General features: G+C 47.0%; 1 protein-coding gene and 1 long non-coding RNA gene across 3 annotated transcripts; one reads left to right on the top strand and one right to left on the bottom strand.

Moving 5' to 3' along the window:
* Positions 1 to 37,971: 37,971 nt before the first annotated feature.
* Positions 37,972 to 41,751, top strand: LOC134980369 (uncharacterized). The gene is made up of 5 exons (XM_063947166.1): positions 37,972 to 38,114; positions 38,798 to 39,286; positions 39,966 to 40,090; positions 40,202 to 41,197; positions 41,702 to 41,751. The coding sequence occupies exons 2-4, from the start codon at positions 39,119 to 39,121 to the stop codon at positions 40,644 to 40,646; spliced, it is 738 nt and encodes a 245-aa protein (XP_063803236.1). The 5' UTR covers positions 37,972 to 38,114; positions 38,798 to 39,118; the 3' UTR covers positions 40,647 to 41,197; positions 41,702 to 41,751.
* Positions 41,752 to 41,824: 73 nt separating this feature from the next.
* LOC134980367 (uncharacterized) lies at positions 41,825 to 63,520 on the bottom strand. 2 transcript variants are annotated; one of them, XR_010190383.1, is made up of 5 exons: positions 63,270 to 63,520; positions 42,738 to 42,872; positions 42,459 to 42,594; positions 42,179 to 42,313; positions 41,825 to 42,037 (listed from the first exon to the last, which is right to left on the bottom strand). It is a non-coding gene; the product is annotated as an uncharacterized LOC134980367 (long non-coding RNA). The 2 variants fall into 2 exon arrangements; XR_010190382.1 differs by having other exon boundaries at positions 63,274 to 63,519.
* Between the last annotated feature and the right edge of the window lie 8,569 nt (positions 63,521 to 72,089).

Genomic DNA, 72,089 nt, shown 5'->3' with positions numbered 1-72,089 from the left:
ATGCTGTGGGGACTCGAAGACTAGTCAGGATAGAGGGAAAGATGAATGCACCAATGTACAGAGACATCTTGGATGAAAACCTGCTCCAGGGCACTCTTGACTGGGGCGACGGTTCATCATTCAGCAGGACGACCCTAAGCACACAGCCAAGATATCAAAGGAGTGGCTTCAGTGAATGTCCTTGAGTGGCCCAGCCAGAGCCCAGACTTGAATCCGAGTGAACATCTCTGGAGAGATCTGAAAATGGCTGTGCACCGATGCTTCCCATCCAACCTGATGAAGCTTGAGAGGTGCTGCAAAGAGAAAGGGGCATAACTGCTTAAAGATAGGTGTGCCAAGCTTGTGACATCATATTCAAAAAGACTTGAGGCTGTAATTGCTGCTAAAGGTGCATCAACAAAGTATTGAGCAAAGGCTGTGAATATTTATGTACATGTGATTTCTTAGTTTTTTATTTTTAATAAATTTGCAAAAATCTAAAAAAACTTTTTTCACGTCATTATGGGGTATTGTTTGTAGAATTTGGAGGGAAAAAAATGAATTTATTCCATTTTGGAATAAGGCTGTAACATAACAAAATGTGGAAAAAGTGATGCGCTGTGAATACTTTCCGGATGCACTGTATAGCAGTAGTATACAGCAGTACTAGTAGTTGTCACTAGTTTTTTGCTCTGGATCACACAGATATATAGCAGTAGTGTACGGCAGCCGCAGTACTGATAGAGTGACCATTAGAAATATATTTTTTGCTTTGTATCACACAGGATATATAGCAGTAGTGTACGGCAGTAGACAGTCCCTTATAGACGGAGAACACCTGGTCCTATACACAATCACAGTATGCCACTATGCAGAGCCCTAACACAGGGACATCACACCCCTGCACCGAACTCAACTCTCCTGCAAAATAACCCCATTGCTCTCTCCTGCCCCCTTTTGCTCTCTCCTGCCCCCTTTTGCTCTCTCCTTGCTTGCTCCATCCCTAACAGCACAGAAGGAGCACGTCCTTACTGTGCACTCCAAGTCTGGAGTGAAGATGGCGCTGATCACCAAGACTATGGGGTATATTCAATAGCTGCCGGAAATGGCACAGTTTCCGACAGGTTTCTGTTCCGACAGGACCCGACAGTCGTAATCAGTGATGTGCGTCACTGATTCCGGTCTATTCAATGCATTTGCATTCTGACACTGGGGGTCATTCCGACTCGCTCGCACGCAGCGGTTTTCGCTGCGGTGCAAACGGGTCTGGCCTGCGGCTGCGTGGTGCCTGCAATGCGCACGCGCATCGTTCCCCGGCGACAGCAGTCGCCGAGCAGCGACGCTGCCAGCGCAGAAAGTTTCTAGTTGTTCTTACCCTGGTCTTGTTTTGCAGGAAAAAAAATTAGCATAGCAGGGCTGCACAAGTGATCGCAGCCCTGCTATGCTAAAATACAGTCCCCCATAGGCGGCGTCAAGTTGATCGCACGAGCAGCAAAAAGTTGCTACGTGCGATCAACTCGGAATGAGGGCCACTGTCGGAATGCAGACAATTAGTCGAATTGAGGGTGGACTGCTGTCGGATTCTCGCAATTGGGGATCTGTTAAAAGGGCTGTTTGCAGCATGCTCCTGCCACCATTTTGGTAACCTGCAGAGAGGAGAGAGGTGCCGTGCTGCAGAAGTGCTGATTTTAATTATTTTGCTGTGGTACAGTACACCCTGGTGAACTAAATGCCCAGCAAGCCTTCATCTACAGACAGTTTTGGACAGAGGAGAGGCCGTTTTGGTAATGGTTTCTGCACATTTAGGTCAGTACTCGCTGTGGGATATGTGTGTATGGCATTGCATGTGGGTGCATTGTGTACTGCATGGGTGCTTTTCTGAGGTCATTTGTGGTGGTTTGTACAGTATGATGTTTGTGTGCAGCATGTAATGTATGGCTGAGGGAGTGGTGTGATATACTTTGGGCTTACTCTGATGTGTTTTAAATGTGTGCAGAGGTGCTTTTAAATTGTATTATGCAGTTAGGGGGTATTGCATCATGTAATGTTGGGGTGTAGGGCTGTCTGTATTTGGGGTACTTTGGGGCTGTTTGGGTGGGGTTTGAGTATGTTTAAAATGTGTACAGGGCTGCTTTTAAAATGTTTTATGTTGTTTGGGGGTATTGCATTATGTAATTTTGGGGTGTAAGGGTGAATTTGGGGTACTTTGATGCTGTTTGGGTGGGTCATTTGTTTTAATTTAAAATGGCTGCTGATGTGGGTTGTTTTTTTTAATGGATTCTCTGCTGGTTTTAACTTGTTTAATGTGGCTGGGCATGCTGGGCTGTGTAGTTCCACAAGAACTCAAGGGCTTTTGGATGTTTTTTATTTAAAATTTTATGCTGTTTGCCTTATTGCATCATGCAATGGGGGGGGGGGGTGTAGGGATGACCTTGGGGTAATTTGAAATTTGGGGCGATTTTTTTTTTACAAAATGGATGCAATGTTGATTATTGTGAGATGGGGGGAATGGGTTGTAATTTTTGTGTGTAGTTTTTTTTTATTTTATGTTTTATTTACAACAGAAATGTCCAGAGACAAACGGCCACATGCTCCCACTTCCGCCCGCACCTCAGAAGAATCCCTGACCAGCAGAGAGGAGTGGGACCAGGGACAGATCTAGACTTGTTTAGGGGGGCGTGGTGTACTGTTTTATCTTGACCACTCCCCTCTCCAGTCCTGACTCCTCCCCGCTCCAGTCTTAGCTCCTCCCCTCTTCAGTCCCGATTCCTCCATCACACAAGTAAATATATTATATACCAGAGCCAGATTTACACAATATATAAGCTGAAGGGTTCATGTGGGCATTATACACATATAAATAAGTAAAACAGAATGAATTTTGTACGGTAAAATATTTTGATTTGTATTTCCCGATAGATAGATAAATGCCCATTTTCAGAGGACTGATGCATTATTTAATAGCTTTTAACCTAAGGGTATTTCTCTTACGTCCTAGAGGATGCTGGGGACTCCGTAAGGACCATGGGGATAGACGGGCTCCGCAGGAGACATGGGCACTTTAAGAAAGACTCAGTTGATCACTGTGCCCAGAGGAGACTGGGTGCTTTACAGAGAGCTCTCCTGAGTTTCTGACAGAAAGAATTTTGTTAGGTTTTTTATTTTCAGGGAGCCTGCTGGCAACAGGCTCCCTGCATCGTGGGACTGAGGGGAGAGAAGCAGACCTACTTCTGTGAGTTGAAAGGCTCTGCTTCTTAGGCTACTGGACACCATTAGCTCCAGAGGGATCGGTACGCAGGTCTCATCCTCGCCGTCCGTCCCAGAGCCGCGCCGCCGTCCTCCTCACAGAGCCTGAAGGTAGAAGCCACGTGAGTATAAGAAGTTAGAAGACATCAAAGGCGGCAGAAGACTTCACTGTTCTTCGCTGAGGTAACGCACAGCACTGCAGCTGTACGCCATTGCTCCCATTCACCTCACATACTGTGTCACTGTAAGGGTGCAGGGCGCAGGGGGGGCGCCCTGGGCAGCAAATAAACCTCTCCTGGCAAAAGATGGGTATATACAGCTGGCCACTGTATATACCTACGAGCCCCCGCCAAAGTTTTGTATTTTAGAGCGGGACAGAAGCCCGCCGCCGAGGGGGCGGGGCTTCTCCCTCAGCACTCACCAGCGCCATTTTTTCTCCACAGCACCGCTGAGAGGAAGCTCCCCGGACTCTCCCCTGCTTAGATCACGGTGACATGAGGGTTTTAAAGTAGAGGGGGGGGGCACATAATTGGCGCATTGAGTATAAAAGCGCTATCTGGGTAAACATAAATATTGTGTTTTTGCCCTGGGTTATTATAGCGCTGGGTGTGTGCTGGCATACTCTCTCTCTGTCTCTCCTAAGGGCCTTGTGGGGGAACTGTCCTCAGATAAGAGGGTTCCCTGAGTGTGTGGTGTGTCGGTACGTGTGTGTCGACATGTCTGAGGTAGAAGGCTTTTCGAGGGACGAGGGGGAGCAAATGAGTGTGGTTTCGCCGTCGACGGCGCCGACACCTGACTGGATGGATATGTGGAATGTTTTAAGTGCCAATGTAAATTTATTGCACAAAAGATTGGATAAAGCTGAAGCTAGGGAACAGTCAGGGAGTCAACCCATGCCTGTACCTATGTCGCAGGGACCTTCGGGGTCCCATAAGCGCCCACTATCCCAAATAGTTGACACGGATACCGACACGGATTCTGACTCCAGTGTCGAATATGATGATGCAAAATTACAGCCAAAGGTGGCTAAATGTATTCGATATATGATTATTGCAATCAAAGATGTTTTGCATATCACAGAGGAACCCCCTGTCCCTGACACGCGGGTACACATGTATAAGGGAAAGAAAACTGAGATAACTTTTTCCCCCTCACATGAGCTGAACGAGTTATGTGAGAAAGCTTGGGAATCTCCAGACAAGAAACTGCAGATTCCCAAAAGGATTCTTATGGCGTATCCTTTCCCGCCAACAGACAGGATACGGTGGGAATCATCCCCTAGGGTGGACAAAGCTTTGACACGCTTATCCAAAAAGGTAGCGCTGCCTTCCCAAGATACGGCTACCCTCAGGGATCCTGCTGATCGCAAGCAGGAGGTTACCCTGAAGTCCATTTATACACATTCAGGTACCTTACTCAGACCGACTATTGCGTCGGCATGGGTGTGTAGTGCTGTAGCAGCATGGCCAGATACCTTATCAGCGGAAATTGATACCCTGGATAAGGATACCATCCTATTGACCCTAGGACATATAAAAGATGCTGTCTTATATATGAGAGATGCACAAAGAGACATTGGTCTATTGGGTTCGAGAATCAACGCTATGTCGATCTCGGCTAGAAGAGTCCTTTGGACCCGACAATGGACAGGTGATGCCGACTCAAAAAGGCATATGGAGGTTTTACCTTACAGGGGTGAGGAATTGTTTGGGGAAGGTCTCTCGGACCTGGTCTCCACTGCTACGGCAGGCAAATCTAATTTTTTACCTTATATTCCCTCACAACCTAAAAAAGCACCGCATTATCAAATGCAGTCCTTTCGATCAAATAGAAACAAGAAAGGCCGTGGATTGTCCTTTCTTGCCAGAGGTAAGGCAGAGGAAAAAAGCTGCACAACACAGCTAGTTCCCAGGAACAGAAGTCCTCCCCGGCCTCTGCAAAATCCACCGCATGACGCTGTGGCTCCACTAAGGTAGTCCGCCCCAGTGGGGGCACGTCTTCGAATTTTCAGCCACATCTGGGCCCACTCACAGGTGGATCCCTGGGCAATAGAAATTATTTCCCTAGGTTACAAACTGGAATTCGAAGAGGTGCTTCCTCGCCGGTTTTTCAAATCGGCTCTGCCAACGTCTCCCCAAGAACGGGAGATAGTGTTAAATGCAATCGACAAATTGTATCTTCAACAGGTGGTGGTCAAGGTTCCCCCGTTTCAACAGGGCAGGGGATATTACTCAACCCTGTTTGTGGTCCCGAAACCGGACGGTTCGGTCAGACCCATTTTAAATTTAAAATCCCTGAACCAAACTTGAAAAGGTTCAAATTCAAGATGGAATCGCTCAGGGCGGTCATCGCCAGCCTGGAAGGGGGAGATTTTATGGTATATCTGGACATAAAGGATGCATACCTTCATGTTCCCATATATCCACCTCATCAGGCGTACCTGAGATTTGCGGTACAGGATTGTCATTACCAATTTCAGACATTGCCGTTTGGGCTTTCTACGGCCCCCGAGAATTTTTCACCAAGGTAATGGCGGAACTGATGGTGCTCCTGCGCAAGCAAGGTGTCACAATTATCCCGTACTTGGACGATCTCCTCATAAAAGCGAGATCAAGAGAACAATTACTGAACAGCGTGTCACTTTCACTGAAGGTGTTACAGCAACACGGCTGGATTCTCAATATCCCGAAGTTGTCTACCCTTCTTGGGCACGATTCTGGATACGGACCAGAAAAGGGTGTATCTGCCGATAGAAAAGGCTCAAGAACTTGTGACTTTGGTCAGGAACCTATTGAAACCAAAACAGGTGTCAGTGCATCACTGCACGCGAGTCCTGGGAAAGATGGTGGCATCTTACGAGGCCATTCCATTCGGCAGGTTCCATGCACGGACCTTCCAATGGGACCTACTGGACAAATGGTCCGGTTCGCATCTACAAATGCATCGGTTGATCACCCTGTCCCCCAGGGCCAGGGTGTCTCTCTTGTGGTGGCTGCAGAGAGCTCACCTTCTAGAGGGCCGCAGGTTCGGCATTCAGGACTGGGTCCTGCTGACCACGGACGTGAGCCTCCGAGGTTGGGGTGCAGTCACACAAGGAAGGAACTTCCAGGGTCTTTGGTCAAGTCAGGAGACTTGTCTTCACATCAACGTCCTGGAGCTAAGGACGAAGTCCTTCGTCAAGCGGAGACTTTGCTTCGCGACTTACCAGTTCTGATCCAGTCAGACAACATCACCGCAGTAGCTCATGTAAACCGCCAGGGCGGCACAAGGAGCAGAGTGGCAATGGCGGAAGCCACAAGGATTCTGCGCTGGGCGGAAAACCATGTAAGCGCCCTATCAGCAGTGTTCATTCCGGGAGTGAACAACTGGGAAGCAGACTTCCTCAGCAGGCACGACCTGCATCCGGGAGAGTGGGGACTTCATCAGGAAGTCTTCACACAGATTGCAAGCCAGTGGGGCCTTCCCCAGATAGACATGATGGCATCCCGCCTAAACAAAAAACTGCAAAGGTATTGCGCCAGGTCAAGAGACCCTCAGGCGGTAGCGGTGGACGCACTAGTGACACTGAGGGTGTTCCACTCAGTATATGTGTTTCCTCCTCTTCCTCTCATCCCAAAGGTGTTGAGAATAATAAGAAAAGGAGGAATTCGGACAATTCTCATTGTTCCAGATTGGCCACGAAGGGCCTGGTACCCGGAATTGCAGGAGATGCACACAGAAGATCCGTGGCCTCTTCCTCTAAGACAGGACCTGTTGCAACAGGGGCCCTGTCTGTTCCAAGACTTACCGCGGCTGCGTTTGACGGCATGGCGGTTGAACTCCGGATCCTAGCGGAAAAGGGCATTCTGGATGAGGTCATTCCTACTCTGATAAAGGCTAGGAAGGTGTTACGCACACCTGTGCTAACAGGAGTATACCGGTGTATGAACAGAGAGGGATGCGAGGCAAAACGAACTCACAGACAGTATAACACAACATACACAGGAGGTGATGGAATAACTAATAAACTCAAAATGAACGGGGAAGCCCAAAGGCTCAGGAATTGGGTGTCTCCCTAGTGTCAGGAATGCTCAGATGGAATAGAGCGGACAATGAAGCGAGATGTAGTGATTTAACATGTGGAGCACCCAAAATGATGTTGCTAAGAGCAACAGGAAAAACCCCAAAGGGTTACCAACGGGTGTGGGAATAAACTCCTTGGTCAGAGATAGAAATATAGACACAAGGAGAGTATCCACAATCCTAACCCCCACTTGCAGGGCACAGGTTCAGCTTACTGCCACTAAACTGACACCTGGACGCCCTGCACAGTGAGGGAGGATTAAGCAAGCAGGTCTGAGAGTTCAGCCGCAAACCTGCTGGGTTCACAGAATAGCAAAAGAACCCCAGCAGGTTAAACAACTGACTCCAGTCTTACTGCTAGGTCCGGATTGGCAGAATGAAGTACCGAATCCCAAGGCCTATTCGCAGTAAGCAACAAGTAAATACAAAGTCACACAGTACTAGCTAACTCTCTGGAACTGACTAACAAACAAAGATTCAGAAGCATTTTCCTAGCCTGAGAGGATGGTTTATATAGCAGGTGCTGTCCACGCCCCACTCAGACCTCACAGACTGTGAGCACAAAACCAGCGCCGGATTCCCTGCCGTGCACAGAGCCTGTAACCACTACACAGTAAAAACCCGGACCGGAGTATCAGCTGCGCTCAGGTTACTTCGCTAAAACTTGCCTCCCGGTTGCCATGGCGACGTGGCAGTACAGAATAGGAGATCCTAACAGTACCCCCCCTCTGACGAGGGGTCAAAGAACCCCTACCACCGGGTTTATCGGGGAACTGCGAGAAGAAAGAGCGTATCAGTCTGGGGGCATGAAGATCACAACTGCGCACCCACGACCGCTCCTCCGGGCCATACCCCTTCCAGTGCACCAAAAATGACAGCCGACCCCGAACCATCTTGGAGTCAAGAACCCTTTCAACCACAAACTCCCTCTGTCCCCGTATCAGAAGAGGAGAAGGTGTCACAATCCTGACTGTAGGTTTTATATTTGGTGACTTACCCCTGCCATCTGTCCTGGATCCTGTGTCTTTTCACTCACGGAGTTAAACAGCTTGTCAGCACTATGAGTTTTCCTGAGTTCTCTGCCTGAGAGGTAATAGTTAATTAGCTCCACCTGTGGTGATCTCCTGTGTGAGGCTGAATTCAGTAATCTGAACTTTAGGTCTAAAAGCAAGCATCCTGTGTTTTGCAGAAGTTCAGGCTTCAGTGTTCTCTCGGCCTGCTAGGCCTCATTCTACACCACAGCCTTGGCTAGAGTAGTCACATGACAGTGACTGTTCACCTGACCCAGAGTTGTTCAATCCTCTGCCAGCCTGAGACTCTCTGCATCACCTAATCCTGCTCACCAATCACCAAGGACCAGGAAGTATAAATCAGGAGGCTGAGTTAGAAACTGGGCCAGTTCCTCGTGTCACACACAGCTTTGTGTGAGTCTTCAAGCTGAGCTCTCTAAAGGTAATCTTTGTACCTAAGTTCCTGTGGAAACTCTGTTCCCTTGTTACCGTTTGGTTTACTTTTGTGTTGCCATTGATTTCACCATTTCCATGAGTCTCAATTTAAAGGCACAGTACTGAATTCCGTATTCTCCACTGATAACCACAGCTGTCGTGTTTCAGTTTTACTGCTGTTGTAGTTGTGATCTCCAGAGCTCCCGTATCCCTGTGGCTTCTGTGTCTCTGCACCTCCGTGCCTCAGTACCTCCGTGCCTCAGTACCTCCGTGCCTCAGTACCTCCGTGCTTCCAGCATCTCCGTGACTCAGTACCTCCGTGCTTCCAGCATCTCCGTGACTCAGTACCTCCGTGCCTCAGTACCTCAGTACCTCAGTGCTTCCAGCATCTCCGTGACTCAGTACCTCCGTGCTTCCAGCATCTCCGTGACTCAGTACCTCCGTGCCTCAGTACCTCAGTATCTCCGTGCTTCCAGCATCTCCGTGACTCAGCACCTCGTGCTTCCAGTACCTCTGTGCTTTCGGCATCCCGTGCCTCAGCACCTCCGTGCTTCCAGCATCTCCGTGACTCAGTACCTCCGTGCTTTCAGCACCCCGTGCCTCAGCACCTCCGTTCCCCCCAGCATCTTCGTGCCTCCAGCACCTCCGTGTCTCTACGCACCCCAGTGTCTCTACGCACCCCAGTGTCTCTACGCACCCCAGTGTCTCTTCGCACCCCAGTGTGTCTACGCACCCCAGTACCTCCAAGCACCTCAGTGCGTCCAAGCACTTCCGTGCCTCCAGTACCTCTGTGCTTTCAGCATCCCGTGCCTCAGCACCTCATGCCTCCAGCACCTCCGTGTCTTTACACACCCCAGTGTCTCTACGCACCCCAGTGTCTCTACGCACCCCAGTACCTCCAAGCACCTCAGTGCGTCCAAGCACTTCCGTGCCTCCCGTGCCTCTGTGCTTTCAGCATCCCGTGCCTCAGCACCTCTTGCCTCCAGCACCTCCGTGTCTCTACGCACCCCAGTGTCTCTACGCACCCCAGTACCTCCAAGCACCTCAGTGCGTCCAAGCACTTCCGTGCGTCCTAGTACCTCAGTGTCTCCAAGCGCTTCCGCGCCTCCTAGCACCTTAGTTTCTCCAAGCATCTCAGTGTCTCCAAACAACAGTGCACTTTAGCACAGTTGTACCTGGTATCTTCACTGATTCATCAGCACCTTTCCAGTTCTGTCTTTCAGGAGACCTTCAGCGTCCACACGTGCCTCCTGTCTGCCGACCTAATCCTGCATGAGGAGAACCTAGATTCGGCCATCTCTGCTGCGGTTCCTCTTTCCAGTCACCGGAAGAAACCCCGAGTTCACAACACTCCCAAACCAGGTCAGTGGTAGTATTCATATAATCCTCCAGTCGCCCGCACAGACTTCACTAACACCGGGTTCACAAAACCACAGTCATGACAGTAGGAACTGGCCACATGGACCCGGCTGAAAGTGTTTGTCTGACGCAAGACCTCCTAAGCAATATTGCAGGACGCTTGGAAGGTCTGGAGTCGACTCAGCATCAATTAGCACAGTGTCTGCAGCGGAATTCTTTCTCCAGAGATTCTCTGACCTTCTGCACTAAGACTCCTGACCAACTGCAGATTTTCTTCCAGATGTTATTACAGTTACAAGAACTTTTCTCTAGTATTCTTTCTGTGATGCCTGATCTCTTCAGGAATACTACCAACGTTGTTGATCCTGTTTTGTCCCATCCAGTTAATAGAGTCTCTTCCTCTGTGCAAGGAAAAGTTGTTCATCAGAGCTATCCACGGCCCAAACTTTCTGAAGCTGAACGTCAGCGGCGTAGGGAGCTACACCTCTGTCTTTACTGTGGAAATTCCAGTCATTTTGTTAAAGACTGCATTCTTCGTAAGCCAGGGAATGGTGACAAATCTCAGTATCACAGTGCTCATGTCTACAAGTCATCCACAGTAGCCGATCCTGCTACTGCTGACGGGGGTATCAAGATGGCTACTCTGAAAGAGACTCAAATTTATGACTGGGGTCCGGTGATTAAAAGACCTTATCCCAAGTTGGGTGTCCAGAGAAGAATGTTTAAGCCATTTAGAGTCACAGAGGAGTCCGTGTCTTCAGCCCAAGGAGGGGCGTCCGTGTCTTCAGCCCTAGGAGGGGCGTCTTCAGAGTGTCCAGCCCCAGGAGGGGCGTCTTCAGAGTGTCCAGCCCCAGGAGGGGCGTCTTCAGAGTGTCTAGCCCCAGGAGGGGCGTCCGTATCTCCAGCCCCTGTGAGGGGTTCAAAGGGTCCAGCCCCAGAGAGTCTACAGAGTGCTGCCCAGCCAGAGAGTCTACAGAGTGCTGCCCAGCCAGAGAGTCTACAGAGTGCTGCCCAGCCCCGTGAAGTGGGGGCTCTTGCCTCAGCCCAGCCCCGTGAAGTGGGGGCTCTTGCCTCAGCCCAGCCCCGTGAAGTGGGGGCTCTTGCCTCAGCCCAGCCCCGTGAAGTGGGGGCTCTTGCCTCAGCCCAGCCCCGTGAAGAGGGGGCTCCTGCCGGTCCAGCAATACTCCAGGCCCTGCCTGGTCAGTCCGTTCCGGTTCCAGCTGGTCCATCAATACTCCAGGACCAGCCTGGTCAGTCTCCTTTGGCTCCAGCCAATTCAAGTATCCTCGGATCTAATCCAGTCCTACTCGTCCAGCCAGAGATTTCTCCAGTTTCAGTCTGTTCAAACTCATCTGGACTCAAACCGATTCCAAGCATTGGTCCGAGTAAAGAACTTTTGTCAGTTGGTCCCAGTAAAGGACTTCCACCATCTAGTTCTAAAATTAGACTTCAGTCTGTCTCTGATTCTGTTTCCTCGTCTTCCAGCTTTGAGTCCACAACTTCTGCAGGGAAATCTAATACATCTTCTCATCAATGTCAGAATAAATCTGCTGTAGCCACCAAAGTCAAGAAAATTCCCAAGGCTACTCACTTAAAGTCTGAATGTGCTACAGAGCCGGATACCGATCTGAGTACAGTTTTCTCAGCTTTGTCCCTAAGCTTGTCTGAGCAACCTAATGTTCCATCTGCTGATTCGGATAAAGGACATCAGACTAATATTGCTGAGAAGGATACTGATGTTGCTTTCTCAATCCAGTCATCAGAGTCATTTGCCTCAGTCGCAGACGCGAGTGTCGCAGCTTCAGGGGAAATTACTAGCATCACCATCTAGAATGAGATTTCAAGTGACTTTTCAGTCTCATTTGAGGATTCCAGTGAGGCAACTTCAGAAAGGATATTTTCTCATCAATGTCGGGATAATTCTGCTGTAGCATCTAAAGTCAAAAAAAATACCAAGGCTATTGACCTAATGTCTGAATGTGTACCTCAGTCTAATGTTTCAGTGACATCTGTTTCCTTGAGTCCAATTTCATCCTCCACTCAGTCTTCTGAACATTCAGCCAATGCTCCGTTTTTTGACTCCTCGCTTTCTGAGCAAGATAATGCCTTGATGAACCAATACCTTAAGAATTTCAGTGATGCCAAGAATTGGGAAACTGTAGAAAGACAACAGCCTGTTGATTTAAGAGTTGGTTATGTTTCCATTGATTCCACTCCAAGTTCCTTGTGTTATTCTGAACTTGTTAATGCATCTTACAAAACGGATGTAGTTACTCCCAAAGAAGACTGGTATCTTCCAATAGACTTGGACTCAGACTCTGAATTTGATTCAGTTCATGATTCTACTCCTTTCCTGGGAGGTCCCATTCGTTCCTGTTATACTTTAACGCATGAAGAGGATCCAGAATTACCAAAAAACTCTACAGGTCTCGGTATGAAAAGTCCTCACTATAGAACAAGAATTAATTTAAGCCTCAGTGGAGTGCTAGCTTCAAAAGCACAATCCTCTCGTACTACTAATCTAGGAAAGAAACCTTCTACAGTTTATTCCTCAGTCCTTTCAGATGAAGGAAATTCCAGTTTTGTCAATGATGGATGGTCTACCTGTTCTGAAGATGAAGATCAGGAAGACTTCTAAAGAATCCAGCTTAAGTTTTGTTTCTGGACCCTCTGGTTTCCACTTTTTAGAAGCTTTGTGTACAAGTTATTCATCAAGTTCCTCTAAGATTCGAGATGGGTGTCCGGAGTCCACCCTTGAAGAGGGGGATACTGTCACAATCCTGACTGTAGGTTTTATATTTGGTGACTTACCCCTGCCATCTGTCCTGGATCCTGTGTCTTTTCACTCACGGAGTTAAACAGCTTGTCAGCACTATGAGTTTTCCTGAGTTCTCTGCCTGAGAGGTAATAGTTAATTAGCTCCACCTGTGGTGATCTCCTGTGTGAGGCTGAATTCAGTAATCTGAACTTTAGGTCTAAAAGCAAGCATCCTGTGTTTTGCAGAAGTTCAGGCTTCAGTGTTTTTCTCGGCCTGCTAGGCCTCATTCTACATCACAGCCTTGGCTAGAGTAGTCACATGACAGTGACTGTTCACCTGACCCAGAGTTGTTCAATCCTCTGCCAGCCTGAGACTCTCTGCATCACCTAATCCTGCTCACCAATCACCAAGGACCAGGAAGTATAAATCAGGAGGCTGAGTTAGAAACTGGGCCAGTTCCTCGTGTCACACACAGCTTTGTGTGAGTCTTCAAGCTGAGCTCTCTAAAGGTAATCTTTGTACCTAAGTTCCTGTGGAAACTCTGTTCCCTTGTTACCGTTTGGTTTACTTTTGTGTTGCCATTGATTTCACCATTTCCATGAGTCTCAATTTAAAGGCACAGTACTGAATTCCGTATTCTCCACTGAAAACCACAGCTGTCGTGTTTCAGTTTTACTGCTGTTGTAGTTGTGATCTCCAGAGCTCCCGTATCCCTGTGGCTTCTGTGTCTCTGCACCTCCGTGCCTCAGTACCTCCGTGCCTCAGTACCTCAGTACCTCCGTGCTTCCAGCATCTCCGTGACTCAGTACCTCCGTACCTCAGTGCTTCCAGCATCTCCGTGTCTCAGTACCTCCGTGCTTCCAGCATCTCCGTGACTCAGTACCTCCGTGCCTCAGTACCTCAGTGCTTCCAGCATCTCCGTGACTCAGCACCTCGTGCTTCCAGTACCTCTGTGCTTTCGGCATCCCGTGCCTCAGCATCTCAGTGCTTCCAGCATCTCCGTGACTCAGTACCTCCGTGCTTTCAGCACCCCATGCCTCAGCACCTCCGTTCCCCCCAGCATCTTCGTGCCTCCAGCACCTCGTGCCTCCAGCACCTCCGTGTCTCTACGCACCCCAGTGTCTCTACGCACCCCAGTGTCTCTACGCACCCCAGTGTCTCTACGCACCCCAGTGTCTCTTCGCACCCCAGTGTCTCTACGCACCCCAGTACCTCCAAGCACCTCAGTGCGTCCAAGCACTTCCGTGCCTCCAGTACCTCTGTGCTTTCAGCATCCCGTGCCTCAGCACCTCGTGCCTCCAGCACCTCCGTGTCTTTACGCACCCCAGTGTCTCTACGCACCCCAGTGTCTCTACGCACCCCAGTGTCTCTACGCACCCCAGTACCTCCAAGCACCTCAGTGCGTCCAAGCACTTCCGTGCCTCCAGTGCCTCTGTGCTTTCAGCATCCCGTGCCTCAGCACCTCTTGCCTCCAGCACCTCCGTGTCTCTACGCACCCCAGTGTCTCTACGCACCCCAGTACCTCCAAGCACCTCAGTGCGTCCAAGCACTTCCGTGCCTCCTAGTACCTCAGTGTCTCCAAGCGCCTCCGCGCCTCCTAGCACCTTAGTTTCTCCAAGCATCTCAGTGTCTCCAAGCAACAGTGCACTTTAGCACAGTTGTACCTGGTATCTTCACTGATTCATCAGCACCTTTCCAGTTCTGTCTTTCAGGAGACCTTCAGCGTCCACACGTGCCTCCTGTCTGCCGACCTAATCCTGCATGAGGAGAACCTAGATTCGGCCATCTCTGCTGCGGTTCCTCTTCCCAGTCACCAGAAGAAACCCCGAGTTCACAACACTCCCAAACCAGGTCAGTGGTAGTATTCATATAATCCTCCAGTCACCCGCACAGACTTCACTAACACCGGGTTCACAAAACCACAGTCATGACAGAAGGTCTTCCACTGGAAGAAGGATTACTAACCGCCAGTTTTAAAAGGGAACAATGAAATGTTTTATTGATACCCAATGAACGGGGCAGATCTAACTGAAATGCCACCGGATTGATAACCCTGGTGATCTTATAAGGGCCGATGAACCGGGGGCCTAACTTATGAGATGGCTGTCTCAACTTCAAATTCTTGGTGGACAACCAGACGAAGTCTCCTAATTTAAAGCTGCAGGGTCTTCTCCACTTATCAAAAACCCTTTTGGTCACTAATGACACAGACACAAGGGCTTTCTTAACTTTCCTCCAAATACCCCTAAGGGCCGAAACCACAGAGGAACCACCAGGCGTGGAATCCAGGGGGTCAAAAGAATTGGCCTTAGGATGATGCCCATACACACAAAGGAAGGGAGAGATCCCTGTAGCAGAGTGAGCCGCGTTGTTATAGGCAAACTCCGCCATGGACAGATGAGCAACCCAGTCAGTATGACACTTGGAGACATAACACCTGAGAAACTGCTCCTAGGACTGGTTCACCCTCTCAGTCTGCCCATTAGACTGTGGATGGTAGCCTGACGACAAGCTCACAGAAATCTGGAGATCAGAACAAAATGCCCTCCAGAATTTGGCCACAAACTGGGATCCACGGTCAGAGACCACATCAAGTGGCAACCCGTGGAGGCGCACAACATGCTGCATAAATAACTCAGACAGGCGTCTGGCCGATGGCAACCCAACCAGTGGAACGAAATGCGCCATCTTTGAAAACCTGTCAACGACAACCCAAATGGCTGTCATCCCTGAGGATTTGGGCAAGTCCACCACAAAATCCATGGAAATGTGGGTCCATGGCTTAGATGGAATAGAGAGTGGATGTAATGGGCCGACAGGAACCCCTCTAGGAGTTTTATTTCGGGCACAAACGTCACATGCCCGAACCCACTGATCCACATCCCTAGCCACCGAGGGCCACCACACTGCCCTAGACAGCAACTCCCGAGTTCTGGCAATACCCGGATGCCCTGCCGACCTCTTGGCATGGAATTCCAGGAACACTCGCTGTCTTAACCTAGGAGGCACAAACAAGAGACCTACCGGAAGGTCTGGAGGAGCCGGCTCCTGTGCTCTAAGGACTAATGACAAGAGGTCCTGGGTAATGCCCACTTTAATACATGATGGGGACACAATGGGCAATGGCTCCTCGGTGGTCTCTTGGACTGGAGCAAAACTCTGCGAGAGCGCATCAGCCTTGATGTTTTTTGACCCAGGGCGATATGTTATCAAAAAATTAAAGCGAGCAAAAAACAGCCCATCGTGCTTGCCTGGCATTGAGCCGCTTCGCTGACTCTAAATATGCCAGATTCTTATGGTCGGTGAGAATTGAGACCACAAACTTAGCCCCCTCAAGCCAGTGTCTCCACTCCCCGAGTGCATCCTTTATAGCCAACAATTCCCGGTTACCCACATCATAATTCATCTCGGCAGACGAAAATTTACGGGAAAAGTAAGCACAGGGATGAAGGCGATTATCAGACACCCCCATCTGAGAGAGCACTGCCCCAATACCTATCTTAGAGGCATCCACTTCTACCACAAAAGGACGCTCTGGATCTGGGTGTCGCAGCACCTTGGCCGAGACAAATGCCCTTTTGAGACGGGCAAAGGCCGCTTTGGCCTCACAAGACCAGTGAGCAACATCCGCCCCTTTCTTAGTGAGTGCCACCAAGGGGGCCACTATAGACGAAAATCCAGCGATGAACCGTCTATAAAAATTCGCAAAGCCCAGAAAACGCTGAAGCGCCTTCAAACTAGTGGGCTGCACCCAATCCAGGACTGCCTGTACCTTAGAACCCTCCATTTGGAAACCTTCTGAGGAGATAATACACCCTAGAAATGCGATTTGCTGGACTTCAAATTCGCACTTCTCCAGCTTCGCCCCAAGCTGGTGGTCTCTGAGTTTCTGGAGGACTAAGCGTACATGCTTCCGATGTTCCTCCAGGGAATGGGAGAAGATTAGGATGTCATCTAGATAAACAACTAAAAATCTATCCAAATAGTCCCTGAGCACATCGTTCATGAATTCCTGGAAGACTGCCGGGGCATTAGAGAGCCCAAAAGGCATCACCAAATATTCATAATGCCCTGAGTGGGTATTAAAGGCAGTCTTCCATTCATCCCCCTCTCTTATTCGGATTAGATTGTAAGCACCGCGTAGGTCAATCTTAGAAAAAATGGTGGCAGTACGAAGCTGGTCAAACAAAACCGAAATGAGAGGCAGTGGGTATGAGTTTTTAATCGTGATACGGTTCAATTCCCTGAAGTCGATGCAGGGTCGCAACGAACCGTCCTTTTTACCCACGAAGAAGAACCCCGACTCAACTGGGGACTGTGAGGGTCTGATAAATCCCTTAGCCAAGTTCTCCTGAATGTACTCTGCCATAGCCTGAGTCTCAGGACGTGACAGGGAGTACAACCTGCTCTTGGGAAGCTTAGCATCCGGCAACAAATCAATGGCACAGTCATAGGGGCGATGGGGAGGTAGTACCTCCGCAATTTTTCTGGAGAACACATCCGCAAAATCTGCATAACATCCTGGCAATCCTGGCAAACTTAGCTGCGAGAGCCTGACTGGAAGGCTCAAGCAACTCCTGAAACAATCACTACCCCAACTAAGAATCTCCCCAGAGACCCAGTTAAATTGAGGGTTATGGGCCCTTAACCAGGGTAACCCCAAAACCAATGGGGCAAAAGAACAGACAGTCACATAGAAAGACAAATTTTCAGAGTGTGTGGCTCCAATAAACAAAGGAATTTGGCTGGTGCAGGAGGTAATTTTACCCTGGGACAATGGTTCCCCGTTTAACCCACAGATCTCAATCTCTGATGCCAAAGGTACTGAGGGAACAGAGTGTTCCAGGGCGAATTGACGGTCCATGAAAACCCCATCGGCCCCACTGTCAACAAAGGCCTCAGTCTTGACAGTTTGACCGAGGATCTCCAAAGTCACCGGAATGAGAAAAGTCTTTTTGGGAAAATCTGACTTCTGGCCTGACAGGATATTTCCCATCACCCTCAGGCCCTGAAGTTTTCCGGCTTTTCTGGGCATGATACTACGACATGACCTTTATTCCCACAGTACAAACACAAACCCTGCTGTCTCCTCCGCGTCTTCTCACGCGAGGAGAGGCGGGTAGCCCCAATCTGCATAGGCTCCTCGGAATATTCCTCAGAGTCTGAGGTTCCCTTGGGAAAAAAGGAAACTGCGGTCTCCCTTACAAGCCTACGCTCTCTCAGCCGTCTATCCACCCGGATGGATAACTGCATGAGCTGATCTAAGCTATCAGGCGAGGGATATTGTACCAGTTGGTCCTTTATCTGGTCAGAAAGGCCCCTTCGGTACTGGTTTCTCAGGGCTGGGTCATTCCACTGGGTATCATGAGCCAACCTCCGAAACTCCATACTATAAACCTCAGCTGGCCGTCGCCCTTGCTTTAGGACCGTAATCTGAGCCTCGGCTGAAGCCATCTTGTCAGGGTCATCATACAAAATGCCCAGTGCCGTAAAAAAAGCATCAACACTTTTAAGCGACGGACAGTCAGGCTGCAACCCATATGCCCAGACCTGTGGGTCTCCTTGTAGCAAGGAAATCACCATGCCCACCCGCTGAATCTCCGACCCAGAAGACTGGAGCCTAAGCCTGAAATATAGCTTACAGCTCTCCTTGAAACAAAAGAACTGCGAGCGATCTCCAGAAAAACGATCCGGGAGATTTACTTTCGGCTCCTTAACCCCTAAACTTGCCGCTGCTGCTGCGGGAGCTCCGCTAGCGGCCTGCGGGGTGTTCATTTTAATGGACATCTCATTAAATTGTCGAGTCAGGACCTGCACCTGATCGACCACCTGTTGCAAAGTATTTTGAGGGGTATGCTCCATATTCCCACAAAATTTCAACAGGAGTAGGGCTGCTGAATATGTTACGCACACCAGTGCTAACAGGAGTATACCGGTGTATGAACAGAGAGGGATGCGAGGCAAAACGAACTCACAGACAGTATAACACAACATACTCAGGAGGTGATGGAATAACTAATAAACACAAAATGAACGGGGAAGCCCAAAGGCTCAGGAATTGGGTGTCTCCCTAGTGTCAGGAATGCTCAGATGGAATAGAGCGGACAATGAAGCGAGATGTAGTGATTTAACATGTGGAGCACCCAAAATGATGTTGCTAAGAGCAACAGGAAAAACCCCAAAGGGTTACCAACGGGTGTGGGAATAAACTCCTTGGTCAGAGATAGAAATATAGACACAAGGAGAGTATCCACAATCCTAACCCCCACTTGCAGGGCACAGGTTCAGCTTACTGCCACTAAACTGACACCTGGACGCCCTGCACAGTGAGGGAGGATTAAGAAAGCAGGTCTGAGAGTACAGCCGCAAACCTGCTGGGTTCACAGAATAGCAAAAGAACCCCAGCAGGTTAAACAACTGACTCCAGTCTTACTGCTAGGTCCGGATTGGCAGAATGAAGTACCGAATCCCAAGGCCTATTCGCAGTAAGCAACAAGTAAATACAAACTTGCACAGTACTAGCTAACTCTCTGGAACTGACAAACAAAGATTCAGCAGCATTTGCCTAGCCTGAGAGGATGGTTTATATAGCAGGTGCTGTCCACGCCCCACTCAGACCTCACAGACTGTGAGCACAAAACCAGCGCCGGATTCCCTACCGTGCACAGAGCCTGTAACCACTACACAGTAAAACCCCGGACCGGAGTATCAGCTGCGCTCAGGTTACTTCGCTAACACTTGCCTCCCGGTTGCCATGGCGACGTGGCAGTACAGAACAGGAGATCCTAACAGAAGGATGTGACAGCTAAACATTATCACCGTATATGGCGTAAATATGTTGCTTGGTGTGAGGACAGGAATGCTCCTACGGAAGAATTCCATCTGGGCCTTTCCTTCACTTTCTACAAACTGGAGTGAATTTGGGCCTAAAATTAGGCTCCATTAAGGTTCAGATTTCGGCATTATCCATTTTCTTTCAAAAAGAATAGGATTCGCTTCCAGAAATACAAACTTTTGTAAAGGGACTGCTTCACATTCAGCCTCCTTTTGTACCTCCGGTGGCGCCTTGGGACCTTAACATGGTTTTGAGTTTCCTTAAGTCGCACTGGTTTGAACCACTTCAGACAGTAGAGTTAAAATATCTCACTTGGAAGGTGGTCATGTTGTTGGCCTTAACTTCGGCTAGGCGAGTGTCAGAATTGGCGGCTTTGTCTCACAAAAGCCCCTATCTAGTTTTCCATATGGATAGGGCGGAATTGCGGACCCGTCCTCAATTCTTGCCTAAGGTGGTGTCATCCTTTCATATGAACCAACCTATTGTGGTGCTGGTGGCTACACGAGACTTGGAGGATTCCGAGTATCTGGATGTAGTCAGGGCTTTGAAAATTTACGTGGCCAGGACGGCCAAAATCAGAAAAACAGAAGCGCTGTTTATCCTGTATGCAGCCAACAAGGTTGGCGCTCCTGCTTCAAAGCAGACTATTGCTCGCTGGATCTGTACCACGATTCAGCAGGCGCATGCGACGGCTGGATTGCCGTTACCTAAATAAGTCAAGGCCCATTCCACTAGGAAAGTGGGCTCTTCTTGGGCGGCTGCCCGAGGGGTCTCGGCACTACAGCTGTGCCGAGCGGCTACTTGGTTAGGGGCAAACACGTTTGCAAAATTCTACAAATTTGATACCCTGGCTGAGGAGGACCTCCTGTTTGCTCAATCTGTGCTGCAGAGTCATCCGCACTCTCCCGCCCGTTTGGGAGCTTTGGTATAATCCCCATGGTCCTTACGGAGTCCCCAGCATCCTCTAGGACGTAAGAGAAAATAAGATTTTAGACCAACCGGTAAATCTTTTTCTCATAGTCCGTAGAGGATGCTGGGCGCCCGTCCCAAGTGCGGACTACTTCTGCAAGACTTGTATATACACTGCTCAAAAAAATAAAGGGAACACTAAAATAACACATCCTAGATCTGAATGAATGAAATATTCTTATTAAATACTTTGTTCTTTACATAGTTGAATGTGCTGACAACAAAATCACACAAAAATTATCAATGGAAATCAAATTTATTAACCCATTGAGGTCTGGATTTGGAGTCACCCTCAATATTAAAGTGGAAAAACACAATACAGGCTGATCCAACTTTGATGTAATCTCCTTTAAAACAAGTCAAAATGAGGCTCAGTAGTGTGTGTGGCCTCCACGTGCCTGTATGACCTCCCTACAATGCCTGGGCATGCTCCTGATAAGGTGGCGGATGGTCTCCTGAGGGATCTCCTCCCAGACCTGCACTAAAGCATCCACCAACTCCTGGACAGTCTGTAGTGCAACGTGGCATTGGTGGATGGAGCGAGACATGATGTCCCAGATGTGCTCAATTGGATTCAGGTCTTGGGAACAGGCGGGCCAGTCCATAGCATCAATGCCTTCATCTTGCAGGAACTGCTGACACACTCCAGCCACATTAAGTCTAGCATTGTCCTGCATTAGGAGAAACCAGGGCCAACCGCACCAGCATATGGTCTCACAAGGGGTCGGAGGATCTCATCTCGGTACCTAATGGCAGTCAGGCTACCTCTGGCGAGCACATGGAGGGCTGTGCGGCCCCCCAAAGAAATGCCACCCCACACCATTACTGACCCACTGCCAAACCGGTCATGCTGGAGGATGTTGCTGGCAGCAGAACGTTCTCCTTGGCGTCTCCAGACACTGTCACGTCTGTCACATGTTGTCAGTGAGAACCTGCTTTCATCTGTGAAGAGCACAGGGCGCCAGTGGCGTATTTGCCAATCTTTGTGTTCTCTGGCAAATGCCAAACATCCTGCACGGTGTTGGGCTGTAAGCACAACCCCCACCTGTGGACGTCGGGCCCTCATACCACCCTCATGGAGTCTGTTTCTGATCGTTTGAGTAGACACATGCACATTTGTGGCTTGCTGGAGGTCATTTTGCAGGGCTCTGGGAGTGTTCCTCCTTGCACAAAGGCGGAGGTAGCGATCCTGCTGCTGGGTTGTTGCCCTCCTACGGCCTCCTCCACGTCTCCTGATGTACTGGCCTGTCTCCTGGTAGCGCCTCCATACTCTGGACACTACGCTGACAGACACAGCAAACCTTGCCACAGCTCGCATTGATGTACCATCCTGGATGAGCTGCACTACCTGAGCCACTTGTGTGGGTTGTAGGGAAGTCATACAGGCACGTGGAGGCCACACACACTACTGAGCCTCATTTTGACTTGTTTTAAGGACATTACATCAAAGTTGGATCAGCCTGTAGTGTGTTTTTCCACTTTAATATTGAGGGTGACTCCAAATCCAGTCCTCCATGGGTTAATAAATTTGATTTCCATTGACAATTTTTGTGTGATTTTGTTGTCAGCGCATTCAACTATGTAAAGAACAAAGTATTTAATAAGAATATTTCATTCATTCAGATCTAGGATGTGTTATTTTAGTGTTCCCTTTATTTTTTTGAGCAGTGTAGTTTTGCTTACATAAGGGTTATGTTATGGTTGCTTTCAGTTTCCGACTGAAGCTATGTTGAATTTCATACTGTTAACTGGTTAGTTTATCACAAGTTATACGTTGTGATTGGTGTGGGCTGGTATGAATCTTGCCCTTGGTTTAACAAAAATCCTTCCCTTGTACTGTCCGTCTCCTCTGGGCACAGTTTCTCTAACTGAGGTCTGGAGGAGGGGCATAGAGGGAGGAGCCAGTGCACACCCAAATCCTAAAGTCTTTCTTAAAGTGCCCATGTCTCCTGCGGACAGGGCCGGCGCTACCACTAGGCAGCTTTAGGCAGCTGCCTAGAGCGCCAGCCACTGGAGGGCGCCGCTGAGCCACTTAACAAAAAAAAAAGAAAAAGAAAAAGGATGTCTGCTGTCCTTTCACACAGTGCTTGCAGCAGCTGCAGCCTGTGGGACTTATCAAACGCCCGCCCCCCCACCTTCTCCACCAATCCATCCCTGACAGATCAAAATGTTTTTTTTTTATCTTCAACAAAAGAAGGCAGCCACGGCACCCAAGTTAAGCTCCGCCCACTGTTGCGTTTGGCCCCGCCCCCTCTCCACATACCCGCAAATCGCACTGCAAGGAACCTAATGGCTCGATAGTTACACCTGGCTCCCAATCCCATCAGTAACAGTGACCTGGCTCTCTGGTGTGGCTTTTCCTCCTGCTGACCTCACTGGTACATGTAAAGTAAATTTAAGTATGGGAGAAAAGGGTTTTGTGTACACATTTATATAAATATATGTGGATATATACTGTGTGTGTGTGTGTGTGTGTGTGTGTGTGTGTGTGTGTGTGTGTGTGTGTATATAAATATATATATGTGTATATATATGTATATACATATATAAATAGATATGTGTGTATATATATATGTATATATGTTAGATCTGGTGAAGTGCTGCAATTTTTTAAGTCTAAACACAGTAATGCTATCACTAAAGCACAATATATATATATATATATATATATATACAATCCAGCACCAGCCGACACTTACATACATAATGACAACTTGTTTCGGTGCCAGATATATGTGCAATAGCCCTCCAGAAACAAACGGCACTCAGAGACAACAAATATGATCAAAGTGATGTTAATCCATAGTGATGTTAATCCCTAATCCTATGGATTAACGTCATTTTGACCATATTCGTTGTCTCTGAGTGCCGTTTGTTCCTGGAGGACTATATATATATATATATATATATATATATATAGAAAAACAAGGGGTACCCTTAGGCGCTACGTGGAGCGGAACTGAGCTGCAGCTTAGACGAACCCCCTGTTAGGTGGGGCCCTAAGATATCAAACCAACAAACTAGAGTCTAAGTGCGCTAATAGATAGTACTGTATATCATAAATAAACAGATTTAAAAGATTCAACTTTCAGTTTTTAATACATAAAAGCCACAATAGCATAAAACATCTGTGAGTATATAAACCTCTCTTTACAGAATGTATAGACAATGTATACAAACAGTTTCTGTCAGATGGAAAATTCAAGTGAAACTTGAGATTCGTGGTAAATCTTCCTTAGTAGTATAGAATACAGATGGAATACAGTACTCGAACACAACCCAACGCGTTTCGTCCCTAACTGGGACTTCCTCAGGGGTAATATCTAAATGACAGAATATAGTCACTACACAATCTTTATTAGTGTGCAGTTATACAAATAATAGCTAACATAGCTATACATACCGAGTGCCAGATGTTTTTTACAGATAATCCCAAAATTGTGTAAAAAGCTCACTGAATATAAAAGCAGGCAAAGGACCTGATAAAATAAAAAAGGAGTGGTGTATAAAATATTTTAGGGTCTCAGATAAATGTAGGAACAAAGCAACAAGATGAGGGAGGATGGGGATAATACGTACCAAAATGACTGGGAAAGCAGTTCAATAATATGAAGCCCCCAGTCACACAGAGTCCAGATAACAAATGGACAAATAGGTGACCTAAATTAAGAAAAACAATCCAGAACTTAAATGGACAAAGGTCTTAATGGAAAACTTATCGTTCTTTACGAAAAATAGACCGGGGTCAAAAGTTTATACATACCCGAAAACAATGTGGTTTAAAGTCTACCACTGACTCTATAAACCAGTCCCTGATGAGGGTGAGACCGCTCAGTAGTGGGTCAACCTATAATAATTTATAGATAATATTCAGTTGTTAAATAGATTCCTAAACTACATGCTTAGTTTAAGAGGGTTCCATTCGCATGTTGTGCTCATGGGCCCCACAACTAATAAGTAGAAGCGAAATTAAGACATAAAGATTCCCAGACTATATCAGCAAGTGCTAAGATTGGGGCAAGTGCTTGATATTTAACAATAAATATGACTAAAGCATGTATTAACCAAATTAACATATACAGGGTATGCATACAGAAACAGGATATTTAACATTCAGATTCCCAGTAGTATTATGTGAAGGCAAAAAGGTCCAGTAATTACTCACAGCCAAATAGTGTAGTAGTCATCTCAAAGTCCAAAGTGATAATGAAAGGGCTAAGCCTTAGTGGGTATTTATACCTAATACCCTATGACATCACTTCCTTCCATAATAGAGTGTTAAGGAGAGACAAAAGGTTGTTATACCCTGCAAAGAAATTCCCCAAGATGTGAAGATATATACTAAATAAATGTGTGACACTGTTTAAGTGGTTAACAGAAAAAATGGAGCTTGAATAGAAGTTTATAAACTTAAAAGAAAACCTGTGGAACGCAAAACCGCGATGCGCTCCAGGGGCCGGAAGTCACGTGACCAGGGCCTCCGTGACCGGAATCGCCTATGGAACGCAAAACCGCAATGCGCTCCAGAGGCCGGAAGTCACGTGACCGGAAGCGCCGACTACCCGCGTGACTTCAAGGGGCCGCACCAGCCAGCAAATGAATATGTAAATGCGGCTCTCAATACTTACAAAGCGCGTCTGGTTCGGTGTACGTGGAACGCACACACAGACTGCGCTCCACTGTAACCTAGCAACCATAGTATGGTGCAAGTGATAAGTAACGTGAACGATAAGGAGGTGAATTAAAGATTATGCTTGCTGGCCTTACTTTATTAGTCAGGGGAATATTTGTATCAAAACTAAACTAAATAATAAACAATTATTTAAAAAACTTTATATTGATATCGTGCTTAGAAGATAGCGGTAAGGGCTGGATAATACCTAATGCAAATGATCCCTAAAACATCAAAGTGTAAAATTAAATATGTGACCTATTTAACTAAGCCAGAATGAGACCTTATGAGATGCCATTCACTAAAATTAAATAACTATAATATCAAGTGTAAATAAAGTGAGAAGAAAGCAACAAATGGAGAGGGTCCTGATAACTACCCGATGAAAAAATAGATAATATCTAATTATAGGTGTAAGTGTGGGGACTCATTGTGCCTTCACATTTACATTGTTTAGCTGGGTGATATGCAACATATATAGCAACACTCTTCTTGTATAATAGTCTGCAGCATATTATAATCGCAGATCAATGAGCAGACAAGTTGTATGGATATATAAAAGTTATGCTCCTAGTCTCAAGGGCTAATTCCCCATTACACTAAAGCAAAGCTAAATGAAAGATACCACATCTATACCCTCATTGAGGCCATGGGGAGCTAAGGTATTTAGAGTAAAGATCCAAAAGCTCTCCCTTTTCGCTAAAAGCAAATCCCTACTACCACCTCTTACTGGCTCCTTAATATGTTCCAGAACTGTGAATTTGAAGTTAGACAGAGTAACACTGGAATTGTGTTTTTCGGAAAAATGACGGGGTACACTATGATTCTTCACTTTATTTTTTATGCTTCGCATGTGTTCCTGTATGCGGATTTTGATTTGTCGTTTTGTTTTACCAACATAAAGCATTCCACAAGAACAAGTGATCTTATATACCACATATTCAGAATTGCAGTTGACTGGATGTTTTAACATATAGAGTCTTCCTGTATCAAGTTTATGTTTGAAGGTTACACGATCCATAAACTTGCAGCAGATGCAATGGCTACATGGTGCACAATAAGCTTGTTTATCATTCAGCCACGTAGTAATTGTTTCCTGTTTGGGAGCCTTTTGCGTCAGTTTACTCGGGGCTATAATGCTTCTAAGATTGGTGGATCTACGAAAAACCATCTTAGGCCTGGTCGGCAAGTGGGGTCCCAATATGGGATCTTTCAACAGTATCCCCCAATGGCGATCTAGGACTTTGCGGATCAAATGGTTTTCTTTATTAAACTGTGTTATAAATGGTCTAGAATTCCAGTCAGTTTTGGCTTTTGGTTTAACCACTAGGAGTTCATCTCGGGCACGGGAAAAAGCTTTTTCCCTAGCTCCTTCTAATAAGGTTTTGTCATAACCTCTCTGTAGAAGTCGATCGAAAATTACCTGTGACTGGTCCCAATAGTCACTAGGGTTACTGCAATTCTTGGTAACTCGCTGAAATTGTGAAAAAGGCACCCCGTTTTTCCATGTAGGGTGGTGGCAGCTCGAGTAAGGGATGTAACTGTTTGCATCCACTGTTTTGAAATAGGTTTTAGTGGTAATAGTTTCACCTGGTTTGCCGCTGAGAACTAGATCTAGATACTCAATATTGTCCATATCTTTCTTATGGGAAAACTTAAGATTATGGTCATTAGAATTGATGTAAGACATAAATTCATCAATTTTTTCTATACCGCCTTTCCAAACGATGATTATATCATCAATGTAGCATTGGTATATCAAAAGGTTACTTTCAAATGCTGAACCATAGATGTGTTTTTCTTCCCAGTCATTCATAAATAGATTGGCATATGCCGGGGCGAATTTAGTCCCCATGGCTGTGCCTTGTACTTGGAGGAAGAAATTACCGTTGTACTCAAAAAAATTATGTTCGAGGATGAACCTGATGCAATCCAAAAGAAAATCTATTTCCTTTTTCCGAAAAACACAATTCCAGTGTTACTCTGTCTAACTTCAAATTCACAGTTCTGGAACATATTAAGGAGCCAGTAAGAGGTGGTAGTAGGGATTTGCTTTTAGCGAAAAGGGAGAGCTTTTGGATCTTTACTCTAAATACCTTAGCTCCCCATGGCCTCAATGAGGGTATAGATGTGGTATCTTTCATTTAGCTTTGCTTTAGTGTAATGGGGAATTAGCCCTTGAGACTAGGAGCATAACTTTTATATATCCATACAACTTGTCTGCTCATTGATCTGCGATTATAATATGCTGCAGACTATTATACAAGAAGAGTGTTGCTATATATGTTGCATATCACCCAGCTAAACAATGTAAATGTGAAGGCACAATGAGTCCCCACACTTACACCTATAATTAGATATTATCTATTTTTTCATCGGGTAGTTATCAGGACCCTCTCCATTTGTTGCTTTCTTCTCACTTTATTTACACTTGATATTATTGTTATTTAATTTTAGTGAATGGCATCCCATAAGGTCTCATTCTGGCTTAGTTAAATAGGTCACATATTTAATTTTACACTTTGATGTTTTAGGGATCATTTGCATTAGGTATTATCCAGCCCTTACCGCTATCTTCTAAGCACGATATCAATATAAAGTTTTTTAAATAATTGTTTATTATTTAGTTTAGTTTTGATACAAATATCCCCCTGACTAATAAAGTAAGGCCAGCAAGCATAATCTTTAATTCACCTCCTTATCGTTCACGTTACTTATCACTTGCACCATACTATGGTTGCTAGGTTACAGTGGAGCGCAGTCTGTGTGTGCGTTCCACGTACACCGAACCAGACGCGCTTTGTAAGTATTGAGAGCCGCATTTACATATTCATTTGCTGGCTGGTGCGGCCCCTTGAAGTCACGCGGGTAGTCGGCGCTTCCGGTCACGGAGGCCCCGGTCACGTGACTTCCGGCCTCTGGAGCGCATTGCGGTTTTGCGTTCCATAGGCGATTCCGGTCACGGAGGCCCTGGTCACGTGACTTCCGGCCCCTGAAGCGCATCGCGGTTTTGCGTTCCACAGGTTTTCTTTTAAGTTTATAAACTTCTATTCAAGCTCCATTTTTTCTGTTAACCACTTAAACAGTGTCACACATTTATTTAGTATATATCTTCACATCTTGGGGAATTTCTTTGCAGGGTATAACAACCTTTTGTCTCTCCTTAACACTCTATTATGGAAGGAAGTGATGTCATAGGGTATTAGGTATAAATACCCACTAAGGCTTAGCCCTTTCATTATCACTTTGGACTTTGAGATGACCACTACACTATTTGGCTGTGAGTAATTACTGGACCTTTTTGCCTTCACATAATACTACTGGGAATCTGAATGTTAAATATCCTGTTTCTGTATGCATACCCTGTATATGTTAATTTGGTTAATACATGCTTTAGTCATATTTATTGTTAAATATCAAGCACTTGCCCCAATCTTAGCACTTGCTGATATAGTCTGGGAATCTTTATGTCTTAATTTCGCTTCTACTTATTAGTTGTGGGGCCCATGAGCACAACATGCGAATGGAACCCTCTTAAACTAAGCATGTAGTTTAGGAATCTATTTAACAACTGAATATTATCTATAAATTATTATAGGTTGACCCACTACTGAGCGGTCTCACCCTCATCAGGGACTGGTTTATAGAGTCAGTGGTAGACTTTAAACCACATTGTTTTCGGGTATGTATAAACTTTTGACCCCGGTCTATTTTTCGTAAAGAACGATAAGTTTTCCATTAAGACCTTTGTCCATTTAAGTTCTGGATTGTTTTTCTTAATTTAGGTCACCTATTTGTCCATTTGTTATCTGGACTCTGTGTGACTGGGGGCTTCATAATATTGAACTGCTTTCCCAGTCATTTTGGTACGTATTATCCCCATCCTCCCTCATCTTGTTGCTTTGTTCCTACATTTATCTGAGACCCTAAAATATTTTATACACCACTCCTTTTTTATTTTATCAGGTCCTTTGCCTGCTTTTATATTCAGTGAGCTTTTTACACAATTTTGGGATTATCTGTAAAAAACATCTGGCACTCGGTATGTATAGCTATGTTAGCTATTATTTGTATAACTGCACACTAATAAAGATTGTGTAGTGACTATATTCTGTCATTTAGATATTACCCCTGAGGAAGTCCCAGTTAGGGACGAAACGCGTTGGGTTGTGTTCGAGTACTGTATTCCATCTGTATTCTATACTACTAAGGAAGATTTACCACGAATCTCGTTTCACTTGAATTTTCCATCTGACAGAAACTGTTTGTATACATTGTCTATACATTCTGTAAAGAGATGTTTATATGCTCACAGATGTTTTATGCTATTGTGGCTTTTATGTATTAAAAACTGAAAGTTGAATCTTTTAAATCTGTTTATTTATGATATACAGTACTATCCATTAGCGCACTTAGACTCTAGTTTGTTGATAGATATATATATATATATATATATATATACATACATACATACTGTGTAGATTGGCACCCTGGGTTCAGTAGTACGACTGCCGAGGTGCCCTCCTGGAATTAATACATGTGTCCATGTCCGGAATTACAGACGAGGCGGCACTCCATCGGTCTTATATGAAAACATAAAAGTGATTTATTGCTCCATAGGGCACCGTTTCAAGACTGTGCAGCCTTTTTGTCAGGGCGTGGTATATCACGCCCTGACGAAAAGGCTGCACAGCCTTGAAACTAGTGATGAGCGGATTCGGTTTTACTCGGTTTTACTCGGTTTTACTCGGTTCTCAAAACGGCATCTTATTGGCTCACGGATGTCACGTGTTTTGGATAGCCAATAAGATGCCGTTTTGAGAACCGAGTAAAACCGAGTAAAACCGAACCTCGCTCATCACTACGAAACGGTGCCCTATGGAGCAATAAATCACTTTTATGTTTTCATATAAGACCGATGGAGTGCCGCCTCGTCTGTAATTCCGGGCATGGATATATATATATATATATATATTACACACAAACATACATACACACACTAACAGACTCGGTATATAATGGGTCACCTCAGTCACTGCCTCTCCCCATGCTTAGCTCCACCCTGTCTTTGGAACTCGTCAGTGGTTGGGATGAACAGGGGAGGGGGTTGAACATGCTGCAGCGGCTATTATATCCCCAGGAAGGGGAAGAGGGGGTGGCAGTGATGGTTGCTTTCAACGGTGGGGGCGGTACTATTAATCCTGGTGGCTGTGATGTCCACGGGTGGGCAGGGCCCATAGGCAACTGCCCATTATGTTCAATGTAAAAGATGGCTCTCTGCAAGGAGTGTCACTGTCAATGCTATGGGTGCAAGAGGCTTAGGGGTGCCTGGACCCAGGATATAAAGGGCGAGATTCAAATGCTACCGCCCCCTACCTCCCGTCTAAAGTGACGGGAGATCGCAGGGGTGATATACAAATGTCACCCGTTTTAATGCTGATCGCTCCCAAAGCAGTTGGGTCCCCGACTAAACTTTCCGTCCCAATGCGAAAAGTCCTGTTTGGGCTCCTCCGGGGATAGCGAGCTGAAATGCTGATGTCACGCCCGCCGTAAGCAACATTTGAATAGCTGCCGTAAGGGATGATCGTGGGCGGGAGGGGGAGGCAACATTTGAATCTAGCCCAAAGTTGCATACCAATTACCCAGATTTGTGTGCTAAGCAATTGGGTCTGATCCATTGCCCAGCCTGACTTGTATAACATAACATTGTCAGTGAGAGGTGTGTGTAGTGGATGTTAGTAAGGGGGCACTTTAATGTGTGTCATACACTTATGTATGTGTCATACTCATTGTAATGAGCAAGAACCCTCCCTCCCCCACAACTATAACACACTCCTTATATATCTATCCATACCTCTTGTCTGTGGTGACATCCTTTTCCTAAACTACAGTCTTCCTGTAATGCTTAGTGGGGTTTTTTTTCAATTGTTTGTCTTATAGGGTGCATTCTCCATTCAACAGACTGAAAGGCGAGTGGGGGGGGGTAGGGGGGCTGGAGGTGGGAGGGAGTAGGCAGAGGTTTTGCCTAGGGTGCCGAGAAACCTTGCACCGGCCCTGCCTGCGGAGCCCGTCTATCCCCATGGTCCTTACGGAATCCCCAGCATCCTCTACGGACTACGAGAAAAATATTTACCGGTAGGTTTAAAATCTTATTTTTTATTCTCTTTTGTAGGTGTAGTCCCTTTAGTTTTGTATGGAAGCTGTGAAAATGTCCTATTTACTAAGCTGGCATATAGTAGTCAAAGCCATCATAAAATGTTGTTAATTATTGTAATCTATAGGCAATCTTCTTCAACCTTTTTGCCAGAAATTAATCTTTAGATCCCTCCCTGGCAGCCTATACTGAGATGTGCACCGGAAATTTTTCGGGTTTTGTGTTTTGGTTTTGGATTCGGTTCCGCGGCCGTGTTTTGGATTCGGACACGTTTTGGCAAAACCTCCCTTAAAATTTTTTGTCGTATTCGGGTGTGTTTTGGATTCTGGTGTTCTTTTTCTAAAACCCCTCAAAAACAGCTTAAATCATAGAATTTGGGGGTCATTTTGAGCCTATAGTATTATTAACCTCAATAACCATAATTTCCACTCATATCCAGTCTATTCTGAACACCTCATACCTCACAATTTTATTTTTAGTCCTAAAATTTGCACCGAGGTCGCTGGATGACTAAGCTAAGCAACCGAAGTGGGCGGCATAAACACCTGGCCCATCTAGGAGTGGCACTGCAGTGTCAGATAGGATGGCACTTAAAAAAATTGGCCCCAAACATCACATGATGCAAAGATAAATAAAATAAAAGAGGTGCAAGATGGAATTATCCTTGGGACCTCCCACCCCCTCCCACCCACCCTTATATTATATAAACAGGACATGCACACTTTAACAAACCCATCATTTCAGCGACAGGGTCTGCCACACGACTGTGGCTGAAATGACTGGTTGGTTTGGGCCCCCACCCAAAAAAGAAGCAATCAATCTCTCCTTGCTCAAACTGTCTCTACAGAGAAAAGATGTCGACCTCATCATCATCCTCCGATTCCTCACCCCTTTCACTGTGTACATCCCCCTCCTCACAGAGTATTAATTCGTCCCCTCTGGAATCCACCATCACAGGTCCCTGTGTACTTTCTGGAGGCAATTGCTGGTAAATGTCTCCACGGAGGAATTGATTATAATTCATTTTGATGAACATCATCTCCACGTTTTGTGGAAGTAACCTCGTACGCCGATCGCTGACAAGGTGACTGGCTGCCGTAAACACTCTTTCGGAGTACACACTGGAGGGGGGGGGGCAACTTAGGTAAAATAAAGCCAGTTTGTGCAAGGGCCTCCAAATTGCCTCTTTTTCCTGCCAGTATATGTACGTACGTACGTACGTACGTACGTACGTACGGACTGTCTGACATGCCTACTTGGATGCTGTCACTCATATAATCCTCCACCATTCTTTCAATGGTGACAGAATCATACAGTGACAGTGACAGAATCTACAGTGACAGTAGACGACATGTCAGTAATCGTTGGCAGGTCCTTCAGTCCGGACCAGATGTCAGTTTTCGCTCCTGACTTCCCTGCATCACCGCCAGCGGGTGGTTTTGGAAATCTGATCCTTTTCCTGGCAGCTCCAGTGGCGGTAGAAAATGAAGGAGAAGCTGTTGACGGGTCACGTTCCGCTAGACTTGACAAGTGTCTCACCAGCAGGTCTTTGAACATGTGCAGACTTGTGTCAGCCGGAAAGAGAGATACAACGTAGGCTTAAAACCTAGGATCGAGCATGGTGGCCAAAATGTAGTGCTCCGATTTTAACAGATTGACCACCCGTGAATCCTGGCAAAGTGAATGAAGGGCTCCATCCAAAAGTCCCACATACTTTGCGGAATCGCTCTGTCTTAGCTCCTCCTTCAATCTCTCCAGCTGCTTCTGCAAAAGCCTGATGAGGGTAATGACCTGACTTAGGCTGGCAGTGTCTGAACTGACTTCACGTGTGGCAAGTTCAAAGGGTTGCAGAACCTTGCACAACGTTGAAATCATTCTCCACTGCGCTTGAGTCAGGTGCATTCCCCCTCCTTTGCCTATATCGTAGACAGATGTATAGGCTTGAATGGCCTTTTGCTGCTCCTCCATCATCTGAAGCATATAGATGGTTGAATTCCACCTCGTTACCACCTCTTGCTTCAGCTGATGGCTGGGCAGGTTCAGGAGTGTTTGCTGGTGCTCCAGTCTTCGGCACGCGGTGGCTAAATGCCGAAAGTGGCCCGCAATTCTTCGTGCCACTGACAGCATCTCTTGCACGCCCCTGTAATTTTTTAAATAATTCTGCACCACCAAATTCATTGTATGTGCAAAACATGGGGCTGGAATTTGCCCACATGTAATGCACGCACAATATTGGTGGCGTTGTCTGATGTCACAAATCCCCAGGAGAGTCCAATTGGGGTAAGCCAATCTGCGATGATGTTCCTCAGTTTCCATAAGAGGTTGTCAGCTGTGTGCCTCTTATGGAAAGCGGTGATACAAAGCGTAGCCTGTCTAGGAACGAGTTGGTGTTTGCGAGATGCTGCTACTGGTGCTGCCGCCGCTGCTGTTGTTGCTGCGGGAGGCAATACATTTACCCAGTGGGCTGTCACAGTCATATAGTCCTTAGTCTGCCCTGCTCCACTTGTCCACATGTCCGTGGTTAAGTGGACATTGGGTACAACTGCATTATTTAGGACACTGGTGACTCTTTTTCTGACGTCTGTGTACATTCTAGGTATCGCCTGCCTAGAGAAGTGGAACCTAGATGGCATTTGGTACCGGGGACACACTACCTCAAGAAATTCTGTAAGTCCCTGTGAACTAACGATGGATACCGGACGCACGTCTAACACCAACACAGCTGCCAAGGCCTGAGTTATCCGCTTTTCAACAGGATGACTGCTGTGATATTTCATCTTCCTCACAAAGGACTGTTGGACAGTCAATGCTTACTGGAAGTAGTACAAGTGGTCTTCCGACTTCCCCTCTGGGATGATGACCGACTCCCAGCAGCAACAACAGAAGCACCAGCAGCAGTAGGCGTTACACTCAAGGATCCATCTGAGGAATCCCAGTCAGGAGAGGACTCGTCAGACTTGCCAGTGACATGGCCTGCAGGACTATTAGCGTTCCTGTCTAAGGAGGAAATTGACACGGAGGGAGTTGGTGGTGTGGTTTGCACTGGGAGCTTGGGTACAGGAGAAAGAAGGGATTTAGTTGTCAGTGGACTGCTTCCGCTGTCACCCAAAGTTTATGAACTTGTCAATGACTTCTGATGAATGCGCTCCAGGTGACGTATACGGGAGGATGTTCCTAGGTGGTTAACGTCCTTACCCCTATTTATTACAGCTTGACAAAGGCAACACACGGCTTGACACCAGTTGTCCGCATTTCTGTTGAAATAATTCCACACCGAAGAGGTGATTTTTTTTTGGGTATTTAGACCAGGCATGTCAATGGCCTTATTTATCCCACGGACAACATGTGTCTCCCCGGGTGCCTGACTTAAACAAACCACCTCTCCATCAGATTCCTCCTTGTCAATTTCCTCCTCAGCGCCAGCAACACCCGTATCCTCATCCTGGTGTACTTCAACAGTGACATCTTTAATTTGAATATCAGGAACTGGACTGTGGGTGCTCCTTCCAGCACTTGCAGGGGGCGTGCAAATGGTGGAAGGAGCCACCTCTTCCCGTCCAGTGTTGGGAAGGTCAGGCATCGCAACCGACACAATTGGACTCTCCTTAGGGATTTGTGATTTAGAAGAACGCACAGTTCTTTGCTGTGCTCTTGCCAGCTTAACTGTTTTAATTTTTCTAGTGGGAGGATGAGTGCTTCCATCCTCATGTGAAGCTGAACCACTAGCCATGAACATAGGCCGGGGCCTCAGCCGTTCCTTGCCACTCCGTGTCGTAAATGGCATATTGGCAAGTTTATGCTTCTCCTCAGATGATTTTAATTTAGATTTTTGGGTCATTTTACTGATCTTTTGCTTTTTGGATTTTACACGCTCTACTATGATATTGGGCATCGGCCTTGGAAGACGACGTTGATGGCATTTCATCGTCTCTGCCATGACTAGTGGCAACAGCTTCAGCACTAGGTGGAAGTGGATCTTGATCTTTCCCTATTTTACCCTCCACATTTTTGTTCTCCATTTTTTAATGTGTGGAATTATATGCCAGTAATATTATTATATCAATAGCAATGGCCTACTGTACTATACTACTATATACTGCTCACAACAATGCAGCACAGATATGGATACTAGAAGTGACACAGAGCTGCAAGATACAGCAATGGCCTACTGTACTGTACTACTATATATACTGGTGGTCACCAAAATGCTGCACTGTACTACTATATACTGCTCACAACAATGCATCACAGATATGGATACTTGAAGTGACACGGAGCTGCAAGATACAGCAATGGCCTACTATACTGTACTACTATATATACCGGTGGTCACCAAAATGCTGCACTGTACTACTATATACTGCTCACAACAATGTAGCACAGATATGGATACTTGAAGTGACACGGAGCTGCAAGATACAGCAATGGCCTACTGTACTGTACAACTACTGTATATACTGGTGGTCACCAAAATGCTGCACTTTACTACTATATACTGCTCACAACAATGCAGCACAGATATGGATACTTGAAGTGACATAGAGCTGCAACATACAGCAATGGCCTACTGTACTGTACTACTATACTGGTGGTCACCAAAATGCTTCACTTTACTACTATATAGTATACTGCTCACAACAATGAAGCACAGATTTGGATACTTGAAGTGACACAGAGCTGCAAGATACAGCAATGGCCTACTGTGCTGTACTACTATACTGGTGGTCACCAAAATACTGCACTGACTATATAGTATATACTTGTCACACAGCAATGCAGCAGATATTGTGCACTGATCAGGATACTAGAACTGAGTCTGACATGGAGCTGCAAGATACATCAATGGCTTACTGTACTGTACTACTGTATAATATACCGGTGGTCACCACAATGCAGCACACTGAGCACAGATATTGAGCTTTTCAGGTAGGGAACGTAGCCACGTTCTCTCCGCTCAATCTACAATGCACGAGTGAAAATGGCGGCAACGCGCGGTTCTTTATATGGAATACGAATCTCGCGAGAATCCGACAGCGGGATGATGACGTTCGGCCTCGTTCGGGTTAACCGAGCAAGGCGGAAGATCCGAGGCTGCCTCGGACCTGTGTAAAACACGTGAAGTTCAGGGGGGTTAGGATCTCGACGAACCAAACCCGCTCATCTCTAACTTGTATATAAGTGGCACAATGGCAGTGCATGCGCATAAGTATGCCCATTCCAAATCCACAGTAAAGTGATAGTTTCAGCTATCATTTTACTTTTAACTCTTCAAAGGAATGAACTGTTATCAGAGACACTGTCCCTGCAAGAGGATTTTGGCATATTGGGGGTCATTCCGAGTTGTTCGCTCGCAAGCTGCTTTTAGCAGCTTTGCACACGCTAAGCCGCCGCCTACTGGGAGTGAATCTTAGCTTCTTAAAATTGCGAACGAAAGATTAGCAAAATTGCGAATAGACACTTCTTAGCAGTTTCTGAGTAGCTTCAAACTTACTCGGCATCTGCGATCAGTTCAGTGCTTGTCGTTCCTGGTTTGACGTCACAAACACACCCAGCGTTCGCCCAGACACTCCTCCGTTTCTCCAGCCACTCCCGCGTTTTTCCCAGAAACGGTAGCGTTTTTTCACACACACCCATAAAACGGCCAGTTTCCGCCCAGAAACACCCACTTCCTGTCAATCACATTACGATCACCAGAACGATGAAAAAACCGTGAGTAAAATTCCTAACTGCATAGCAAATTTACTTGGCGCAGTCGCACTGCGGACATTGCGCATGCGCATTCGCGACTAATCGCTCCGTTGCGAGAAAAAAATAACGAGCGAACAACTCGGAATGATCCCCATTGTCAATAAAAATATTTGTCACTGCCTCAGCACACTGCCATTCTCCTTGATAACACATACCTTGCACAGGTTACTATATAAATCACAACGTCTTTATAAAATGTGTTCTCGGTCGGCAACGTATTCTCAAGACTCCCAATTATTGCTGCAAAGAAAGTTAATGCCGGCATACCCCCTTCATTCCATTTACATTCCATACTGGATAGTTATTATCTTATAGGCATGTTAATATTTTGTGATTTGCCATTTTGCTAGAAATAAAAATAAATCTTCAAACCTCTTTTGTGAACAACAACAAAAAAACATTTTTACAACCACATTAAACATACTTTGCTTCTTTGTGTAAAAGCTGCAAAATGTTCAGTGTATCGGTTTAAGTCCCAGGTTTTACTTAACTTTTCTCTGCAAACCCCACAGCTATGTCACCTCCAGAAGCCAGTGGCGGAAGGTGATGAAAGGTGAAAGAAGTCTCAATCAACAACCTATGTTGATTAACTGGGGTGCAGACCAAAGGGATGAGTGGGGAGGAAGGGCATCTGCTGCGAGATGCTGCCTCTGGGAGCTCTCACTGACAACAGCTGACAGCCAGCTGAGCCAGGAAGGGAGGAGGGAGCAGGACTTCAGATAAAGTTTGTCCCGTCAACAGGCGTGTGCTAGGGGAGGAGGACGACCGCCCCCCTCTGTATCCCTGCCTGAGTGGGACCCAACCCAGGAGAAGTTATGGAGATTCAACAGCAGCCAACCAAAGAACGTCGACCACGTCCTAAACAAGCAAGGACAAGGACAAGCCAGGTACTTAAAAAGTCACTTTCCATACTTGCAGCCGGCCACACTAACTTTCACTTTGCAACACCCACAGGCAAGGTTGGACTGGCCCACAGGGGCACAGGTGAAACCCACGGTGGGCCCCACTGTCTGGGGCCCCACCCCCTCTAGGGATCAGGTTCCAGACTGTGCACTTGAATTATAAATTATACATATGTTACATTATACTGCACAGGACTACTATATGATGTATTCTTTACAGTGCATTGTGGTTATTAATCTGGTATATTATCATGCATGCAATAGCAGTTTTACTATACTGTGTGTGTGTATATATATATATATATATATATATATGTATGTATCAAGGGGCCCAGACCATGTGCTCTCTAATGGTAAGTCAATGACTAACCACACCTCCTCTGGAGACTGACCACACCCCTACACATGGGCCCCTACCACTGCATTCCCCCGGTGGGCCCTTCATGCCCCAGTCCAACACTGCCCACAGGTCAGTTTGCATACTGCCTGGTAGACTCACATACTGGTAGGCACACCTGCAGGTCAATTTGTGCACTGCCAGGTAGACTCACATACCGGTAGGCACACCCACAGGTCAGTTTGCACACTGCCAGGTAGACTCGCATACCGGTAGGCACACCCAAAGGTCCGTTGTGAAATTTATAGTCTTTTTCTTTTTTTTGCCCTAGAAGACTACAAGTCGGCAAGAAGAACCTTCCGACAACAACAACCCATCAGAGGAATCCGGAAGGAAGATTCAGAAGATCCCACGTTTCAGCGAATCAGAGAGCAGTGCCTTGGTCGAAGCTGTGGACAGATCCTATGACATGCTGTACAGACCAAGGGCACAGAGCACAGCACCAAAACTTAAAAGGAAGATTTGGAACAACATTGCTAAACAGAGTCACTGCAGTTTCTGGAATCCGTCGGGACTTCAGGAACTGCATGGAGAGATACAGCGACTGCAGAAAACAAGTGAAGAAGAGATGGGAATGCAGTGACGCCATGAGATGGGAACCGGAGGTGGACCCGATTTGAACCTCTGTCACGAAGGAGATCTAAGAAGACAGCAGGAGAACGGAGGATGGCTGCACACACATCAGACACCAGGAGGGAACAACATGTTCCCGAATAACCTCCTGCCACAGAACTGGACGAATCTGTGCCACTCGACACAGGTATGGGTCGTTGGGTAGACACAACTTAGGTCGACAGTCATCAGGTCAACCATGGAAAGTCAACAGGCATTAGGTTGACAGGGACAATAGGTCGACATGGTCATTAGGTCGACAGGTCAAAAGGTCGACTTTTTTTTCTTTTTTTGGCGTCATTTTCTTTGTAAAGTGACGGGGAACCCCAATTACTGCACTGTGTCCCCTCGCATGGCTCGCTTAGCTCGCCATGCTTCAGGCAAGGTTACCATTCTGATCGTAGTCCACGTGGATTGTTAAGTATGAAAAAATCCCAAAAATGAAAAAAAAAATATGAAAAACTCATGTCAACCTTTTGACCTGTCGACCTAGTACATGTAGACCTATTGACCATGTCGACCTTCAGTGGTCGACCTAATATCCGTTGACCTAACGATCGTATCCCCTCAACACGCCAACCATCCCCAGCGTGTTTGAGTCCACAGGAGGACACTTTTGCAGGATTGGAAGGCAGCCACTCGGTACCTTCTTCAGTCCCAAGCAGAAGAGTTTCAAGAGAAGACATGGGTCGAGTCAGGGATGTCCCAATACCGACGGGACCTCAGACCCAAGAAGGTAGAAATGTGCTTGCATTGGGTTTTTTTGGGGTAATACTAAACTTGAAAGTACTTAATTTTTTGTGTATTTTTCATGTCTTTTTTTACAGAAGACATGCCACAAACCAGCTCCGGATTGGCCTCAGGAATTGGGCCATACTTCAGGCCAGAATTACTACAGGAAGAATCGGAAGAGGAGGATGTGGATCCACAGCCACCTGTTTCCATGCCTCTTGTGAGTAATTAGAATATAGATATGTATAATGTTTTTCACATTAAAAAGTTGTGCTAAATCCTTTACAAGTGTAATTTGCGCTGTAACTAATTTTTTGTTTTTAAATTTCAGCTTCAGCAATTCCATTGGTGCCGGATCTTCAATGAGGAAAGCCACCTTCACAAGTGGAAAGAGTCTGCAGCTGCGTCAGGACTCCTTCAGGGACACAGTCAACATCCAATTGGAGGGCATGAGGAGGACAATGGAGAGTATGGTCAACACTCTCCAAAAAATTCAGAAGACACAGCAACAGGATCGACACACCATCATGGACAGTCTTCAGATTCTCACAACAGCTGTCTGCAAATTGGTGGACAACGCGGCGTGTCAAAGCGCCACAATGGACAGCATGGCAGCCAGCCATCAGCAAACAGCAGAAAGTCTCAGCCTCATCGCGACTTACATACAGCTCATCTCAGAAAAACTTCCTGGAGCACCGCAACCAATGCCAAGACCACCACCTCCAGCTGCACAGAGACCCCCACTGTATGCCCTTGTTTCAACAACACCGTGGTAAGGACAATCACACCAATACCAAGGGTATCAAGGGATGTAACCCGTCTGCAGGCATACGCGTGCAGCTGCACCAACAAGACCTCCAAGAAGATGGCCACCACCAAACACACCACCAATTCCGGATCCAGATGAAGAAGAGGACACTGGAGACTAAACATGGTTGTGTAATTTCATTCTTTTGTATGTGTATTTTTGTGTCCCCTTATTCTCCCTCCCATTAATTTATTTTTTTCTTTGCAATGTTTTAACATGTTTTTTTCCCCTGAGTAGGTTTTAAATTACAAAGGAGTTGGGCATACGATCTTAGGTATACATGCGCGTGCATGTAAAAATGTGAAAGGATGACAGCTTCTTTATATTTTGGCTACGGTTTATTCAAATGGGCCAAAAAGAGCAAATTCTGATCCCACGTTTCTATTTTTTTTTTTTTTTTTTTTTAAATGATTTGAGTTTGTCCCATGATGTGTTAGAGGATTATTCACTTGTGTTTTCCAATAAGGATGGTCCAAAATTCGGCTTCAGGAAATCGAAGACCGTGGAGAGGTAACAATGGTGAGTAACATTTCTCATGCAACACCCAACCACACAAACCCTACTGTAGTCCCAGTAGGCCAGTGGTTTCCAATATCTGTCCACAAGTATCCCCAACAGTACATGTTTTACAGGTCCCTTATCAGTTGGGCAGGTCTAAACTTTAATCACTGCTACATTGTAAAACACCCACGGGAGGAGCAAATTATATTTCTTGCAAACTTGTGAGAAGACCTGGAAAACATGAACTGTTGGGGGTACTTGTGAACTGAGGTGAGGAACCACTGCATTAGGCCATGGTACTGCTATCTGCGGCTCTCCTGCTGCTGTGGAACTATACATCCCAGCACGTTCTTCCTCAGTTATAGCGTGTCTTGATATCAAAGAACATCACCTTCCAGCATTCCCTGCTACCAGGTGCAAGGAGGGCTGGGCTGTGTAGTTCCACAACAGCTAGAGGGAAATGTTTTGAGAACTGTGAACTTAACATTCAAGTACTTATGTGTATTTTTCTATTTGTTTCAGGTATTCTACAAAAAGAAAAACATAATGGTCTATCTAGTTCAAGAATCACACCAAAAGAATAAAGTTTTCAAGTTTTATTTTTAAAGTCAAAAAAGATTTTTAAACTTTCTTTAATCAATAAACTTTTAAAATACTTCCAAAAATTGTGTTTTCTTTAACTGTAAACCAAATTGATTTTGAGGTGGACAGTGCTACATGTGTAGTAGTGATAGTGGGCAACACATAACGACACAGGGGGGGCCACATTGCAAGTAGGCCGTCATGGTAGAAGGTGGGTTGTCACGCCACTTTCCACTGCAGAGGGGTTTAGGGTCTTCAAGTACATCCAGGGGAAACCTGCAAAAGAGAAAAAGGTTTAATGGCAAGTGATAACAGTGTGTTTCATTCCACTTTCGAAAGAGGGGCCCAGGTACGCTGCATTGGTAATTAAAAAAAACAAGTGTTACAAAATTGCTGGATTAGGGTACAGCATCTCACCTGAAGGGTACTCCTGGTCACTCCTCAGTGGGGGGAATCCATATGACAAGTAGGCCGTCATGGTAGAAAGGGGAGAGTCAATGCCACATTCATCTGTAGAGGGGTTCAGGGTCTTCAAGTAAATCCAGGGGAAACCTGCGGAAGAGAAAAAAGGTTTAATGACAAGGTTATAACAGTGTTGTTTCATTCCACTTTCCAAAGAGGGGCCCAGGCACGCTGCATTGGTAATTTAAAAAAAATAAGTGTCACAACATTGGTGGGTTAGGGTCCAGCAACTCACCTGAAGGGTACTCATGGTCACACCGCAGTGTGGGGGGGCCACATCTTCAATAGGCCGTCAGGGAAGAAGGGGGGTCAGTCAGCGCAACATTCAGCTGGAGACGTGTTCCAGGTCTTCAAAAACATTCAAGAGAAACCTGCGGAAGAGAAAAGATTATTTAATCAAAAGGTATTACAGTGTGTTTTGTATCAAACAGCAAAAGTGGGGCCCAGGTACGCAACATTGGTAAAAAAAAACACAAGTGTCACAGCATAGCAAGTTTAGGGTGCAGCATCTCACCTGAAGGGTACTCCTGGTCACACCACAGTGGGGGGGTCCACATCTTCAGTAGGCCCTCAGGGTAGAAGTGGGGAGAGTCAACGCCACATTCAGCGGGAGACGTGTCACTGGACTTCTTGAATATCCCAGAGAAGCCTATGGAAGAGAAAAGATTTTTAAATAAAAAGGTAAAACGGTGTCTTCTATCATGCAGCAATACAGGGGTCCAGGTACACAGCATTGGTACAAACACATGTGTCACTACATTGCTGGATTAGGGTGCAGCATCTCACCTAAGGGTTGTCCTGTGTTACAGGTGGGTTAAGTTCGAGGAGACCCAGATGGGTGGATTCCCAGAAAAGTACTTTAACAAATAACTTGAATATATAAATATGAATTTATTGTATACTTAGGTAAGGTTATTGATCAATTCAGTAGATCCAGTTTGATACAGCAGTTATATTCAGATCATCCTGGTTCATCCAGGCTATCTAGTCTGCTTTAACATTGAAAATTTCTGTCTTATATAGGCTGGAGAACTCCTGAGTAAGGCTATTTCATATGTACAAAGTTCATATTATTGTTACGTTCCCTGTACTTGGTACTCCAGAGACTGGGCGGATGAGCCCCAAGTACAGGAACGTGATGCTGCGGTAAGAACAGGAGTTCAGCAGCAACCCCTACAGAACCCTGACTACGTTGTCTCGCCTATGTGGTCAGTTTACGCCTGCGAGACAATGTTTGCTTGGGCCCACGGCAGCCGCGTTTGAAGGGCGGATTAGGTCTGCCCAACTCCGATGCCCCCCGGTCTTAGTAGGAGACAAGGCGTAAACCGAAACGTGGCGAGAACAAGGGGAACCTCTAACTAAACGAAAATACAGGAGGTAGGGGGAGGCTACAGAAAACTGCAACAAAGGTATGTGCGGCGCGGCCACCAAAACGGACAGAAACAAAGATATGTGCGGCACGGCCGCCTAGACAAACGGTAACAAAGGCGACGCTGTTCTGACGCCAAACAAGACACCTGTCGTATCTCGTCAAGGACAGCAAAAAGCGGAAACCTCCGCAGAAAAGGTCAAAGTCAAACTAAGAGAGTGACACGGCCAAGGCCGTAAGGTGCGGCAAAGCCGCTACTCACAACACCGATACAGGTGCACGCAGGTGAACTGGAACCCCACGGCTGTAGACACTGGAACACAGGACTGAAAGGCTGGATTGTCACCAATAACAGATTCCGGACACAAAGATTCAGGACACAGTATTTCTGGATCACAGGAGAGCAGGATCACCGAACAGACACACTCCTAGGCAGGAAGCAGCTCAACAAGAAGCTATCACCGGCGGGGCTGCCTTAGTCTGGCTTCCATAAAAATCCCTGCAGACCAATCAGGCAGCCCCAGGATCCTGATTGCTGCAGCTGTCTGTGGGCGCATGGCACACAGCGTCCCGGCTGCTTAGCAACCACCAGGACCGCTGTGCAGAGCGGTCGCCTGGCGTCCCTGGTTGCCGAGCAACCAGCCGGGGAGCCACAGATCGAAGTGACGTGCCGACCCTGTTGCCACGCAACGGCCGGGAGCTGGCGCGACCCGCTACACCACCACCGCTAACAGTACCACCCACTTGAGGAGGGGTCAAGGGTCCCCTACACCCAGGTTTATGAGGAAATTTCCCAAAAAAGGCTTTCTTTAACTTAGGGGCATGCAAATCCTTGTACCGGACCCAAGATCTTTCCTCTGGGCCAAACCCCTTTCAATGGACCAGAAAACAGAGCTGACCCCGGGAAAACTTGGAATCTAAAACCTTCTCTACCAGGAACTCCTGTTGGCCCTGAACATCCACAGGTGGTCTGCCTTGGACAATTTTCCTAGGAAATTTTCTGGAAAGAACACATGGTTTCAACAAAGAACAATGAAAAGTGTTAGAGATTCTAAGTGACTTCGGCAACAGTAGCCGAAAAGCAACCGGATTGACTTTCTTGATAATAAGGAATGGCCCGATGAACCTGGGTCCCAATTTAGCCGAAGGTTGTCGGAGTTTGATGTGACAGGTTGACAACCACACCTTATCTCCCACCTTAAAGGTGCATGGGCGTCGGAACCTATCTGAAAAAAAAATTCTCCTGGAAGGCAGCTTTCTTAAGGGCAAGGTGTACCTTCTTCCAAATAACTCTGAGGTGGGAAGTTAAAGCTAAGGAAGAAGACAATTAGGAGTCAAGGAACTGGCTCTAGGATGAAAGCCCAGTACCGAAAAGAATGGAGACACTTTGGTGGAAGAATGACACGCGTTATTGTAAGCAAACTATGAAAGGGGAATATAATCTGACCAATCATTCTGAAGCTTTGCAGTATAAAGACGCAGATATTGCTTCAGTGATTGATTAACCCGCTCCATCTGTCCGTTGGATTGCGGATGGCACCCCGAGGTTAAACTGAGTTTCATGTTTAATGAGGCACAAAAAAGCTTCCAAAAACGGGCAATATACTGTGGTCCCTGGTCTGAGACGATATCCACAGGTAATCCATGAAGCCTGAAAACATGGCAGAGGAACAAGACTGCCAAAACTTGAGCGGACGGTAATCGGGGTAAAGCAATGTAGTGAGCCATCTTGCTAAAACGGTCTACGACTGCCCAGATCACCTGAAACCCAGATGAAAGAGGAAGATCCACCATGAAATCCATGGAAATGTGTGACCATGGCCTGAGTGGAATAGCTAAAGGCATAAGCTGCCCAACGGGCAGGGACCGGGACACTTTGTGCCTAGCACAATCGTGACAGGAGAGAACAAACTCCCTAACATCCTTAGAAAGATTAGGCCACCACACCGAGCAAGAGATTAACTCCAAGGTTTTAGCAACACCAGGATGGCCAGCAACCTTATTATCATGAAACTCTGTGAGGACACTGCCTCTCAAGAACTCAGGAACAAAGAGACGACCAACAGGCGAATTACTGGGAGCCTGCTGCTGAACCTGGACTAGCTGTGTGAGCAAATCCTGTGCGAGGCCGGCCTGGATAAAGGATGTTGGAATAATGGGAGTTGCGGAAGAGTGGTTATTGTGAGCAGGAAGAAAACAGTGTGACAGGGCATCTGCCTTGGTGTTCTTAGAACCGGGCCTGTAGGTGATGATGAACTTGAACTGTGTAAAGAACAGCGCCCAGCGCAACTGCCAGGAATTAAGCCGTTTTGCAGACTCAATATATTGCAAATTCTTGTGGTCAGTGAATACCGTAATGGTATGGTTAGCTCCCACAAGTCAGTGCCTCCACTCCTCAAAGGCCCATTTGACTGCCAACAATTCCCGATTACCAACATCATAGTTGGATTCTGCAGAAGAGAATTTCCTGAACATGATGGCACAAGGGTGTAGCCCCAGAGACTTGGGATCTTCTTGAGATAGGATGGCTCCCACTCTAACCTCAGAGGCGTCCACCTCGATGACAAAAGGAAGATCAGGATTGGGGTGTCTGAGGATAGGAGCCGAGACAAAGGCCTGTTTCAGAGCCTGGAAGGCCGACTCGGCTTGAGGTGACCACTTAGAAGGGTCGGCACCGTTTCTAGATAATGCCACAATAGGAGCAACCAATTCGGTAAAGGAATGAATAAAACGTCTATAATAATTCGCAAAACCCAGAAACCTCTGAATTGCCTTCAAGTTAGTGGGTTGAGCCCAACTTAAGATAGCCTGGAGCTTCTTAGGTTCCATAAAAAAAACCTCTGGGGAAATAATATATCCTAAAAAGGACACCTCAGTAATGTGGAAATCACATTTCTCCAATTTGGCGTACAAATGGTTCTCCCGCAATTTTTGAAGCACTTGCCGCACATGGACAACATGCTGGTCCGGAGACTCTGAATAAATCAAGATGTCATCCAAATAAACAACGATGAACCATCCTAAAGTCACAGAGGACATCATTAATAAGATCCTGAAACACCACAGGAGCGTTAGATAGACCGAACGGCATCACAAGATACTCGTAATGTCCGGACTGTGTACTAAATGCCGTTTTCCACTCATATCCAGATCTTATTTGGATGAGGTTATACGCTCCTCGGAGATCATCAATTGTACTGGCGGGGTTTGATTGGTAATTACCCCGTTAGAAAGAGGACCACCGTCTAACCCGCACATAGTAATCTGTCTATCTAGTTGAAGCTGCAGAACTCCCAGAGCCTGAGCCCAGGCAAGATCCATAAAGTTTCCGGCAGCTCCACTATCAACAAACTGCGAAACAAAAGTACTCTGACTTCCTGAAGATATTTTGGCGGGAACTAATAAGGAATCATGTGAGGAGACTAACTGCAGACCAAAGTGAACCACCTCACAGTTCACTTGGTCTGAGCATTTCCCTTTTTATTCGGGTAGCTACACGCAAAATGTCCCTTGCCGCTACAGTATAAGCAGAGCCCTGAATTTAACCTTTTGGTTCTCTCCTCGTGGGACAGCCGGGAAAGACCCACTTGCATGGGCTCCTCGACGTCCTCAGAGAGAGCATACACACATGAACTAGGCCTGAAACTAGCCCCTCTTTCAGTCCTCTATTCTCGGAGACGGCGATCGATCTTAGTAGCTAGCTCCATGAGCTTATCCAACGTCTCCGGAGACGGGTACTGAATAAGACTATCCTTGATCACTTCTGACAGGCCGAGGTGAAACTGACTGCGCAGAGCAGGGTCATTCCAGCAACAGTTGTTCGACCAACGGCGAAACTCAGTACAATACACCTCGTGGGATTTTTACCCTGTTTTAGTGCACGTAAGTGGCTCTCTGCAGATGCCTCCCTGTCAGGATCATCATACAACAGACCTAATGACTTAAAAAAGGCATCCACAGAAAGTAAGGCCGCGTCATCGGGTTTTAGCCCAAAGGCCCAAGTTTGTGGGTCACCTTGAAGTAAGGACATCACTATACCCACCGTTGGGACTCTGTACCCGAGGACCGGGGCCTTAAACGAAAGAAAAAAGTTTACAACCCTCCCGAAAATTAAAGAAATCTTTTTGGTTTCCCGAAAAGCGATCTGTGAGATTCATCTTAGGTTCAGGGGTCACACTCGGGGAGGCTCGTAAAAGGTCCTCCTGAGACCTCACCCGGAGGGTAAGATCTTGCACCATCTGAGTGAGCTCCTGAATCTGGTTGGCCAATACCTGGCTGAGGTTCTATCCTAATACTGACGGATTCATGACAGAATTTCAGAGCCACCCTGGTAGTATAATTTGTTTTTTTTTGGGCCGGTGATAATGTTACGTTCCCTGTATTTGGTACTCCAGAGACTGGGTGGATGAGCCCCAAGTACAGGAATGTGATGCTGCGGTAAGAACAGGAGTTCAGCAGCAACCCCTACAGAACCCTGACTCCGTTGTCTCACCTACATGGTCAGTTTACACCTGCGAGACTATGTTTGCTTGGGCCCACGGCAGCCGCGTTTGAAGGGCGGATTAGGTCTGCCCAACTCCGATGCCCCCCAGTCTTAGTAGGAGACAAGGCGTAAACCGAGACGTAACGAGAACAAGGGGAACCTCTAACTAAACGGAAATACAGGAGGTAGGGGGAGGCTACAGAAAACTGCAACAAAGGTATATGCGGCGCGGCCGCCAAAACGGACAGAAACAAAGGTATGTGCGGCACGGCCGCCTAGACAAACGGTAACAAAGGCGACGCTGTCCTGACGCCAAACACGACACCTGTCGTATCTCATCAAGGACAGCAAAAAGCGGAAACCTCTGCAGAAAAGGTCAAAGTCAAACTAAGAGAGTAACACGGCCAAGGCCATAAGGTGTGGCAAAGCCGCTACTCACAACACCGATACAGGTGCACGCAGGTGAACTGGAACCCCACGGCTGTAGACACTGGAACACAGGACTGAAAGGCTGGATTGTCACCAATAACAGATTCCGGACACCAGGATTCAGGACTCAGGACACAGGATTTCTGGATCACAGGGGAGCAGGATCACCGAACAGACAAACTCCTAGGCAGGAAGCAGCTCAACAAGAAGCTATCACCGGCGGGGTTGTCTTGGTCTGGCTTCCATAAAAAGCCCTGCAGACAAATCAGGCAGCCCAGCCCCCGGATCCTGATTGCTGCAGCTGTCTGTGGGCACGCGGCGCACAGCGTCCCGGCTGCTTAGCAACCGCCGGGACCGCTGTGCAGAGCGGCCGCCTGGCGTCCCTGGTTGCCGAGCAACCAGCCGGGGAGCCACAGACGGAAGTGACGCGCAGGCCCTGTTGCCACTAACAATTACGACATATACATAAATGCTAAGAAACAGTAGGGGGCACTGTTGCCTCAATTGTGAGTATTAGAAATAACATAAAAATATCAATGTATAACATGGATTATATAGATTAACACACAAGGTGAAAACACCATTGTCTTACTATGAAGACACAAACATTACAATGTTGACATATGTCCAACTCCAAACACTTGTCTTGTTTTTGTCTGTCTCATATAACCAGACAATGAACATTGCCCTTGCTTGTAAAATATACCTGTCAGGAATACTGACAAACACAGAACATATCAGTTTGTAATAAATATATATTCCCCTTGTATTAAATATATATATATTTCCCCCTTCTTGTCCTATTAAAAACACCATATTATATTCATAACAAACACCAAACACCTTTCTAAAGATATAACATAAAGCACTCATATAATAATCAAATGAAGTTAAAAACATGAATTGTGTATAATCAGTATGCTACCTGGCATGTAATGGGTAACAAGTACTATCCTCAGACTGTTTACTCATTCTGTTCTTTGTATTTGGTGTTAAAAACACATGAGAGCATGATCATGATGAGATTGATAATAGTGAAACTTGTATTTTGTATCACTCCTTACACCTGGTCACACCACAGTGGGGAGTCCACATAGCAAGTAGGCTGTAACGGTAGAAAAGGGGCTGTCAGCGCCACTTTACAATGGGGTACAGGGTGCAGAAGGTGGTTTAATTAAAAGGTAAAATGGTACACAGCAGTGTAAAACAAAACACAAGTGTTACAGCATAGCAAGTTGGGGTGCAGCATCTCACCTGGTCAGTGATCAGTGTCTTGTGCTGCATCGTGCTGCACAGTGTCAGTTCTCAGTAGTATCATCAGTGCTCAGTATCACTACTCAGTAGTATCATCAGTGCTCACTATCACTGGTCAGTGCTCAGTGTCTTGTGCTGCAGTGTCAGTTCTCAGTAGTATCATCAGTGCTCAGTATCACTGCTCAGTAGTATCATCAGTGCTCAGTATCACTGGTCAGTGCTCAGTGTCTTGTGCTGCAGTGTCAGTTCTCAGTAGTATCATCAGTGCTCAGTATCACTGCTCAGTAGTATCATCAGTGCTCAGTATCACTGGTCAGTGCTCAGTGTCTTGTGCTGCTCAGGGTCAGTTCCCAGTATCACTGCTCAGTAGAATCATCAGTGCTCAGTATCACTGCTCAGTGGCCAGTGTCTTGTGCTGCATCATGCTGCTCAGTGTCAGTTATCAGTATCACTGCTCAGTAGTATCATCAGTGCTCAGTATCACTGCTCAGTAGTATCATCAGTGCTCAGTATCACTGGTCAGTGGTCAGTGTCTTGTGCTGCTCAGTGTCAGTTCTCAGTAGTATCAGTGCTCAGTATCACTGATCAGTAGCATCATCAGTACTCAGTATCACTGGTCAGTGCTCAGTGTCTTGTGCTGCTCAGTGTCAGTTCTCAGTAGTATCAGTGCTCAGTATCACTGCTCAGTAGTATCATCAGTGCTCAGTATCACTGGTCAGTGCTCAGTGTCTTGTGCTGCATCTTGCTGCTGTAGGGTGCAGTGGTAGTGTCCTGTCACTGTGCATAGGTCATCATCATTCCAGTCACAGTGGTATCTGGTATCCATCTAGTGGTATCTAATTCCAGACATTACAGCCGTCTAATTCCAGATATTTTACTGGCATATAATTCCACACATTAAAAAATGGAGAACAAAAATTTGGAGGGTAAAATAGGGAAAGATCAAGATCCACTTCCACCTAGTGCTGAAGCTGCTGCCACTAGTCATGGCAGAGATGATGAAATGCCATCAACGTCGTCTGCCAAGGCCAATGCCTAATGTCATAGTAGAGAGCCTGTAAAATTCAAAAAGCAAAAGTTCAGTAAAATGACCCAAAAATATAACTTAAAATCGTCTGAGGAGAAGCGTAAACTTGCCAATGTGCCATTTACGACACAGAGTGGCAAGGAACGGCTAAGGCCCTCTCCTATGTATCTCATGACTAGTAGTTCAGCTTCACATGAGGATGGAAGCACTCATCCTCCCGCTAGAAAAATGAAAAGAGTTAAGCTGGCAAAAGCACAGCAAAGAACTGTGCGTTCTAAATCACAAATCCCCAAGTAGAGTTCAGATGTGTCGGCGGGTGCGATGCCTGACCTTCCCAACACTGGATGGGAAGAGGTGGCTCCTTCCACCATTTGCACGCCCCCTGCAAGTGCTGGAAGGAGCACCCACAGTCCAGTTCCTGATATTCAAATTGTAGATATCCCTGTTGAAGTACACCAGGATGAGGATATGGGCGTTGCTGGCGCTGAGGAGGAAGTTGACGAGGAGGATTCTGATGGTGATGTGGTTTGTTTAAATCAGGCACCCAGGGAGACAGTTGTTGTCCGTGGGAAGAATAAGGCCATTGACATGCCTGGTCAAAATACCAAAAAAGTCACCTCTTCGGTGTGGAATTATTTCAACAGAAATGCGGACAACAGGTGTCAAGCCGTGTGTTGCCTTTATCAATCCGTAATAACATCATCCCTTATACGTCACATGGAGCGCATTCATCAGAAGTCATTGACAAGTTCAAAAACTTTGGGTAACAGCGGAAGCAGTCCACGGACAACTAAATCCCTTCTTCCTCCTGTACCCAAGCTCCTGCAAACCACACCACCAACTCCCTCAATGTCAATTTCCTCCTTAGACAGGAACGCCAATAGGCCATGCAGGCCATGTCACTGGCAAGACTGACGAGTCCACTCCTAACTGGAATTCCTACAATGGATCCTTGAGTGGAACGCCTACTGCTGCTGGCGCTGCTGTTGTTGCTGCTGGGAGTCGATCGTCACCCCAGAGGGGAAGTCGGAAGATCACTTGTACTACTTCCATTAAGCAATTGACAGTCCTTTGCGAGGAAGATGAAATATCACAGCAGTCATCCTGTTGCAAAGCGAATAACTCAGGCCTTGACCGCTATGTTGGTGTTAGACGTGCGTCCGGTATCCACTGTTAGTTCAAAGGGACTTAGAGAATTGCTTGAGTTAGTGTGTCCTCACTACCAAATCCCATCTAGGTTCCACTTCAGTACGCAGGCAATACCGAGAATGTACACAGGTGTCAGAAAAAGTGTCCTCAGTGTACTAAATAATGCAGTTGTACCCACTGTCCACTTAACCACGGACATGTGGAGCAGGGCAGACTAAGGACTATATGACTGTGACAGCCCACTGGGTAGATGTATTGCCTCCCGCAGCAACAACAGCGGCGGCACCAGTAGCAGCATCTCGCAAACGCCAACTCATTCCTAGGCAAGTTACGCTTTGTATCACCACTTTCCGTAAGAGGCACACCGCTGACAACCTGTTACGGAAACTGAGGGACATCATCGCACATTGGCTTACCCCACTTAGACTCTCCTGGGGATTTGTGATATCGGACAATGGTGGTCATTCCGAGTTGTTCGCTCGCTAGCTGCTTTTAGCAGCATTGCACACGCTATGCCGCCGCCCTCTGGGAGTGTATCTTAGCTTAGCAGAATAGCGAACGAAAGATTAGCAGAACTGCTACTAAATAATTCCTTGCAGTTTCTGAGTAGCTCCAGACCTACTCCTAGATTGGGATCACCTCAGTCCGTTTAGTTCCTGGTTTGACGTCACAAACACGCCCTGCGTTCGGCCAGCCACTCCCCCGTTCCTCCAGCCACTCCTGCGTTTTTACCTGGCACGCCTGCATTTTTTAGCACACTCCCTGAAAATGCCAAGTTGCCGCCAAGAAACACCCACTTCCTGTCAATCACACTACGATCACTCGAGCCTAGAAAAAACGTTGCTCGAGCTTGTGTAAATCTCCAAACTTTTGTGTTAAATTACTTAGCGCATGTGCGCTGCGTTCCATGCACATGCGCATTTTCCACCTAATCGCTGCGTTGCGAAAAACGCCAACGAGCGAACTCGGAATGACCACCAATGCCACCAATATTGTGCGTGCATTACATGTAGGCAAATTCCAGTACGTCCCATGTTTTGCACATATAATTAATTTGGTGGTGCAGAATTTTTTGAAAAACGACAGGGGCGTGCAGGAGATGCTGTCGGTGGCCCGAAAAATTGCGAGCCACTTTCGGCATTCAGCCACCGCGTGCCGAATATTGGAGCGCCAGCAAACACTCCTGAACCTGCCCTGCCATCACCTGAAGCAAGAGGTGGTAACGAGGTGGAATTCAACCCTCTGTATGCTTCAGAGGATGGAGTAGCAGCAAAAGGCCATTCAAGCCTATACATCCAACTACGATATAGGCAAAGGAGGGGGAATGCACCAGACTCGAGCGCAGTGGAGAATGATTTCCATCTTGTGCAAGTTTCTCCAACCCTTTGAACTTGCCACACGTGAAGTCAGTTCAGACACTGCCAGCCTAAGTCAGGTCATTCCCCTCATCAAGCTTTTGCAGAAGCAGCTGGAGAGATTGAAGGAGGAGCTAAGACAGAGCGATTCCGCAAAGTATGTGGGACTTGTGGATGGAGCCCTTCATTCGCTTTGCCAGGATTCACGGGTGGTCAATCTGTTGAAATCGGAGCACTACATTTTGGCCACCATGCTCGATCCTAGGTTTAAAGCTTACGTTGTATCTCTCTTTCCGGCAGACACAAGCCTGCAGATGTTTAAAGGCCTGCTGGTGAGACAATTGTCAAGTCAAGCCGAACGTGACCCGTCAACAGCTCCTCCTTCATTTGCTACTGCAACTGGAGCTGCCAGGAAAAGGATAAAATTTCCAAACCCACCCGCTGACGGTGATGCAGGGCAGTCAGGAGCAAGTGCTGACATCTGGTCCGGACTGAAGGACCTGCCAATGATTACTGACATGTCGTCTACTGTCACTGCATATGGTTCTGTCGCCATTGAACGAATGGTGGAGGATTATATGGGTGACAGCATCACTGTAGGCATGTCAGACAGTCCGTACGTATACTGGCAGGAAAAGAGGCAATTTGGAGGCCCTTGCACAAACTGGCTTTATTTTACCTAAGTTGCCCCCCCTCCAGTGTGTACTCCGAAAGAGTGTTTAGTGCAGCTGGTCACCTTGTCAGCGATCGGCGTAGGAGGTTATTTCCACTAAATGTGGAGAAGATGATGTTCATCAAAATGAATTATAAATTCCTCCGTGGAGACATTTACCAGCAATTGCCTCCAGAAAGTACACAGGGACCTGTGATGGTAGATTCCAGTGGGGACGAATTAATAATCTGTGATGAGAAGGAGGAGGAGGATCTACACCCTGAAAGGGGTGAGGAATCTGAGGGTGAGGATGAGGACGACATCCTGCCTCTGTAGAGCCAGTTTGTGCAAGGAGAGATGAATTGCTTCTTTTTTTGGTGGGTTGATTAATTTCTTCTTTTTTTGTGGGGGCCCAAACAAACCAATCATTTCAGCCACAGTCGTGTGGCAGACCCTGTCGCTGAAATGATTGGTTTGTTAAAGTGTGCATGTCCTGTTTATACAACATATGGGTGGGTGGGAGGGCCCAAGGACAATTCTATCTTGCGCCTCTTTTTTTATTTATTATTTGCATCATGTGCTGTTTGGGGACTAGTTTTTGAAGTGCCATCCTGTCTGACACTGCAGTGCCACTCCTAGATGGGCCAGGTGTTTGTGCCGCCCACTTGGGTCACTTAGCTTAGTCATCCAGTGACCTTGGTGCAAATTTTAGGACTAAAAATAATATTGTGAGGTGTTCAGAATAGACTGGAAATGAATGGAAATTATTGTTATTGAGATTAATAATACCATAGGATCAAAATTACCCCCAAATTCTATGATTTTAGCTGTTTTTGCATTTTTAAAAAAAATCACCCGAATCCAAAACACATCCGAATCCAAAACCTGAAAGGGTGGTTTTGCCAAAACGCGTCCGAATCCAAAACACGACCGCTGACCCGAATCCAAAACCAAAACACGAAAAATGCCCGCTGCACATCTTTACTCTGAAGCCACTATGCTGCAAACTCAGGTTACTTGCCATCCTGGGTTCAGCAAAAATTAGCAGCAGTAACCAGTAAATGGATACAGGAACTAACAGATGGTCCCACAGCGCTTATAGTGGAGGCACCAGGGACATGTGTGGCCACTTACAGATGGGGGAGAAGGTGAATCAGTCTGGCAGGAAGGGGTGAGACCCTGTGTGGTGTGAGCAGTGCGGTGACTGGGAGGAGGAGGGGTCAGTGCAGGAGCTGCAGATGATGTGTGTGAGGAAGAGGCAGATAATCGGCTTAACTGCTTTATATATACTGAACGCCGGTGGAGAAGTTGGGTCATGTGCTCACCCCTCCCACACCACGCACAGGCCATGCCAAGACCCCTGCAGTCAGCTGCTATTGGCTACTGGTGCCTACTACCCCCAGACTGGCCGGGAGCTGTGCAGGACTGGTGAGCTTACACATGACAGTACTGGTGTATATAGTGCAACATCATTATAGCCTTACAGATATACAGCATCTATATATATGTGGCACCCCACTGGAACTCCCTTCATTCCACATTTTAGTATCCCTACTTTCCTGGACTATAATACTGCTTGGCTGTAACGTGTGACTGGAGCTGCAGGGGTTAACTGGATTTCACCCCCCAACTGACGTCAGCAGCAGCTACAGCCAGAACTGAGCAGACACTAGGACCCAGGAGAACGCTTACTGCTTACAGTCAGATTAGAAATCCTGGGATGCATTTGATTGGCTTCCGCTTGGTGGGAAGAGGAGGAGGCATTGTTACTGCCCAGAGTCTCCTGAGGTGACGGGGAGAGAGAGGCTGTGAGGAGAGGCAGTCTGAGGAAAGTGCTCTATGGACGGCTGGGGAATGGTGCAGTGACGGAGCAGCAGTCACATAGCCCGTGCTGGGAGAGTCCCGCTGAAAAGCCCAAAGCTGCCGGAGGCAGAAGCAGTGACCAGAGCTCATGGAGAGAAATACTGAGCGGAAGAGGGAGTCGCTGCAGAGGATCTCCTTGTCCCACTAAAGGGGAAGCAATGCCGATACCGGAGGGCTGCGACAGGCTGGCCAACGCTGAGCATACATGGCGGTAGTGAAGGACAGCGGGCAGTCACCAACCAGGGAGAAGCCACACTGAGCTGGAGAGGTTCCCCTTAGAGTGCCCTAGTCGAGCCTGGTAAGACAATTCCCCTGCCCTATACCACCACCGCTGAGAGAGGAACTATTTCCTTGATAGTAAGCCCCACATCAGACAGCCTCAGGGATAGTGCCCCTAGGAGGGACAGAGACTGTTGCCCTCTATCTAGCCAGCTATAGCTACTTTGAGACTGAGTTAATGTATAATTTTGGCCAGATAGAGAGTCACACACAGGTTGCCCCATCCGGCCACAGAAAGAGTTTGAGAGTGCCCATACTTATAATCCTTCGAACCTAGCATCAGTCTGTGAGGATGCTGAGGTACACAAAAGTGCAGGGATTATACTACAGGGAGCCTCTACAACTGTCAGCTTCAGTGGGACAGTATTGTGCCTTCTTTATTCATTAACGAACTAAGTTAGGATTTGGCCTATGGGGGTAATTCTGAGTTGATCACAGCAGCAAGTTTGTTAGCAATTGGGCAAAACCATGGGGGTCATTCCGAGTTGTTCGCTCGGTAAATTTCATCGCATCGCAGCGATTTTCCGCTTAGTGCGCATGTGCAATGTTCGCACTGCGACTGCGCCAAGTAAATTTGCTATGAAATTAGGTATTTTACTCACGGCTTTTTCTTCGTTCAGGCGATCGTAATGTGATTGACAGGAAGTGGGTGTTTCTGGGTGGAAACAGGCCGTTTTATGGGCGTGTGGGAAAAAACGCTACCGTTTCTGGGAAAAACGCGGGAGTGGCTGGAGAAACGGAGGAGTGTCTGGGCGAACGCTGGGTGTGTTTGTGACGTCAAACCAGGAACGACAAGCTCTGAACTGATCGCAGATGCCTAGTAAGTCTGGAGCTACTCAGAAACTGCACAGAGATGTCTTTTCGCAATATTGCGAATCTTTCGTTCGCAATTTTACTATGCTAAGATTCACTCCCAGTAGGCATAGGCTTAGCGTGTGCAAAGCTGCTAAAAACGGCTTGCGAGCGAACAACTCGGAATGACCCCCCATGTGCACTGCAGGGGGGCAGATATAACATGTGCAAAGAGAGTAAGATTTGGGTGGGTTATATTGTTTCTGTGCAGGATAAATACTGGCTGCTTTATTTTTACACTGCAATTTAGATTTCAATTTGAATACACCACACCCAAATTTAACTCTCTTTGCACATGTTATATTTGCCCCCCCTGCAGTGCACATGGGCCCTCATTCCGAGTTGTTCGCTCGCAAGCGGATTTTAGCAGATTTGCTCATGCTAAGCCGCCGCCTACTGGGAGTGAATCTTAGCATCTTAAAATTGCGAACGATGTATTCGCAATATTGCGATTACACACCTCGTAGCAGTTTCTGAGTAGCTCCAGACTTACTCGGCATCTGCGATCATTTCAGTGCTTGTCGTTCCTGGTTTGACGTCACAAACACACCCAGCGTTCGCCCAGACACTCCTCCGTTTCTCCGGCCACTCCTGCGTTTTTTCCGGAAACTGTAGCGTTTTTTCCCACACGCCCATAAAACGGCCTGTTTCCGCCCAGTAACACCCATTTCCTGTCAATCACATTACGAACGCCAGAACGATGAAAAAGCCGTGAGTAAAATTCCTAAGTGCATAGCAAATTTACTTGGCGCAGTCGCAGTGCGGACATTGCGCATGCGCATTAAGCGGAAAATCGCTGCGATGCGAAGATTTTTACAGAGCGAACAACTCGGAATGAGGGCCATGGTTTTGCCCAACTGCTAACAAATTTGCTGCTGCGATCAACTCAGAATTAGGCCCAATGGCCCTTATTCCGAGTTGTTCGCTCGCAAGCTGCTTTTAGCAGCATTGCACATGCTAAGCCGCCGCCTACTGGGAGTGAATCTTAGCTTAGCAGAATTGCGAACGAAAGATTCTCAAAATTGCGAATAGAAATTTCTTAGCAGTTTCTGAGTAGTTCGACACTTACTCTGCCACTGCGATCAGTTCAGTCAGTTTCGTTCCTGGTTTGACGTCACAAACACACCCAGCGTTCGCCCAGACACTCCCGCGTTTCTCCAGCCACTCCCTCGTTTTTCCCAGAAACGGCAGGGTTTTTTCACACACACCCAGTGGCGTAACTAGAAATTTTTCTCCCCCAAGCCAAAAAATTCTTCGGCGCCCCCCCCCCCCCCCCCCCTTCATGCTCCATAATTGGGAGCAAGAAAGGGATAAATATGCCAAAAAAGGGGCGTGGTTTTGTTGGAGTGAGCGTGGTTTTGCATAAAGGGGCGTGGCATTGCAGGAAAGGACTACCTTATACCCCAGTTTTGCAACCTGCACGCCCATACGTTGGCCACCACAGGAAAGAAAAATAATCCTGATTCATGCCCCTTACATTATTTGTCATTTTTCCTCCTTATAGTAATGCCCAGTATACATTATGCCACATACTGCAATGGCCCTTAGACATTATGCCGCACACAATAATGCACGACACAATATGCACACACTGTAATGCCCCCGACACATTATGCCACACACCGTAATGTCTGTGACACATTATGCCACACACCGTAATGCCTGTGACACATTATGACAGGAATCGCAATGCCCGTTATACATTATGCTACACACTGCAATGCCCCTGATACATTATAGCACATACAATGTCTGTGACACATTATGACACACACCGCAATGTCCGTGATACATTATGCCACACACTGCAATGCCCGATACATTATAGCACATACAATGCCTGTGACACATTATGCCACACACTGCAATGACCTTGAGACATTATACCACAATGCCCGTGATATAGTATACCATACACCGTAATGCCTGTGACACATACCGCAATGCCCTGCCCGTTATACCCTATGCCACACATCGCAATGCCCGTTATGTATTATGCCACACTGCAATGACCCTGAGACATTATACCACATACCACAATGCCCGTGATATAGTATACCACACACCGTAATGCCTGACACATTATGACACACACCGCAATGTCCGTGATACATTATGCCACACACTGCAATGACCCTGAGACATTATACCACATATCACAATGCCCGCGATATAGTATACCATACACCGTAATGCCTGTGACACATTATGACACACACCGCAATGTCCGTGAAACATTATGCCACACACCGTAATGCCCATTACACATTAAGTCCTACAGTAAGGCTTCTAATTACTTTTCAATTACCTGCTCGTTGTCAGGGGTTTCATGCACTGGGTGTCATGCTCGTTGCCAGGGGTTTCATGCTCTTGGTTCCATGCACGGTGCCAGGGGTTTTCATGCTCAGGGTGTCATGCTCGTTGCCAGGGGTTTCATGCACTGGGTATCATGCTCGTTGCCAGGTGTTTCATGCACTGGGTGTCATGCTCGTTGCCAGGTGTTTCATGCACTGGGTGTCATGCTCGTTGCTAGGAGGTAGTCCTTGTTGCTAGGGCTGTGCTCCCAGTGCCACATATGTCCCCAGTGTACTTACATGCCCCAGTGCCAAATATAGTCGTCCCCCCCATGTGCCAGGTACACATATACCCCCCCAGTGCCACATATGCCCCCAGTGCCACATATGCCCCCAGTGCCAGATATGCCCCCAGTGCCATATATTCCCCCCCAGTGCCAAATATGCCCCCAGTGCCAGATATTCCCCCCCAGTGCCAGATATTCCCCCCGTGCCATATATGAGCCCAGTGCCAGATATTCCCCCCCAGTGCCAGATATTCCCCCCGTGCCATATATGCCCCCAGTGCCAGATATTCCCCCCCCGTGCCACATATGCCCCCAGTGCCAGATATGCCCCCAGTGCCAGATATCCCCCCCAGTGCCATATTTGCCCCCAGTGCCAGATATTCCCCCCCAGTGCCAGATATCCCCCCCCCCAGTGCCAGATATTCCCCCCAGTGCCATATATGCCCCAGTGCCAGATATCCCCCTCCCCAGTGCCATATATGCCCCCAGTGCCAGATATTCCCCCCAGTGCCATATATGCCCCCCGTGCCATATATGCCCCCAGTGCCAGATATCCCCCCCCAGTGCCATATATGCCCCCAGTGCCAGATATTCCCCCCCGTGCCACATATGCCCCCAGTGCCAGATATGCCCCCAGTGCCAGATATCCCCCCCAGTGCCATATATGCCCCCAGTGCCAGATATTCCCCCCCAGTGCCAGATATCCCCCCCCAGTGCCAGATATCCCCCCCCCCCGTGCCAGATATTCCCCCCAGTGCCAGATATTTCCCCCAGTGCCATATATGCCCCAGTGCCAGATATCCCCCCCAGTGCCAGATATTCCCCCCAGTGCCATATATGCCTCAGTGCCAGATATCCCCCTCCCCAGTGCCATATATGCCCCCAGTGCCAGATATTCCCCCCAGTGCCATATATGCCCCCCGTGCCATATATGCCCCCAGTGCCAGATATCCCCCCCCAGTGCCATATATGCCCCCAGTGCCAGATATTCCCCCCCAGTGCCATATTTGCCCCAGTGCCAGATACCCCCCCCAGTGCCAGATATTCCCCCCAGTGCCAGAAATGCCCCAGTGCCAGATATCCCCCCCCCCCATGCCATATATGCCCCCAGTGCCAGATATTCCCCCCCCCCAGTGCCAGATACCCCCCCCCAGTGCCAGATATGCCCCCAGTGCCAGATATTCCCCCCAGTGCCAGAAATGCCCCAGTGCCATATATGCCCCCCCCCTGTGCCATATATGCCCCCAGTGCCAGATATTCCCCCCCCCCGCCGTCGCTTTTTGGAGGGACACGGAGGGTACAGCTCACCTCTCCTGTGTCCCCTCCTGCTGCATCATCTCCGGCGGCCGCGGGTCTAATAGGGGGAAGAGCCAATTAGAGCTCACGGACGGCACTTCCCCCTATTAGACCCGCGGCCGCCGGAGATGATGCAGCAGGAGGGACACAGGGAGGCGCGCTGTCCCTCCGTGTCCCTCCAACAAGCGGCGGAGGGAAGGAGACTGCAGACTGACATGCGGACGCTCGTCCGCATGTCAGTCTGCTGTAAATCAGTGGCGCCCCCGCAGCCCCTCGCCCCCAAGCCACCGCGAGGACTGCGGGGGCAGTAGTTACGCCACTGCACACACCCATAAAACGGTCAGTTTCCGCCCAGAAACACCCACTTCCTGTCAATCACACTCCGATCACCAGAACAAAGAAAAAACCTTGTAATGCCGTGAGTAAAATACCAAACTTCTTAGCAAATTTACTTGCCGCAGAAGCCGTGCGAACATTGCGCATGCGCAGTTAGCAGAAAATTGCACCGATGCGAAGAAAAATAACGAGCGAACAACTCGGAATGAGGGCCAATGTCTTCTCTGTTATAAGACTGCCCGAGCTGTTTGCATGCAATCCATTGCTATATATTTCTGAGGAGCTGAACTGCATGGCTTTTTCACTACTGCCTCTGCTATTGGGGTAATTCCAAGTTTCTATTCGCAATTTTGAGAATCTTTCGTTCGCAATTCTGCTAAGCTAAGATTCACTCCCAGTAGGCGGCGGCTTAGCATGTGCAATGCTGCTAAAAGCAGCTTGCGAGTGAACAACTCGGAATGAGGGCCATTGGGCCTAATTCTGAGTTGATCGCAGCAGGAAATTTTTTAGCAGTTGGGCAAAACCATGTGCACTGCGGGGGAGGCAGATATAACATGTGCAGAGAGAGTTAGATTTGGGTGGGTTATTTTATTTCTGTGCACGGTAAATACTGGCTGCTTTATTTTTACACTGCAATTTAGATTGCAGATTGAACTCACCACACCCAAATCTATCTCTTTCTGCACATGTTAAATCTGCCTCCCCTGCAGTGCACATGGGCCCTCATTCCGAGTTGTTCGCTCGTTGCCGAGTTTCGCTATATTGCGATTAGTTGCTTACTGCGCATGCGCAAGGTTCGCAGAGCGCATGCGCTTAGTTATTTTACACAAAAGTTAGGTATTTTACTCACGGCATAACGAGGATTTTTCATCGTTCTGGTGATCGGAGTGTGATTGACAGGAAGTGGGTGTTTCTGGGCGGAAACTGGCCGTTTTATGGGAGTGTTTGAAAAAACGCTGCCGTTTCTGGAAAAAACGCGTGAGTGGCTGGAGAAATGGGGGAGTGTCTGGGCGAACGCTGGGTGTGTTTGTGACGTCAAACCAGGAACGAAACTGACTGAACTGATCACAGTGGCAGAGTAAGTCCCGAGCTACTCAGAAACTGCAAAGAAATTTCTATTCGCAATTATGCGAATCTTTCGTTCGCAATTCTGCAAAGCTAAGATTCACTCCCAGTAGGCGGCGGCTTAGCGTGTGCAATGCTTCTAAAAGCAGCTAGCGAGCGAACAACTCGGAATGAGGGCCATGGTTTTGCCCAACTGCTAAAAAATTTCCTGCTGCGATCAACTTGGAATTACCCCCATTGTCAATACTTATTTGCTATAGAACCGAACTGTGGTGTTAGTATACCTGGCCTGCTACAGCTCTTATCTGCATGCCACTCATTCCTGCTATAAAACTGCTTTGTGCTGCTTATAGCTCACTGCTCATATTGATTCATTGCTGTGCTATTACTAACTGCATACCTGCCTGTTAATAGAAAGAACTGAACTTTAAGGTTATATACTCTTCAGAGAGGACCCCAGAATGTTATTTTTTGTGCTCCTGCAGTATCTATAACAACTATTTTTACTCCTGATTTTTCTTTGTCCCACCTCGGAGTAAGATAAATGCTGTGTAATTAGGCTTATAAAATGTTCTTTCAAAAAACTTAAATAATAAAAAACACTATACTACGTTACAAATGCAGAACATTTTATATGTGAGAAACACAGGAAAACAACCACCCACTGTGACATGTGCTAAGGACGGTAGCGATGGCAACACATGAATAGTGATTTATTGTTAACGTAGTAAAATGATAGAACCTTTTTACAAGAATATACAGTATCCAATTGGATGTAAAAATGTACACACTGTAATGAAGAAGAATATATGGCTTTTATTGGCTAACTACTCTTGAAATAAATAAACAAAATATTTTATGATAACTGTCGTACCCTTACTAGAACGTATCCCTTCAGAAACGCAAAAAACATAATTTTAGTAATTTACCACATCAAAAAGTTGAGAATTTAGACAAAAAACTGTGGGGTCCTCTGAAAACCCCAGCTTGGTAAAGTACGTTGACGAGGTAGGCTTGGTATATTAAGGGTTAACTAAGTACTGAGCATCGTCTCACCTACATTTGTTTGATCTTTAAGACTAACTTGAGGAATTGCTGCAATTTCTTCAACTTTCTCAAACTTCCTTCGTGCTTCTAGCTAATCTGACAATGACCTTCACAGCAAGGGTCCATTGAGATTGAGTTACAGGGACTCATCACTGCCACCTGGTGGACACAAAAGTTATTATCAAGAGTACTAGACTTACCGTAAACAGTATATTGATGTATTCTACTACTTTACTGAAATATTACATTGTTATATTAGCTATGTGTTAGATCTTGCATGGGTATATGCTGCTACGTGTTACCGTTTGCATTGCTTTACCTTACTGAGAAGTGCACCTGGCCTTTACCAATTAAACCCACAGCGGTGACCAGTACGTTCCTGGTCAATAAAAGTTAAAGTCACCGTCCTAACGTGTGGTGATTTTTGGGGGTTGTCTTTTGGGAGTCCTCTGTCCATCTGCCTAGGTTTCAATTGTGAAAACTGTGAGGGGCAGAGATCTACATTGCTGCAGGATCAGGTACGACCACCTACATCTACAACTGACACTCTAATGCTTACCGTTACTTTGAAACGTTGTCACATATATACACTGCTCAAAAAAATAAAGGGAACACTAAAATAACACATCCTAGATCTGAATGAATGAAATATTCTTATTAAATACTTTGTTCTTTACATAGTTGAATGTGCTGACAACAAAATCACACAAAAATTATCAATAGGAATCAAATGTATTAACCCATGGAGGTCTGGATTTGGAGTCACCCTCAAAATTAAAGTGGAAAAACACACTACAGGCTGATCCAACTTTGATGTAATGTCCTTAAAACAAGTCAAAATGAGGCTCAGTAGTGTGTGTGGCCTCCACGTGCATGTATGACCTCCCTACAACGTCTGGGCAAGCTCCTGATGAGGTGGCGGATGGTCTCCTGAGGGATCTCCTCCCAGACCTGTACTAAAGCATCCGCCAACTCCTGGACAGTCTGTGGTGCAACGTGGCGTTGGTGTATGGAGCGAGACATGATGTCCTAGATGTGCTCAATTGGATTCAGGTCTGGGGAACGGGCGGGCCAGTCCATAGCATCAATGCATTCGTCTTGCAGGAACTGCTGACACACTCCAGCAACATGAGGTCTAGCATTGTCTTGCATTAGGAGGAACCCAGGGCCAACCGCACCAGCATACGGTCTCACAAGGCATCTGAGGATCTCATCTCGGTACCTAATGGCAGCCAGGCTACCTCCTATGTGAGTAGCGACCCCCCATAATTCAGAGCTGGTGTCCATAATTTTGACAGGCTTTTATCTAGTATATATATATATATAAATATATATACACAAAGAGTATATACAGGGGGGGGGGGGGGGGGTCAAAGGGGACAACTGTACCAGGCTGCCCACAGGGTCAAAGGGGCCTCAAGAATCAGGGACACAAAAACCAGGGCCTCAGCATCTAGTAATGCTTTTTAAACTGCCTGCTCTGCCCTCACCAATTAACTATAAAAAAATAACTAACAGGCTGCATGACCCGCCCCTCCCCCATTTACCCCCATCACTAGGTCCAGTCTCGGTTGTACTGATGTGTCAACATCATGGAGCTGATGCTGCAACGACCCTTCCCACTCTGTCTTTATGCTGCCAATGAGCAGTCCAAGACTGCTTCCCTCCGGGCACACTGTCACAGAAAGACTTGGTCAGAGAACATTTATATACCTCCCAAGTGTCCCGATTTTGAGGGAACAGTCAAGGGACCACTGTCCCACACGCAGACTGCAGCGTGCCACATTGGGGGGGGGGGGGGGGGGGCAGTTGGGAGGCTTCAGTCACTGCTCTGCCTAGCTAAGCAGCGGTGAATTTGCACAACGTTTATTCACAAGAGTCAGAAAGACTGGGGGCATGCCAGCAACTCACAGAGCACTGGGCATGCCCCCGCAGTGATGGAATATGGGGGCATGGCTCACCATTGTAGCACTCCTGTGAAGTCATGCCCCTTTTATATAGGTGATGCCCCTTTTATGCCAGGTGTAGCTTTGTCATGCCAGGTAGTTCCTCCTTAACATCTCTCAATGTTGGGAGGTATGCAGTTATAGACAGCAGCAGCTGCCCGCAACCCTACCGCTGTCCATATATACATACACTAGACACCCGACCTGTGGTGAGTTGCTCCTGGGTCCTGGCACCTTCCAATATATAGAGTATGTATTGTGACAAGAACACTGGGATAGTGTTTGAGGGCAGGTATATTTGTCCCAGGTTCTTGTCTTACATGTTTTAAAAAATGTTAACTTCTAGGAAAAATGCTTTTTGTTTTGTCTGAACCTTTTCAGTTTGCTGTAAAAGCTGGGTAAAGGCTCTGAGAGAGAGATAAGGCGAGTTCTAGACATTGGGCCCAGTTCGGGTCTTTGGCCTCACAGAGGGCTAATCAGGGTTTCAGCTGTGTAAGAGTGATATAGTGCTTCTAACCTGATTAGTATGGGCAGACTGCCTGGGAAGGCTGCAGGATCTGTGTGTGAGAGACACGCTTTCTGATGCAAGTAAGCTATACAGTATGTACTGAAGAACTCTGTGTTTTGTTTAGTGACAGTTAGGAACATCTTATGTTTAGTTAGTGCCGGACAGGCAAGGTATTTTTATTTTGGGGTTTGTTTTATTTTCTGTTTCAATAAAACTGGCCGGGGTCAGTTGTACCAGAAACTGGACTTGTGTTGTTCCTCAGCTGCTGTGTGCTGCCATATTCCCCAGGAAAAGGCACCTTGCACCCCTACAGTGTTACAACTTGGTGGAGAATGCGAGCAGGCCGTTCTGCGCATAAGTGAAAGCAGCAGCTTTGTGAGGCCTGCAGAAAACGGTGGTTTATGCAGATACAGCCCAGTGTGAAGCTACTGAGACTCACCCCTGAGGGTTTGATATATGTCCTGGGTGAAAGCAGCTGCAAAGCCGCCTGAAAAATCTGTTGACATGGAGGATCTGCTTAAAGCCTTGCTGCAAGCTACAGCGGCTCAGCAGGAGGCCAACCGACAGCAGCAGGTGGCAATGGAGGAAAATTGGAGACTACAGCAGGAGGCCAACAGACAGCAGCAGGTGGCAATGGAGGAAAATAAGAGACAACAGCAGGCAGTTGTTGATGAACTTTACAGGCAACAGCGTCAGGATAGAGAGGCCTTAGCAGAAGTGGTGCAGAGACTTGCAGCTCGGGTTGGAGATGTGGCCGTCAGTGCTCCAACCAGCTCTAGTTCTATACGAGCCAGTCACTTCCTGTAGAAAATGACAGAGGCTGATGATGTGGAGGCCTATCTGACCACGTTTGAAAGGACTGCCGAGCGTGAGAACTGGCCGAAAGCACAGTGGGCCAGTCTGCTGGCACCTTTCCTGTCAGGTGAGCCCCAAAAAGCTTACTTTGATTTAAGCCCTGCTGAGGCTCGGGACTATGATAAACTAAAGACTGAGATCCTGACCCGCCTGGGAGTCACGCTGTCAGTACGAGCACAACGGGTGCACCGTTGGCTGTACGCCATGGAGAAGCCTCCGCGCTCCCAGATGCACGACCTTATTCAGCTAACAAAAAAATGGCTACAGCCAGAGACATTAACTGGTCCCCAGATGGTGGAAAGAGTCGTCATGGACCGCTACTTGAGATCTTTGCCCATGGTCCTGCGCAAGTGGGTGAGCCATGGAAACCCGGGTACTGCTGACCAATTAGTGGACATGGTAGAGAGGTATTTGGCAGCAGAGGAACTACTGATGACCACCCAGCAACCCATAGATCCTCGACAGCGCCCTTCAGTAAAGACTGGTAAGACTGTTCCGTGGGAAAACGTTGCTGGGCGGTTAAGAGAACGCAAGGCTGGAGAGACTGTAAACACTGGCCCTGGAAACAGGCCAATGGAGCTAGAACGGTCTATGCTGCCCAAATGGGTTGATAATCGTGTGGTTAAATGTTTTAGGTGTGGTATGCCAGGTCATGTTATTGCCAATTGCCCAGTCACGCAAGAACCCATGCAATGTGATGCTGCCTTTGAATGTCGCAGAATGTCTTTCTTTGCTAGGTTAGCCTGTACTGTGGTACCTTCACCTGAGCTGGAAAAACAAATGTGTGATGTGTTCTTAGAAGGTAACCGGGTAGAGGCCTTGCTAGATTCAGGAAGTTTAGTTACCCTCGTGAAAGCTGGGTTAGTGAACCCCTTAAAGGTCCAGCAAATACCTATTGGGGTAACTTGCATACATGGGGATACCCAACATTATGCCACTGCTGAGGTGAATATAGAAACTTGTTGTGGGTCAGCAATGGTTAAAGTGGGACTGGTCCCTACCTTGGTGCATGAGGCCATAATAGGGAGGGATTTTCCTCATTTTTGGAAACTGTGGGAATCACGGTTATCAACAGATGTGAGAAGTAAAAAGCCAGTTGATAATACCGGTGATTTTATGGATGTACGTGGGTCTTCGGAACTTTCTGGCCCTTTGCCTTTTGCTAGTTTGGCTGGGGAAGTGACAGATGGGGAGTCCAGTGAGGACGCTCTTGCCGGGAACAGAGACATAGTAGTTAGAACTGAAAGCGTGCCTGACCTGGAGGTAAAGAAGGATCTGTTTGCGTCTGAACAGTTAAAGGATCCTACCTTAATAAAGGCTAGAGAGAATGTTAAGATTGTTAATGGGGAACCTGTGGTACCAGGTGACAGGATTACGTATCCCCACATGGCCATCTGTAATGAGCTCTTGTACCACATTGTCAAAAGGGGTGAGGATGTGGTGGAACAGCTGGTAGTTCCCCAGCCTTATCGGAGAACGGTACTAGATTTAGCTCATAGTCACGTTACCGCAGGACATTTAGGGGCAGAAAAAACCACTGAAAGAGTTTTACAAAGGTTCTTTTGGCCAGGGGTTTATAAAGAAGTGTCTGAATATTGTTCTTCCTGTCCTGAATGCCAGTATCATGCCCCTAGACCCCATTTCAGGAGCCCACTAGTTCCCATGCCTATTATAGAGGTCCCGTTTGACAGAATAGCCATGGATCTCGTGGGGCCCTTGTTAAAGTCTGCTCGGGGCCATCAGTATATCCTGGTAATTATGGACTATGCCACTCGATATCCTGAGGCTGTCCCTTTACGCACTATCACAACCAAGGCGATAGCTAGGGAGCTGGTGCAGGTATTTAGTAGAGTGGGAATACCAAAAGAAATTTTGACTGACCAAGGTACTCCATTTATGTCAAGGATCATGAAAGAATTGTGCAAGTTATTTAAGGTCACTCACCTCAGGATGTCCATCTACCATCCCCAAACTGACGGGTTGGTGGAAAGGTTTAATAAAACATTAAAAAGTATGTTAAAAAAGGTTGTTGAGAGAGATGGGAAAAACTGGGATTGTTTGTTGCCCTACTTGTTAATGGCCATCAGAGAATTTCCTCAGTCCTCTACGGGGTTTTCTCCATTTGATTTGTTGTATGGTAGACACCCCAGAGGGCTGTTGGATGTTGCCAAAGAGACGTGGGAAGGACAGCCCACTCCTTATAGAAGCGTTATTGAGCATGTAACACAAATGCAGGATAGGATTGCAGCCGTGGTACCTGTTGTCAGAGAGCACATGGAACAGGCCCAAAGTGCTCAACAGAGGGTCTATAACCGGAGTGCCAAGATACGGGAATTTGCTCCTGGAGATAGAGTTCTTGTTTTGGTACCCACTGTAGAAAGCAAATTCCTAGCTAAATGGCAGGGTCCATTTGAGATTAGGGAAAAAGTGAATGAGGTTAATTACAAAGTATACCAGCCGGGAAAGAGAAAACCCGAACAGATCTACCATGTTAACTTAATCAAACCCTGGAAAGATAGGTTGTCTCTGTCAGCGGAGCCTTGCCCTTCGGTGTCTTCACCCCGGTTGCTTCCCGCAGTGAAGGTGTCAGAGACATTATCAGCTGATCAGAACAATCAGGTTAAAGAATTTCTCATCCAAAATAGGGAGGTATTTTCAGAGCTGCCTGGCCGAACGACCATAATAAAACATGACATTGTCACAGAACCAGGGGTCAGGGTTCATTTAAAGCCATATAGGATTCCTGAAGCTCAGCGAGAAGCTATTTCTAAGGAAGTTAAAACCATGTTAGAACTTGGAGTCATAGAGGAGTCTAACAGTGAGTGGTCCAGTCCCATAGTGCTCATCCCGAAGCCCGACGGTAGCATACGCTTCTGTAATGACTTTCGTAAGTTAAATGAGGTGTCCAAGTTTGACGCATACCCCATGCCCCGTGTGGATGAGCTTGTAGAAAGGCTGGGAACAGCCAGGTTTCTCACCACATTGGACCTGACCAAAGGTTACTGGCAAATACCTTTATCTGATAGCGCCAAAGAAAAAACAGCCTTTTCGGTTCCGGAGGGGCTGTACCAGTATAAGATGTTACCCTTTGGGTTGCATGGGGCTCCAGCAACCTTTCAACGGGCGATGGATAAAATTTTGAGGCCCCATAGAAAATATGCAGCTGCCTATTTGGATGATGTGGTAATTCACAGTACAGACTGGGGGTCACATTTGGTTAAAGTACAAGCAGTACTGGACTCAATCAGAGAGGCAGGGTTAACTGCTAACCCAAAGAAGTGCTGCCTCGCAATGGAGGAGGTCAAATACTTGGGCTTCACCATAGGCAGAGGTCTGATTAGGCCCCAATTGAATAAAGTTGATGCTATTCAAAACTGGCCTCGTCCAGTGAATAAAAAACAGGTAAGGGCTTTTTTGGGAATTACTGGGTACTATAGACTGTTTATTCCTAATTTTGCGACCACAGCGGTGCCTTTGTCAGACCTTACCAAAGGGAAGCAGTCAAATGTGGTGAAATGGAACCCTGATGCAGAAAAGGCGTTCCAAGCGTTAAAAGTGGCTTTGTGTTCCCAACCGGTGTTGATAACACCAGATTTTTCAAAAGAATTTGTGGTACAGACAGATGCCTCAGAGGTAGGGATAGGTGCTGTGCTGTCCCAAACCAGAGATGGGGACGAACACCCTATCATTTATTTGAGTAGGAAACTCAATGAGCATGAAAAAAGGTATGCCATTGTGGAAAAGGAGGCTTTGGCCATTAAGTGGGCACTAGATACCTTGAGATATTACCTCTTGGGTAGACAATTCAGACTAGTGACAGACCATGCCCCTTTAAAATGGATGTATGTAAATAGAGGCAAGAATGCTCGTGTAACTAGATGGTTTCTAGCGTTGCAGGACTTTAAGTTTACTGTCGAACATAGACCGGGAACACAATTGGCCAACGCAGATGCATTGTCTCGCATCTTCTGTTTGGGGGCTACAAGTGTTCCGGCCCCTAGGTCGAAACAGGGGAGGGGGATATGTGACAAGAACACTGGGATAGTGTTTGAGGGCAGGTATATTTGTCCCAGGTTCTTGTCTTACATGTTTTAAAAAATGTTAACTTCTAGGAAAAATGCTTTTTGTTTTGTCTGAACCTTTTCAGTTTGCTGTAAAAGCTGGGTAAAGGCTCTGAGAGAGAGATAAGGCAAGTTCTAGACATTGGGCCCAGTTCGGGTCTTTGGCCTCACAGAGGGCTAATCAGGGTTTCAGCTGTGTAAGAGTGATATAGTGCTTCTAACCTGATTAGTATGGGCAGACTGCCTGGGAAGGCTGCAGGATCTGTGTGTGAGAGACACGCTTTCTGATGCAAGTAAGCTATACAGTATGTACTGAAGAACTCTGTGTTTTGTTTAGTGACAGTTAGGAACATCTTATGTTTAGTTAGTGCCGGACAGGCAAGGTATTTTTATTTTGGGGTTTGTTTTATTTTCTGTTTCAATAAAACTGGCCGGGGTCAGTTGTACCAGAAACTGGACTTGTGTTGTTCCTCAGCTGCTGTGTGCTGCCATATTCCCCAGGAAAAGGCACCTTGCACCCCTACAGTGTTACAATATATATTATATACACAGAAACACACACAGGGGTGTATCTAGGGGTCTGAGCTACCCTGGCAAAGTAAGGGACTGGCGCTCCCCGCACTATGGGGTTAATTCAAATTTGATTGCTAGGCTGCATTTTCGTACAGCGGTTGATCAGGTCTAAACTGCACATGCATATGCACCGCAATGCGCAGGCACGTCGCAGGGGTACAAAGCAGATCGCCGCTCAGCGATGTGTTTGTGCGAAGAATCCATTCGTATGGGTGATCACAAAGAGATTGACAGGAACAGGGCGTTTGTGGGTGGAAACTGACCGTTTTCTGGGAGTGGTTGGAAAATCGCAGGCGTGTCAAAGCATTTGCAGGGCGGGTGTCTGACGTCAATTCCAGTCCCGGACAGGCTGATGCGATCGCAGCAGCTGAGTAAGTCCTGGGCAGCGCAGAGACTGCACAAAATCTGTACAGCTCTGCTACACATGCGATCGCACAATTGCACAGCAAAAATACACTTCCCTATGGGCGTCGACTATCTGATCGCAGCAGTGCAAAAAATCGCCTGCTAGCGATTAGGTCTGAATTAGGCCCTATGTTTTTGGAATATGGTGCATTCTGTACGGTATCAGTATGATATACCGGTGGCCGGGATGCCGTCTGTCAGTTTAGCGACAATGGTATCCCAGTCATCAGTATGACGGCAGCGGGGCGAGTGCTTCAGTATACACAACTACCCCATAATACCTTTAAGTATTTAAGTGCCATCCACCATATTACCTCTCAGTACACATAGTGGCCACCATGGTATTCATTTCCCCAGTACACACAGCCAGATGCGGTTAATATCCGACGGTCGGGATCCCGGTGCACAAGATAATGGCGCCAGAATCCCGACACACAATGGAAGGCTTACGCCGGAATCCCAAAAGGGGCAGAACACCTAC

This window comes from Pseudophryne corroboree, chromosome 12 (assembly GCF_028390025.1).
Source record: "Pseudophryne corroboree isolate aPseCor3 chromosome 12, aPseCor3.hap2, whole genome shotgun sequence".
Lineage (NCBI taxonomy): Eukaryota > Metazoa > Chordata > Amphibia > Anura > Myobatrachidae > Pseudophryne > Pseudophryne corroboree.
The sequence above is the reverse complement of the archived record's forward strand: the minus strand, read 5'-3'. Positions and strand labels throughout refer to the sequence as shown.

Excerpts from the sequence above, each read along its gene's own strand:
- LOC134980369 (XM_063947166.1), top strand. The coding sequence starts at position 39,119 with ATGGGAACCGGAGGTGGACCCGATTTGAACCTCTGTCACGAAGGAGAT. Across the intron at positions 39,287-39,965 it reads ATCTGTGCCACTCGACACAG|AAGACATGCCACAAACCAGC; the intron begins GTATGGGTCGTT and ends CTTTTTTTACAG. Across the intron at positions 40,091-40,201 it reads CACCTGTTTCCATGCCTCTT|CTTCAGCAATTCCATTGGTG; the intron begins GTGAGTAATTAG and ends TTTAAATTTCAG.